The sequence below is a fragment of the Pristiophorus japonicus genome, chromosome 16, assembly GCF_044704955.1.
Source record: "Pristiophorus japonicus isolate sPriJap1 chromosome 16, sPriJap1.hap1, whole genome shotgun sequence".
NCBI lineage: Eukaryota > Metazoa > Chordata > Chondrichthyes > Pristiophoridae > Pristiophorus > Pristiophorus japonicus.
This window is the reverse complement of record NC_091992.1, coordinates 28133081-28205169: the sequence shown is the minus strand read 5'-3', so window position 1 is coordinate 28205169 and position 72089 is coordinate 28133081. Positions and strand designations below refer to the sequence as shown.

Here is a 72089-nt window from a genome sequence, read left to right as displayed (position 1 = left end):
CCCGGGGCGGCAGCTCGGCACTGAGTTCAGCGATGCATGGAGGGGGCCAGCGCTAAGCAGATCTCCATGCTACAATGCCCCACCCCTTCCATTAAAGGGGCGGGCCGCTGCGCACTCTGCAGACTCTTTGGTGGCCACCACTGGGCCACCAGGGAGGCGATCGACCGGGCCAACAGCCCGGCAACCAACGCGGAGTGCCGGACTGCACGATGGCAGATCGGTCGATGCGAGGGCCACCATTGTCGGACTGACGCAAGATTCAGCTGACAAATAAAAATGGCGGTCCGGGGCGATAAAGGCCTCCCCTTTAAGGGGTGCCCCGGCGGCTGATGTCCGCCAGCTTCGCGGCATCAGCTGCAGTTGTTCGCCGGCCCGAGGCGCCCCATAAATCTTCGGGGCAATTTCCTGGGAGGCGGTAGCACCCCCCTCCACGAGGTGAAAATGCCATTGCAACCTATTAGCGCTAACGGGGTTATAAAAAGGGGCAATTTTGGCCCCTTACTTTCTACATATACCTTCCTAGCCTTTTGTTCATACCCGTTACTCTTTTATTTATCAAGTATTTATGCAATTCCCTTTTAAAGACAATTACGAATTGTGTTTCCATTACTGATTCTAATAGGGCATACCATGTCATAGGCCCCAACATAACAAAATTCTCCAAATATCTCCTTTTGTTCTTTTGGTGATTTTAAATCTACGGACTCTACTTATTGACTTATGGACCAGTTGAAACCATTTTTCTCTCGTTACCTTATCAAAACGCTTCATAATTTTGAAGCTATCTAACAGATATATATCCTCTTTGCTTTGTGAAGGATTTTGGATTTGTAAAAGAAACTAAAACAAACAGCTAGAAACCGTGACTTTCTAGCAACAAAGGATGGAACATAGAATTGTTAAACTTGACGGTTCAGGAGTGAATGAAAGTTTTTGCTCACTGTCTGTAGCTTTAGTTCAAGATATGGTGTACTTTCGAAGGACAAGGATAGATAAGAAAACATAACAGGATGACTGTTTTGTTTTGAACCTTGAGAAAGGGAGAGAGAAGGGTAGAAAACTCACCAGTGGCCTGCTTTTGCTAAGGGGTGATATAACAGCAGCCATTTTAAAGTGAAAGAAAGAGACGGTCGAGGAGCAGAGCAGATGAGAACCAATTGGGAGTCAACGGAAAATTAACCCCTCAATCTCCCGAAGCAAAGACTTTGACCTTTCTGAATTTCGAGTTGCACTTCTGACTAAGGTTGTAAACATCTCTCACTGTAAAACTGTTCTGTTTTAAGTGTTAAGATCAATCGCGATTGAGTGACGTTAGAGCTTAAGTTGGTTAATGCAACTAAAGTAGGAGGTAAAATAAAACTCGGGGAGCTTTAAGCTGTTTTGGAAACAGTCGATAAGTTCAGGGAACTTATAAGGCTCAGGGAATCAGAACTCGTGAACTTATAGAAGTGGAGACTGCCAAACTCCCAGGAGGGGAGGAACAATTAGGGGACTCAAGGCAGCGAGTAGGTGCAAGACATAAGATCGGAGGAGTTTATGGAGTCCGCTATACAAGGGTACATTAGGGCCAAACTCCCAAAGTGGGAGGAACAATTTGGGAACTCAAAGGAGGACACAGACCCTTTTGGAGCATGCGAGGCTCAGCTCAGGGAGCTGAAACAGGGGAAGAAGCTCAAGGATAGGCAAACAAAGGCCGTCTGGCTATTAGCCATTTCGCTTCAAGTTCAGAAGGAAACCGAGGGCAGGAAAAGAGGGGAAGAGAAGATTGAGGAGTTGATGCAGAAGATAACAGAGTTAGAGAAGGGGTTGGAGTATGAGAGAAGGGAGCGAAGGAAAGAAAACAAACAGGCAGAGAGACAAACTCATTTCATAAAAGGACTTGCAGAGCATTATCAAGCACAGGCTGTTGAAAAAGATCAAGAACTGGAACAGTGTAGGGCTAGTTATGCTAAACGTAACCACCAGATGGAGGAATTACAAAGAGAGAATAGTTTGCTTCGAGCCTCAGTTAAGACACAAGCAGTGCTTGCTCGAGAGATGGGGGGAGACGCCGTCTCCCATGCCAGGTATGACACGAAAAACGAGCGACTGGAAAGGGCACTAGCAGCGAAGAAGGGGATAATATGCTCCATGCAAGGGTGTGTGGAGGTCGAATATCCGGTCGATAGGGAGGATTTGGGCCAGCAGGTAGCCGAATCCCGTTGTAAAGGTCAGGGAAAGGGTGGGGAAACATGTCCCATGAAAAAGGAAAAATGTGCCATAGATCTAAACACCTGTAGCACCCATCTGACCTCCCAATTCATGGTACCATATACCTCCCAACGACTGCAAGACATGTCAGCAAAGGTACCTAAATTTGATGGGAAGGGGGACATTATAAAACATTTCAGCGATGTCGCACAGGTGGCTGAGCTTAACAATCTGGATGAGCCGGAGAAAGTGAAGTTGCTTTTATGGACTTTGGGGCCCACCATTTATAGCGCCCTATCAAGTGACCGAAAATGGGAACTGGGGACTATCATCAACTTGCAAACGGAGATTCTGCAAGCCTCAGGGTTTAATAGAGGTGATCTACCTGAGATATTGACTCAATGTAGACAGTTGCCAGGTGAGAACCCCCTTGTCTACGTGGCCCGCTTGTGCCAATACTATGATAGGGTGTATGAACCAGGGCTAGTGAGGAATGACCAAGCTCGGGCCAACAATTCGGTGATTCGGTGGCTGAAAACTCTGATAAGTCGCTTGCATCCGCACCTCCAGGCAGCCCTGGGAGGACTTGATCCTGAGAATGCCGATCACATGGAGCAGTTGCTGCTTCACAGGATGGTTTTAAAGTGGGAGAATCGGATGGCCAGCGGGGGAGGGGGTTCAGTGAATACTGTCACCGAATCGCAGGAGATAGCATGGAGAAATGTGGGGCACTCATTTAAGAAATCCATGGCGGCCGTGGGAAAAGGGCAAAATAGAGGCGGACCTAAATTCGGCCGCGGAAAAGGACCCTTTATGGGAAAATGTTATAGTTGTGGAAAAACGGGCCATTTTGCGAGGGAGTGTGCCAATCGATCTCAGTCTGGCCAGCCTGGTGCGGCTCAAAGCCTGTATCCAGACCTGACTGGATTGACGGAGCACGTGCAGCAAGTCCAAAGAACCTTTGAGAAGGTTGTACCTTCAGCTCCTCCCTGTGCTGTATCGGACACTGGCCGCAGCCACTATGGCCACGGCCACGGCCACAATTATAAGCAGTGACCGGTCTCGGCAAGCCCGTTACAGCGTGGCCCTTACGGAAGGCTGCGGGTGCTAGATTGCGGTTGGAGGCCACCACGAGGGTTTTTTTTGTATACACAGGCACAGCGCAAACGGTCCTAGCTCAGCGAGAACCCGAGAAATCACCGTGTTTCATGTCCATTTACTGGAACAGCACCAACAGGAATAGATTCAATCCCGATACCCCTGTAAATAGGCCCCTTAAAGGTTGAGTGGTCATGCGTCATCATGACTGTCAAGGGTGGAGTGAGCATTTTGGATCTTTTAATTGCACAGGGTCTGGTGGTGGATCTTATCAATCGATTGCTCTGGTAAACAAGGCCTGAGGAGGGCCAGCCAAAACACAACAAGGCCCCGATTTTTAACCCCCCTCCACTCCCCACCCAGCAGGAGTGGTGTGATTGAGGGGTTAAAGTTAAACCATTCTTGGTTTCAACCCTCCGCCTTCCTGGCCATTTAAAATTTTACAGCCCCAAATCAAGCCATCGATGAGGTTCCTGCAAAAGACAGGTGGGGGCTTGTTTATCTTTCAAAACGCTGTGGCTTGATGACATCATACGTTGTGCAATGTATGATTGACTGACCATCGGGTGGTGTCCCACGCTGTTGGTTGCCCGGCAGCAGTCCAAGCCAGGAGGCCTTGACTGGCCAAGGTAAGGTATTAAAGCTCTGCTCCTTTTAGGACTCCTTGTGGAGAAGCTACCTCCCAGGCCCCTAAAGGAGTCCTTGGGCCTTCCTAGTCCCGCCCACAGCCCCCGCCCTCCAATCCCGCTGGAAACCCCGATCTCCTGCAAAGCCCTCCTTCTACTGACTACTCGGTACGGTCTCCATGGGATCCCCAGCTGCGGCCTCCTGCTGCTAAATTCCTGCTCCCCTCCCCAGCGACCGGGAAGTCAATCTGGCCAGGTGACAGCGAAGAGTTATTTAAATGAGGCGCTGCTGATTAAAGCTAATTAGCATGTCAAAGCCACGATTGGTTTCCTGGCCGAACAAGACGTATTAAGGATGATTTCTGCCTGGGCCAACTTCCCGATTTGGCCGGTTAGAAAGCCAGATGTGTTATAGAGACTAAGGCCTGGATTTTGCCGGCACTCAGAGGGAAGGTTCGGATGTGGGTCCGCTGTCAAAATCTAAAAGATTGACAGCAGGGTGGGATTCCGCTCTGACCCCGCCTCCGTGTCCCAAGTGCCAGGTCTGCCTGCATTTTACAGACCCGACACTAAGCTGCGGGTGAGGCAATTGAAGTAGTTAGGAGGGTGTTTAAAGCTAATTAAACAGCATTTTACTATCTACTTACCATTTTCCAGCTTTTTGACAAGTTTAATGGTGCTCGGAGATCACGTCAGGTAAGTAGATCGGGTTTTCAACAACTCTCTATTGCTCTGACTAGGTGACAGCTACAAAAGTGGTATAAAAGCTACCATTTCATATCTATTCACTTTCCAGTGTTAGAAGCTGGAGCCTTCAGGATTTGGAACACACCTTTGAGCTTTAGGAAGGTTGGAAGTGTTTGGAGTAAACTCTCTTCCTTGGAGCAACCTCTCTCACCACTGACAGATCGCTTCTGTCATCTCAACTTCAGCTGCCATCTATTCCAGCAGCATCAGTGCCCTTGAAAAAAACTCACCTTGGTCCTCAGAATCCCACCACGATCCCACCACTAACCCCAATACATACCAGCAGCACCAACAACACCAACCTTCTCCGCAATCACCTGATGCTGCACAGAACACAGGGCATCAGCACCCGACCATATTGCTGCCCGGAAGGCCAGGGATGGTCTCACCATGGCCACATTTACTTCACTTGGCACTGTACACCCTGCCTGTCACATGATGTGCCGGGTTGGCACCACCCCACACCAACACCATAAAGCATTCCTTCAATGCCCAAGCCATTCCTTTCACACTCATCACCATTGCGGGGCGGGGGGGCGGGGAGAGGGGCGGCCCTTATGTCTCACCATTTACTCTAACTCAACAAGCCACTTCCAAAGGTGCACACAAATCTGTCCAAGAAGACAAAGTGTTTCAAAATAAATATTTCAATGATTGTCAACACATTAACAGAAACTCTACATGAACATTGACTGAAAGAACCTAGTGCCTACCCTTGTGTGTTGTTAGCTGGTATGATTGGACATGGTTGGGTGTGAGTGTGAGGGATGACTAGTGAGATGGGGATGTGATAATGTAGAGGGAAAGAGGGGGATGGGTGGAGTGCAAGGTCAGTTGGTGTGAGTAAGGATGTGGAGTAGGGAAGGCAGCGTGATGGGGATGTGATGAGTGCCACAGTAGGATGAGGTTGAGTGGCTTTGCAGTAATGTTTCGTGATCTACTGAGATCATTGAAAGGTTTGCGACACTGCAGCCAGGTCTTCCTGACGACATCCCTGCTTGTGCCCTCCTGTGCAATGTGCAATCAGGCTGTGTTGGTATTCTGGGGAGGTATCTTCTGCCTATTGGAAGGGAAGAAAACCTCCCTGCATGCTCTGACTCCCTCTATAAGCATACCTTTGTGCAGTGCTGTCAGTGTTTGCAGCACCTCAATGCTACAGAACACTGACAGCACAACAAAATGAATGTGGGCATGGTTCCTTTAAGGAAACCGTCTGATGACGCGTCATCAAATTACATCATCAGACCCGCTTCCTTTTAATTGGCCGGTAATCTCACCAGCCGGGAGGGGAGGGGGGAGGGGGGTGGGGAGATCGGAGGCCGCGGGGATCAGGGGATTGGAGGTCTGGAAAGTGTATAAAATTGGAGGCTTCGGGGGACATCAGGGGCCTCAGGAGAAGAGACCGGTGGCCTCGAGGGGAGGGGGGATCGGAGGCCTCAGGGGGAAGATGGAGGATGGAGACCTCGGGGGGTAGATCGGAGGCTTCGGGGAGAGATTGGAGGCCTCGGGGAGAGATCAGAGATCTCAACATGGGAGGAGTGTGGGTGGGACGTTCGGAAGGATTGGGGCGAAGATCAGAGGCTGCAGCCAGGAGCGCAGATAAGGGAGGTAGGGATTGGAAAAACCGGGGGGTGGAAGGTGGGAGATCGTGACTCCGGGAGCTTTGTGGCTCGGTGGGGTGTGGGGTGCGGGGGTGGGAGGAGGGGGTGGTTGTCCAATTGTGGCGGAGGAGGCGGAAGCAGGTAAGCTGGATCTAGCAGGTAAATGGAAAGATACTTACCTCCTGGATCCAGCAGTGTTCACCTTCCTTTAACTGCCGGGTTTTCCAAGGCCTGGGAAACCCAGCCGGCCAGTGTTAAATTTAAAATGGAGATTAAATCTGAGGCATGCAGCCTCATTATAATATTTGAATGACTAACCCGGCTCCTGGGAGCAGATTGGTCACTGCTCCTTGTCCCGCCTCTGTTAAAACCGGAAGTGGGCGGGTTCAAGGCGGGTTGAGTTCAGGTTTGAGATTTTTGACATTTCAACATCCCCTCTGACCCCACCCGCTTTTGGGGGCTTAAAATTTCCCTCAATGTTTTAGTTTGTGACTCCCCAACATGCGTTGGTGTCACTTTCTTTTATCAGTTTCCTCATATTCATCTTATGTTAGTATTAGCTTTTGAGATATATGTAAGTGTTATATCAGATATTGGATAAAACGAGCAGGCACTGCCTTGATCTTTTCCTTTGTTGCAGGCGAGTGAGGTGTCAATTGGGGATTTGGGGAATTTCGATCCTGGCCGCCTTCCTATCATTATTGGGGGACGTTTGAAGAGGGAGTGCTGGAATCGCAGCAGTTGGTGTTGGAGGTTACGGAAGGGGAGTCGCTGAGGGTCGTGACTATTTTTATTCCTGGTACCACAAGTTGAAATTTGTACTGGAGGGAAGAAATTCAGCAACTGTTGAAGAACAAAGGCGCTCAGCTTACGTCGAGTCCCCGGTGATCGCTGATTTTACTGGTTATATTGAGAAAGAGTTCTTTGTTGGCAAACCTGAGACTCAACAATGTTTCCCAGAGAAGACAATTCCCCAGGCAAGGGCGGGGAACAGATATTGATCCCTGAACCCTGACCGTACATATTAACACCAAAGAACCAGCATGGATCTGTTGGGCCGAATGGCCTGTTTCTGTGCTGCAAATACCCCGCAAAGAAGTTCATGCATCAGCGTACAAGAAGAATATAATTAGAATAACCCCTTTGAAAAACAACACTGGGAGTTGAGGCAGTGACACTGGTGACAGTGAAAGTGAGACTGACTAAAAAAAGAAAGAAAAACTTGCATTTATATAGCGCCTTTCACGAACACTGGCCATCTCAAAGCGCTTTACAGCCAATGAAGTACTTTTGGAGTGTAGTCACTGTTGGAAAACAAGGACATTAACACTCCGACATTGCGGACACCAACAGAAATCTGACTAACTGAGGTTACGCTCCAATGCCCGATTGCATTTCCAGGGCCTGCAAATGGACTGCCTGCCGCCCTGATTTCGGGGACTTTGATTAATAATGTGTAGTTTATACATGTACCTGTAGCCTTTCATTTTTCAGCTTGGGCTAACACTTTTTTATTTGTTCATGGGATGTGGGCGTCGCTGGCAAGGCCAGCATTTATTGCCCACCCTTAATTGCCCTTGAGAAGGTGGTGGTGAGCTGCCTTCTTGAACCGCTGCAGTCTGTGTGGTGAAGGTACTCGCACAGTGCTGACTTTGTCACGGCGGTTTGGTACAACAAGTAGTTTGCTAGGTCATTTCAGAGGGCAGTTAAGAGTAAACCACATTGCTGTAGGTCTGGACTCATATAGGCCAGACCAGGAATGGACGGCAGATTTCCTTCCCTAAAGTACGTAAGGAAACCAGTTGAATTTTTCCAACAATAGTTTCTTGGCCACCATTACTGATACTAGCTTTTTAATTCCAAAATTATTTAATTTAATCGACTGAATTTAAATTCCCCCAGCTGCAGTGGTGGGATTTAAACTCTCACCTCTGGATTATTAGTCCAGGCCTCTGGATTACTGGTCCAGTAACATAACCACTCTGCTACTGTACCCCCGAGTGTACTTGCTGTAAACGCTGTACCCTGAGGCGAATGAATAGTGAATTCCGAAGGTTGGGTACAGGACTTACTCACCAATGGGAAAGTAGAAGACGATTGTTATTCGACAGGGTGAAGCAGCCCAAGCGGGAATAATGTGGCCAAATGAGAGTAGATTTAGGGAAATACATTTAAACTTGTTAATTTTCATTTTTATTATTTGAAGAGCTTTTGCATAGATGTCACGGTGATTAAGCTTCTTGCAACAACAATGCTTAACCTTATCTGTGGTGAACGCAATTCCGAATGATTGAAGTGAATTGTTCGATCTCTCACACTCACTTGAAGAGGAACTGAAGGATTATGGACTTTTATGAGAAACGTAAAGGATGGGCTAGCAACTGATGAATCACAAGAAAGGATAGCACACAGAACTGTTAAACTTGACAGTTTAACGGGTGCATGATGGTTTTTGCTCACTGTCTGTAGCTTTAGTTCAAGATATGGTGGACTTTTGAAGGACAATGAGAGATAAGGAAACATAACAAGATGGCTATTTTATTTTGAACCTAGAGAAAGGGAGCGAGAGGGGGAGAAAACACACAAGCGGCCTGCAAGGGGTGATATAAGAGTAGCCATTTTACAGTGAGAGAAGCATTCGGTCCAGCAGACAGCAGAAGAGAATCAAGCAGGATGTCAATGGAGAATTAACCCCTCTGTCATGTATCCTACATGGTTACTGCTTGCACTATTACAAGGTGTGCCATCAGAGGGCACCGCAGTGGGAGACTTGCAGGTTACCTGTACAGGTGTGCCTGGCCTAGTATAAAAGGCAGGCCTCCAGGTGTGATCCTCACTCTGGAGTTATCAGTAAAGGACTAAGGTCACTGCAGTTCAAGTGCAACACATTGCCTCGTGGAGTCATTATCAGAGCATCTAAAGGCATAACAATTGGCGACGAGATTACGGATCTTCACGTGAAAATGGCTACCCTTGGTACTGGGGTTGCAGCAGTTCGCCGATGATGATAATTGGGATGCCTTTGTGCAGAGGCTCGACCATTTCTTCACAGCAAATGACCTGGCAGGTGACACACTGACTGATAAGCGCAGAGCTATCCTGCTAACCAGTTGTGGGCCCACAGGGACTTGCTGGCACCAGCAAAGACAACGACCAAGACCTACGAGGAGCTCGTAACACTGATCCATGAGCAACTCAAGCCCAAGGAGAGCATCTTCACAGCCAGACACCAGTAGTACACCCACCAACGGCCCGAAATATGCTGCAGACCTCAGGAGGCTGGCGGCACCATGTGATTTCGGCAACCACCTCACCGAAACGCTGCAGGACATTTTTGTCATTGGAATCAGCCATGAGGACCTTCTTCATAAGCTGCTGTCTGTGGGCACCACTGTCACATTGCAGAAGACCATCTCTGTGAGCCAGGCATTCATGACCTCGACCTGCGGCTCTAGGCAGATGACTCATCCTCAGGACTCAAACCCGGCGAGTACTGTGCACAGAGTGGCACCTTTTAGAGGCTGGACTGTAGAACATGAACCTTCTCAGGGAAGAGAGAACAGGCCTCAGAGTCCCTCAACTCAGAGTCCGAGGGGGGCTTGTCGAGTAGCTCCATGCTGGCATTGTGGAGGGAATCACAGGACTCACCAGTGCCAATTTTAAAGACTATGTATGCAAAGGCTGCAGCACAAAGGGTCACCTCCAGCGAATGTGTAAGAGAAATATGACTCACTGTGTTGATGAAGAGTCTGCAGATGGCCATGAATCCAGCATGGATTATGAAGCTATAGAGAGGCAGCTTAGCCCCACGATGAGGTGTACGGCATGTTTACCTGCATCACCGAGTGTTCCCTGTTGAGGATGGAAGTCGAGATAGATGGTGTTCCAGTCTTCATGGAAGTGGACACGGGGACGGGCCAGTCAGGAATGAATCAAGAAGCCTTTGAGAGGCTATGGGACAATCAAACTCAATGACCCAAGTTAGTCCCAGTTCAGGCAAAGCTGCGCACCTACACCGATGAACTTATCCCAGTTGTTGGTAGTGCGGATGTAAAGGTACTCCATGATGGTGTGGTGCACAAGTTACCTCTGTGGATTGTTACAGGTGATGGACCAATGCTGCTCGGCAGAAGGTGGATGGAGAAGATCCATTGGAAGTGGGAAGATTTCATCCCTCCAACGATCGACATCCTCCGCGCTCGGAGGCAAAGCAAGCCTTCACTTGAGGGTGGACCCGGCACCAGAGAGCAGACCAGCACAGCACCTGGGGCACAGACCGCGCAGCACGACTGCGTGGAGATGATCCAGCTGAGACGACCCGAACGCACCTTCCAGGCTCCAGTGGCAGGACTCCGGAGGAAGAAAATCGGATCCAAAGGCGACTTCCCAGCTTCGGTGGCAGAACCCGGAGAAGAGGATCACCGCAGTCGACATCGTGAATGGAGGAAAGATGGCGCCCGCACCACGAGGTGATGCGCTGAAGAAAAATATGGCGGTGGCCAGATCACGAGGTGCAGCGCTGATGGAGCAACATGTGGCACCAAACGGAGAAGAGGATTGGGGTAAAGATAACAAGGCTCTCTTAAAGGAGGCCTGCAACCCATCACAATTAAAGGAACAGTTCCACATTTCCAAACAGTGTAAGAGCAACTGTGAGTTAGATGTAAAATGTGCAATTGATGATCAGAGTTGTGTGCATGCAATAAGCAAAGAAAAGGTGCGCAATTGTGATCGGAGCTATAGGTTATTTACAATGAGTAATGAAACGTTGTGCGATGTAGGATTTTAACTGCACTCAGTCAATGCAGCGGGCAGACACCCATCGGGAGCACACAGGTCCAGGGAGCTACCCAAGGTAATAATCTGCATCCCTGGGACCAGATTTATGCATCATGGCGTGTGGCCACAAGCAGTTAATATATACGAGCTGCAGAGCAACGGCACCGGTATCGATACCCTGCCCCTGATCGGCTCCACCTCTCAGGCACCCGATGGCACCACCGCCATGAGCCTGAAAGAGCTAAGGCGCAGCCCCCAGACCCCATCGCCACCAAGGCCATACCCGGGAACGAAGGGTCACCCGCAACAGTTCTCCCAAAGGGGACCGGGATCAGCCAGGGTCCCAAACCAGGCAAGTGAGTCAGCAGTTCCCTGTGAACTGGTTGATGACAGCTCCTCAGGGAGCAGTAGCGACCCAGGGTGCAAAGAAAGGACAGGAAGGTCACAGGTATCTGTGAACCTGCCCGACGCTAGGAGCAATGGCAAAAGCCCTGAGAGTAGGTAACTTGAGCCAACCAGGTTCCCACTGCCAGCACTGGGCACCGCGCCACCACCAGACTGCCTGGACACCATCCAGCAGTTCTGGAACTAGCTTGTCCCTATATACTGATCCCCAGTATGCATCAATAATGTATCTCACCAGTCGAATGTACTTGCCTCACAACTGAATCACAAATGTAATGCAAACTTGTTTTTTTGGACTTGAATGTATATGAATGTAATGAGCCTCCAGCATAATCTATATGTGGGGGGGAGAGAATGGAGTGGTCATGGACACACACAAATAGCAACCACCAGCACGCCACTGCTAACGAAACACCAACCACTCACCCAAGATAGAAACGACCCGCCAAGGGTCAACCAGATAGAGCTAAGCCCAGAGCACAGTCAATGCAGAGGCGATTTGCATGAAAGGCTTGGGGGAGAGTGATGTCATGTATCCTACACGGTTACTGTTTGTACTATTACAAGATATGCCACCAGAGGGCACCGCAGTGGGAGACTTGCAGGTTACCTGTACAGGTGTGCCTGGCCTAGTATAAAAGGCAGGCCACCAGGTGTGATCCTCACTCTGGAGTTATCAATAAAGGACTAAGGTCACTACAGTTCAAGTACAACACATTGCCTCGTGGAGTCATTATCAGAGCATCTACAGACATAACAACCTCAGTCTCCCAAAACAGAAGACTTTGACCAGTCAGAGTTTCGCGTTGCATTGTTGAGCTAGGTTATAAGCATCTCTATCTGTTAAAGTGTTATGTTTCAATGTTAATAAAACCAATCATTTAGAAAAGTTGTAGCCCCGGCTGATCCTATCTCTGGGGACTCTAAAGAGTAAAGAGAGAGATTTAAAAAAACACTATATGTCTGTTCTAATAAGAGTAGCAGTGTAGACTTTGGGCTTTAAGCATCTCCTGGGAGGAACACAGTAAGGAAAATCTGGTGGGTATAGTGCATCATCATCATCATCATCATAGGCACTCCCTCAGAATCGAGGAAGACTTGCTTTCACTTTTAACATGCGTTCTTTGGTGGCTGAACATTCCAATACGAGAACCACAATCCCTTTCACAGGTGGGACAGATAGACGTTGGGGGGACGGGTGGGTGGGACTGGTTTGCTGCACCCTCTTTCCGCTGCCTGCGCTTGATTTCTGCATGCTCTCGGCGATGAGACTCGAGGTGCTCAGCGCCCTCCCGGATGCACTTCCTCCACTTCGGGCGGAATTTGACCAGGTGGCCTAGGTGTCAGTGAGGATGTTGCATTTTATCAGGGAGGCTTTTAGGGTGTCCTTATAATGTTTCCTCTGCCCACCTTTGGCTTGTTTGCCGTGGACAAGTTCCGAGTAGAGCGCTTGCTTTGGGAGTCTCGTGTCTGGCATGTGAACTATGTGTGTGGTCAGTGCTTCAATGCTGGGGATGTTGGCCTGGTCGAGGACGCTAATGTTGGTACATCTGTCCTCCCAGGGGATTTGTAGGATCTTGCGGATTACTCACATTGCTCACGGAATCCGCTGTATTTTTTGATCTATTAATTTCAAGGGAAGGAAAATCTGCGGGTTCTGTTACGGAGAAAATAATTGGATAAATATTTGAAACAGAAGAACACAGAAGGCTAAGGGGACAGGGCACTGAGATGGAATTAGCTCCTATTGAAGCATACAGGCTCTTTACATTGAACACCCTCCCACCTCTGTGCAGTAACCTCTATGTTTCTATGGCTATGGCAGATAATGGAGGTTCCGCTGTAAATATCAACAGGTAATTTGAAACATACAATCATCTACTTCCTACAACTGGCCAATCTACAACCCTGCTTGCATTGAATCTTCCCACAACTTGAACTCAATACCTTAACAGCTAAACAATCACACACATTATATGAGGCTTATCGATAAATCTCTACATTGCCATTCATACATCATTCAGAGCTTCAACTGTTAGCTTCTGCTAACTGATCCATGGCTAGCAAGTGAAAAAAATGTTTAAGGAAAAAAAACCTGTTGAACCTGTCACATGAAGGCAGGCACTTCTAGATGTAACAAAATAATGTACAATTAAGGTGTAATGAATGAAATGCCCCACAAACAGAAATGTTGGTAAAAATCATGTGATGCAATTAATATATTAGAACACAAATCTTTGCTTTCCTCAGTGTCGTCGTAAATAGATTGTGTAACATAAGGTTCCACCATATTCTGTTATAAATCTGAACCGTTGCTGGATCGTGATAAATGGAGAAGAAAGCTGATGTTCAGGAGACTGACCCAGCCACAAGGTAAATGCAGAACGGAAAATCTGATTTGAATGCTGATTACCCAACGGGTCAAGTATGTAGTTCGATGTCACAAAGAACACCTGGCTTTCAGGTAGCTCTTTGAAATGCTCATTACTGAAAATCCGTAAAGACATTCAATGGTCATAAATCAGCAACTGTTACCAGCACCTGCTTCTCACATTACTCGGACATTTGATCTTGTATTCACCAATGGGGAATTTAGAAGAATATGTTGGGAATATAAGATGAAGTAGGGTGGGAGGAGGCTTGTGCGGAACATTAACACCAGCACGGACCAGTTGGGCTGCAGGTCCAGTTTCTGTGCTGCAAGTTCTATGTAAAATGGCTGAGGAAAACATAGTGCATGTGGGTTTGACTTTAAACAAAACCAAACCCTTCCCCCCCCAAAATGTCTAGTTTTAATCTGGTAGTTCTACTCTACTTGTCTCAGCAAAATAAAGACAAGGGCACCTAACTCATAACCAGCTGTTTATACTTCTACTAAAAATCACTCACGTCAAAGATTTGTAGATTTATTGTTTTGAAATTACAAAAAGAGTAAATCAGAAAAATTGAACCAATAAGCTTTTTAAGTTGCCTTTTCATATTGTGTCCAGCTATTAGATTCTACCAGGTACATTGCTAATCACAGGCATCATCACTAACAAAGATACACTTCTTGTGGTCCATCAGTGAAAAAGGAGATTGAAATTAGCCAATATGATAATAGATTTTTAGAGATTTGTCAGTTCTGCCAGCTCCGAAAGTAAAAGAAAGAAAACATTTCCATAGTTGCTTTCACGACTTCCCAAAGCGCTCGACAGCCATTGAAGTACTTGTGAAGAGTAATAGTTATGTGTTGGTTGGCTAATCTGGTGCTACTCTCGGCCCTCCTCCATCAAGCAAATCTTATGCTTTATCGTGACCAGACTACGAGAACAAGCATTAGAAGGTTTTACCCTTTCGTGCCAATTTTCTCCGCAATTTTCTTTCTCTTCTCTTGATGGTGCTTTCTCCTTGCTGATCACTTTCTGGTATTTCAACCAAATGGCTCTTATTCATGTGCAAATTTTGAGAGGAGGTGTTTCCAGGTTATTCGACTATGGGGGCATCATAGCCGAGCCGGATGTCCCTAGATCCACACAGAATTGCTTAACAATCAAGTGTGTTTTTTTAGGTCCTTTCACATTGCCGCTGGTTTAGTTTTGCCCGTGGGTTGGTGCAATCTGTGCATTGTCTTCTCGTGTTAACAGTGCTAAACAAAATGGCTCTGAGAGAGTGGATTCTGCTGCCAGGATAAGGGAGTTGGTTCTAGCAGTGTTAGGGCTGATGTGTGGATGCCACAGCCACAATCTGAACTAAACACATGCCAGTATTATAACAATGACCGTTTACACTTTTCTCCTTGTTGGAGGGATACTCTTAAATATGCGGATAGTTGCAATGAGTTAGAAACCCACAACTACATGTCACTTCTGAGCTAACAAACTTCACTCTCGACTGCAATTCTATCTCCCTTCCTAGGTGAATGCTCAGGCGGAACTGAACTGTGTGTAATTTCTAAGCTCCAACTCTTAACAAACCAATTTTTAGGATCTTCAATATATTTAATTGTGATTAAAGAGATATACTTTCAAGCACACTGCACTTGCCATCGCAACCTATAAGATAGGTAACACTAAATGGGAGTAATTTTAACTTTGGGCAACTATCAGTGTTATATATCTCTCCCGATTTTCATTTCCACAACGTTAAATGTATTGGATATTCGGATTGGCTGGAACAATGGCCATTTGCCTCTGAACTGTTCTTATCTACCACTTGTATTAGGACCCTTGAGTCTCCTATGAATTTTTAAAATGTATTTTTACCATAAATTAGACAATCTAGAATACAGTAAGCAAGTATCCTCTGTCAAAAACACAACCTGCCACTGTGGAGCATAAATGTTACAGTCTGACTTGCCTGCAGTGTAAATTAGCATTTTGAAATTGCGGGAAGCTTTAGTGGGAATAAAGAATAAAATGGGAACTCAGTGCAATTTACTTGATACCGACTGATTCATGTTTTTGTGTCTTGTATCAGATTAGCAGCTGAAAGGATGACAAAGCTGAGGATCTGGTTGACTAAGGTAAGAAGCTGTGTAACTGCAACAGTCTGATATCAGTGCCTATATTATTAGTTAGTGGGGGCCACAAATACAGAAATATCATGCCTCAGAACTTCACTGTCAAACATGCAAAATGTTTGGCACTCGCCCAGTACAAGCAGTCCCACCTGGGGAATTTTAATTTGGTTAATGAATTTAAATAAATTTGGAATTATAAAGCTAGTATCAGTAATGGTGACCATTAAATTATCGGATTGTTGAAAAAACCTATTTGGTTCACTAATGTCCTTTAAAGAAGGAAATCTGCTGTCCTTACCCGGTCTGGCCTATAATGTGATTCCAGCCCCACAGCAATGTGGTTGACTCTTAACTGCCCCTCTGAACTGGCCTAGCAAGCCACTCAGTTTTACCAAACCGCTATGATAAAGTCAGCACTGTAGGAGTACCCACCACATGGACTGCAGCGGTTCAGGAAGGTGGCTCACCACCACCTTCTCGAGGGCAATTAAGGATGGGCAATAAATGACAGCCTTGCCAGTGGCGCCCACATCCTGTGAATGAATACATTTTTAAAAAGCACAATATAGGGTCAGGCTTGGTTGTCATCTTGCAGTAAGCAGGTTATACAAAGCATTGAATGCCAGAGGGTTGGGCGGAAATCTGCTCCTGAGTGTGACTTTTTTTTTCCTGTTGTGCATTGAAAACAGTTTGTGCTTCAAATAAAGAAGAAGAATCGTGTTCCTGAAGAACTCCAGAAAGGAACGAGAAAGATCAGCGCTCATTTCTGTAACAAGGAGTACAGCAAAATCTTTATGGATTATAATACACTGGAGGTACAGACTTGTGGGTACTGTGTGATGGAGGGTGAAATGCAAGTGTTAGTTTTAACAGAAAGTAATTTCTGTAGACAGCCTTAAATAATATTGTTATACACATTAGTTGATCTCTTATGATATTGCTGATTGATACAGCTTGATACTGGATGTCCCATGAGGTACACCTGTGTGGAATGTGATAGCCAATGGTGGGGATGGATGGCTTTTGTGAACATGCTAGTGGATTATCTCTGTCCCTGGGAAGAACCAGTGGCCTGGGTCAGTATTATATCCACTAACCACAGGAGCTGAAAACAGATGCAGAAGAAAATAACAATCCCTAAGAAAATTGCCAAGATATGGTTCCCCAACAATGCCCAATGCCATAGACGAGGCAAGTATGAATGACACAAAGGATTGGCCTTTCCTAGGAGCAGATTTCCGCCCACTCCTCTGGCACTGAACATGTTGCAGTTCATTTACCCATGCACTGTAGGCTCTCTGTTGCTAAGAAGGAGCCAGGCAGTGCCACTGAAGCTGACACAAGCAGTTGAGTGGGGGTCAAATTGGAGGGACCGAAGGCCTCTATGGCTCAATCCGCTCTCCATGGCTGCACACTGGGCCATTACTGCCTCTACCCTCGGCTTAATGTCACTTTCCAGCAGCTGGTTCTGGAAGTGGTAGTCACAGGGGCTGTCAGGAGGGAACCGGGACAAAGGCTAAGCTCACATACATGCTGAGATGCAAATATTTAAACATTTTCATTTCAAGGCGATCCATAATCACATTCTAATTTATTTTAGGTTATCTATTATCATGTTTTGATCTTCCAACGGTCCTACTAATTCAACTGTGGGCTACAGCTCTACGTCAACCCTGGATACATCAACCGTTCCCCATTCTACAACCAAATACCTTTGTCTTTTATCTCCTATGTCTCCTCTTTGCCACCATACCCTCACTGACCTGCTATCTTACTGCTACTTTAGGCTTGAGTTAATCCTGGTCAGCTTAATGCCTTCTTTCTACTTAAAGCTGGGCATCCTCCAATATACTCATCTAATGGTTCACTCAGAACAACAATGTAAACCCCTTCTCATCTCTTTTTCCACTCCCCTTGTCACTCTACCCTGCTCCACCATGGGTCTCCTACTCATCCTCTCATATTTCTCTCATGTGAACAAGGGTTTCCCTATCCGTGACCTTATCTTGGATGAGTTCATTAATACCCAGGGCCTGACTTGCCATCAGAGCCTCTTTATCCCTCATCAAGGCTGTCCTGTGTAGTTACTCATTCCACCATGTTCCCTAAGCCACATTGTGTGGTGGCATGTGGCTCTCATCCCGGGGTCCTGTCCTGGCCTGTCAACTTACTCCTCCGGTATTTACTCCTTTTTGGAGCATCTCACCTCTCTCAGCTGTCCCTCAAAGCCCTCATTGTCATCCATCCTCCCAAGCTCCCTCCACCCCACATCGTCCTTGCTTGAATCTGTTCCCAAGTCTTCTCACTCAGCACCTACACTAAGCGACTCCTGATGCTCAGTGATTTCAACCTTCACTGATAGCCATTTTGTCCTCTCTCATCTGACTTCTCCGCCCTATTGTCCTCACTTGGTTTCGCCTTGTATATAAATTCTCCCACCCACATTCATGATCATCGTGCAAGGTCTTGCCATCCCATAATCATTAATAAGGTCATCTCTGATCATCTCATTACTGCCTTCACCATCCATATCCATACATAAGAACATAAGAATTAGGAGCAGGCGTAGGCCATACGGCCCCTCGAGCCTGCCCCGCCATTCAATAAGACCGTGGTTGATCTTCGACCACAACTCCACTTTCACCACCCCCACGATCTCCAGATACCTTGATTCCCGTAGAGTCCAAAAATCTATGTATCTCAACCTTGAATATACTCAACAAACCATGGCAACCATCAGCATCAGACACTAACTAGTCAACATTTTAGGGGGCCTGCTTAGCAAATCAGTGCAACCCAGCAATGATCTGCACCTCCATCCCACTACTCCCAAGTCCCTAAATCATAGGGTAAGTCCTGCTCATGCTCTTTGTAAATGCCCAGTGCTAATGGCCCTGATCACCGCCTCTGTAAATGGAAACGGAAACTCTCATTAAAACCATATATCACAAAGAGAAAAAATATCTGAATGACCCATCTAAGCCAATCAAAATCTAAGGCCATATGCTGGGCAGATAGAAAAAGCTACTAATTAACAAGCAGCAACCACCACAAAAGCAAATTATTCAATGCTATTTTTAAAGGTACCATCAATAAATCAACAAGTTCCTCAAAACTCGCCAATCAAAATGCTCCAAATTTTGCTTTAGAGCTACTGGCTGTATAAATCTAAAAATTAAAGTCCTAACATAATAATAAACAGATAAAAGTAAATAATTCTTAAAGAAAACACAACATTTAGACACAAACCTACTGATTTTATTCTCCCTGCAACAACTTCCCTCTGCCCAGAACTGCCCTTTGCTCTCAGGCCCGGGTCAGGTGCTGTCATTGGGTTCCCACTGTTTCAATGTTCACTTGGGTTTTCCTGTTGATATTTCACAAGTTCTGAGCAATTAAGAGACTGTTATTTTTATGCTTAGCCAAACTTTGCTCCTGTCAAAAGCTCACTTCTGCTACTACAGTACATAAATAGGTACATAAGTAAAACCAGGAGTCTGTGCAGTCCAATTTTACTTGTCTTCATGACAACCACTATTCTGTCTGACTGCTTGTCTAACATCAAGTTGTGGGTAAGCAAGAAATGTCTCTAATTTAGTGACAAACAGTTCGAGGAAGAATGACACAGATTATTTTCTATTTCTTTGAGCAACACCGTGGCAGATCAATTATATTTTATGAAATGCTGTCCGTTACATGGTATTAAACTCCTGTAATTATAAAACAGCCCATCCTTCGACCTACTGTGAGCAATGCCATGGGATATGTGATAGTGAATATAAAGATATGGACAATAGAGAGTGAGGATAAGGCTGTATTTTAATATCAGAGTCAATGACATTTATAAACTAGTGAAATTTATAGTGAGCTAGAAAAATTCTACAATATGCGGATAATTACCCAATTAAATAAAACAGTTTTCCATCAAAAGTGTGAAATTCATTTCAAATGTTAATGAAAATTGTAGCCATTACAATTGTAGTTGTAATTGATAAGAAGATACCCACTGTATTCATAAAGGTTGACTATTTTAACCATCACCTCAGTTACCACTAGAGGGCACCATTACTGCTGGTTAGAGTAGCCACTGTAAAAGACCTTAAATGTTTCAGCACTATTTTAAGGTTTCTTACTGTCGGAAATGGACTGGTTTGATTCACTCTCAATGATTTATTACCCATTTTAAAGGATGTCACAAGTTAATAATGAAATGTGACTGCAGCTGGAAATAAGGTCATGTTACTTTTTGTGTTCAGGATGTCTATAACTGGCTATTCCAAGAAATCTGTGAAGCTGGACACTTGCCTAGCAACCTACTGATGAAACATGGCTCCAAAGAGTTCCCTCTTAAAGGTAACACGTTATGGTTATAAAAGTTAAATCTGAGCTACTATTAAACCAGAATTGTGCAGTGCATTAGAAACAGTATTATAATTCAGTCTTTAATCAAGAGAGAATTCCTATTCCAGCTCTTCCCAAGGTGAAATAACTTGACAAGGAGATAAGCATATATATTTTTTTGCAGCGTGGCTGCATTGACCTGGTTGGCCCATTCGGTGTTCAATTTGGATTTCACATCTCTCTCTTTCAAAACACATTTTATGAAGTTGGATTTTTTATCCCCTATAAAGCACCCATACTATATTTTAATTAGTTCACATTCAGGTTTGCTTTTTTCTAGTTCCTGCTACTTTATCCATGCTTGTGCAAAAGAAAAACTAACATAAACTTTATGAAATGGCACAGTTTCAGGAGAAATACTTTCCTGGGAAGAAAAAGCAAAGCTAAATCTCTTAAAGTGGCCTAATGCATTGGAACTCAGCTGGCACACATCCCCTCAGCTTCCTCGATGTTTAATGAGACATGTCCACTAATTAGTTAATGGTTTTGACAGCGAAACAGGTCTGGGAATGCTGAAAAATTACCCATGGAATGGGTTGAATATCACCATAAGAACATAAGAACATAAGAATTAGGAGCAGGTGTAGGCCATTCAGCCCCTCGAGTCTGCCCTGTCATTCAATGAGATCATTGCTGATTTTCTACCTCAACTCCTCTTTCCTGCATTGTCTCCGTAACCCTTGATTCCCGTAAAATTCAAAAATCTATCGATCTCTGTCTTGAATATAGGCAAGTATATCCTTCCTTAGGTAAGGAGACCAAAACTGTACACAATACTCCAGGTGTGGTCTCACCAGGGCCCTATATAATTGCAATAAGATATCTTTTCTCTTATACTCAAATCCTCTTGTAATAGTGAACAGGCAGATGACTGACACCAAGGATTTCCATATCTCACTGTTTAATTTTCCATCTGGGTGCCACTCATTTGAAGGGAAACAGTTGGTAGATTTAATTGAGACTGATGCGTTACGGTGATTTCTTGAAACTCACCTTTTGAGTCACATGCTAAAATATTTTTTTTAATTATTCAGAAATAAGATTAAACATCAACATCTTTTCTAAGCTGACCATGCAATGGTTAAAAACAACGGTCCCTTTTAAATTATCATATAGTTTTTCTGTTTTTGTTGTGAATGAAGAAAACACCGAGGCTATTTAGCTCCGACCTTATTCAGCATGCATTTTAGTTACAGATAATAGACAGCAAGAATAGATTGAACACACAATTTGTGGACTCCTCATATTCTGCAGCAGTCCCCTTCACCATTGCAGCTGTGCATCTGCTGAATCCAGGCGCTCTTTGATAGCAGTACCACATGGAATTAAATGGCCAAGAGCAAAACCTCTTAACATATAAATAGCAAATTTTAAAACATATTCTAAATGTTTCTTTGTATGGCTCATTGATCAAAGAAAATGGAAGGCTGGAAAGGCCTTCAATTTTAATATTCCAGATATGGCCAGCTGCTGTGTTGATGAGAGGCTGCGTACATGACTCAGTGAGGTATATTAAAGTGTTGCTTGTGCTGTAATAATCAGCATTAACATGAAATAATAAATATATATTGTTTTTTTCCTCAACTCAATTTATCCCTACACGGGGAACAGTGGCATTGTGTTTATGTTACTGGACCAGTAATCCAGAGGCCTGGATTAATGATCCAGAGACGTGAGTTCAAATCCCACCATGGCAGATGGGGAATTTAAATTCAATTAATTAAATAAATCTGGAATAAAAAGCTAGGATCAGTAAAGGTGACCATATAACTACCGAATTGTCGTAAAAACCATCTGGTTAACTAATGTCCTTTAGGGAAAGAAATCTGCTGTCCTTCCCGGTCTGGCCTATATTTAAGGAAGGATATACTTTTATTGGAGGCTGTTCAGAGAAGGTTCACTAGGTTGATTCCAGAGATGAGGGGGTTGACTTATGAAGATAGGTTGAGTAGTTTGGGCCTATACTCATTGGAGTTCAGAAGAATGAGAGGTGATCTTATCGAAACATATAAGATAATGAGGGGGCTCAACAAGGTGGATGCAGAGAGGATATTTCCACTCATAGGGGAAACTAAAACTAGGGGACATAATCACAGACTAAGGGGCCGCCCATTTAAAACTGAAATGGGAAGGAATTTCTTCTCTCAGAGAGTTGTAAATCTGTGGAATTCTCTGCCCCAGAGAGCTGTGGAGAGTGGGTCATTGAATATATTTAAGGCGGAGGTAGACAGATTTTTGAGCGATAAGTGAGTAAAGGGTTCTGGGGAGCGGGCAGGGAAGTGGAGCTGAGTTCATGATCAGATCAGCCATGATCTTATTAAATGGCGGAGCAAGCTCGAGTGTTCAAATGGCCTACTCCTGCTCCTATTTCTTATGTTCTTATCTGTGACTCCAGACCCACAGCAATGCGATTGACTCTTAACTGCCTCTATGAAATGGCCTAGCAAGCCATTCAGTTATCAAGAAGGTGGCTCATCACCACCCTCTCAAGGTGCAATTAGGGATGGGCAATAAATGCCGGCTTTGCCAGCGACACCCACATCCCATGCATGAAAAACAAACACCCGTTAACAGATTACAAAGTGGGGGATAGTAAAATTAGTAACTTATTCTGCTTATCAGGAAAACCTGATAGTCACCAAGAAATCCAATAGGGAATTCAGAAGAAATTTCTTTACCCAACGAGTGGTGAGAATGTGGAACTTGCTACCATAGGGAGTGGTTGAAGCGAATAGTATAGATGCATTTATGGGGCGGCTAGACTAGCATATGAGGGAGAAGGGTATAGAGGGTTATGTTGATAGATTTAGATGAGGAAAGACAGGAGGAGGCTCAAGTGCAGCATAAACGCTGGCATGAACGAGTTGGTCCGAATGGCCTGTTTCTGTGTCATATATCCTATGTAATCCTATGTAATCTCTGTACCCCACACGTGAGCTGTGAGATCTTCTCCAGGAGTGGAATAACCAAGATTCCTCTGCTCCTCACTGTGCTTCACCAATGAATCTGCATAATAGCCTTTTCGTGTAACTTTTGTAGCGAACACCAAGGACATCCCAGTAACAGACATCATCAGTCCATTGGAAGTGGAAGAACTAAAAAGGGTAAAATTGTTTTTCTTTTTAAAAAAAGTGGCAGAAAAGTTAAAATGTGTGCCGCAAACCTTCTAATCTTACAAATCACACATATTCAGAGCGAAGAATGATTGTGTGGGAATGGATGATAAATCCTGACTATAATTATCTAATCAACACTTAGTTGATTGAAACATACAGTGGAATCTCCATTATCTGCCTTCCCAATTATCCATCAAAACTATCATAGGACAAAACCTTGTTTCTTTGTTATCCAATAATCTCGCTCCTGTGCCCAGGATACTGTGTATAAGAGCAAAATTTGCATCTACCAATTTTGAATCATGCACTGACCTACCTTTTTCATTCTGGTGGATAATGTTGGTCCTACTGTCAGTTTCAGTTTGGCTTTTTGAGATTCAGATTTACCTGCATCTGGAAAATGGACACTTTGCCCGTTTGAATGCATTTTGTGGTTGTGTGGGTCTGTTTCACTGCAGCACAGTCAATTATTTGCATGCCATGCTTTGCAGCTTTCTTTTATGCTTGCAAGATGACCGCCCTTTATTTTAACTTGGCCACGCCTCCAGCTGACTTCCATGATTATATCTCCGCTGACTAGAAATTCCTCCATTTGCATTTATCCCAAGGGTACCTACTTTATCAATGGGAGAATTGTAATCGGAATTTTTAACCAAATGTGCCCAAGTTCTTTGAATATTTCAGTTGAGCTGATAGTTATGTCTGTCCATGATTCTGATGATCTACAGGATCTCTACTTTGATATTACATTCGCACTTGAAAATAAGGTTCATATCAGTTTAATTTTACAGGTTTTGAATCTGTTCTCACCTCATGGGCTGTATTTTTCGTGAATTGTCCAAAACCTACAGCCCTCTCATTTTGGGCCTCCTTGGTCTTTGGGAAGCTTATGAAGTCAATTTCGCAGCACTCTACATATTGCTGCATTCATCAGGTGACTACCGCACTGTACGCACGCAGGATGGACTTCATAAACTTCCCAATGACCAAGGAGGCCCAAAATGAGAGGCCTGTAGGTTTTGGACGATTTGCTGGCTTCCCCAAGGTTCACAGTGCCCTTGACTATATGCACCTCACCCTGCGAGCACCTTTACATCCAGAGGTTTACCGAAACCACTCCATGAACGTGCAGATCGTCTGTGACCATACTCAGCGCATCATGGCAGTCAATGCCCAATATCCAGGGAGCATCCATGATGCTCTCATCTTGCGTGAGAGCAGCGTCTCATGCATGTTCCAGCGTCAATCACAAGGCCAGAGCTGGATGCTCGGGGACAAAGGTTACGGCCTCGCCACCTGGCTCATGACCTCCCTCCAGAACCCTCAGACAGAAGCCAAGCATCGCTATAATGAGAGCCATGCAGCCACACGCAATATTGTCGAACAGACAATTGGAGTGCTCAAGCAGCGCTTCCGATGTCTGGACCACTCTGGAGGCTGCCTGCAATACTCTGCTCAGCAGGTCGCTGAGTTCATTGTGGTGTGCTGCATGCTACACAACTTGGCCAACATGAGGGGACAGGAATTGCCAATGGGGATTGCAGGACCACCTCAGGAAGTGGGGGGGGGAGAGGACGAGGATGAGGAAGAGGACCCTGGTGAGGAACCTATGACACCACCACCCCCACCACAACCACAGGGGAGGCATCGTGGAAATTTCACCGCTGCAAAAGTCTTACTTCAGCAGCTCATAATTGAATGCTTTGCTTGAAGAGTGAATGGCACGTTTGACCACGTTTGCCTGGCCACTCTATCCCGCCATGTTGACTATTCCCCTTCTTATTCTGCAAATGAGACTACACAGGAATGGTTAAGGTGAACAAAAGAATTTATGAAACATTGTAAACTTTTAGAACTTTGTTAACATAATTTGCAAACATTGAAACTTTAACAAAATAGCATAAGTTATTTGCATCCAGCAGTGTGATTAAACAACAACAACATTATAACCAACACCCTGTTCCACTGTCTTTTCCCCCCCTTACCCTTATCCCCTCCCTTGCCTGCTCCTTGTACCCAAAGTGGCACCACGATGGCGTGGAGCAACATTGTCAGAGCGCTGCTGTGTTCGGGGGAGAGAGACAATGGAGATGCCTCCTGGGGAGACACTGGACGAGCTCGTGACGTGGAAGGCCCGGCTTCTGACTGGCGAGCCTCTTCATCGGCGTCGCCAGTCACAAGTGGTGTGGGGATGTGTCTGGGTGTCACACTGGGGAATTCGGAAAGGCTTCTTGCCACACTCTCCGGGACTCCAGTGTGACTGGTGGAGGCCACCAGCCTTGTGTGGGCAGTGATGGCCTCGAATGTTTCACGGTTCGCATCGACAATCTGCAACCCTACCTCCATTATGGTTGCAGTGAGGTTCTCGATGGACATGGGAATTCTCCCCAGGACATCAAGGAGCTGACGGGTGAGCCTGATGTTCTCCCTGGACAGTCCCACCATGTCCAGTTCCGCGTCTGCCTGTCTGTCAGCAGTCCGACTTTGCCGACTCACCCTCCGGAGAGATGGCATACGGAATTCGACCCCAGAACAGTGTTGTTGCAAGCCACTAGTCCCAGGAGCCTCAGAGATCTCAAAGCTCAGGAATGTTGGGGTGTTTGGCCAGTGGAAAAAGAGGTATAGAGTGCATGTGCCCCCCTGACCCCCCGCCCCCCCCACCCTGGAGTCGGCTGCTCTGCCAACGTCTCTTCATCTTCTTCCTCCTCCTCCTCCACATGATGGCCTGACGTGGAGGGTTGAACCGAGGGATGCAGCACCTGTGACTGGAAGTAGAAAGGAACAGACAAGTGGTTAGCAGCAGGGGAGGGGGCAGGGTGACATGAGGAAGGTCACATAGTACAGGCTCATTTGAAGGACCGTTGCTACTCCATTATATTTAGTCCAGAGACACTGCATCACATTGCCCCAACCCTAGGCCACAGACACTGCATCACATTGCCCCAACCCAGCCCAGGCAGTGTGCAGGACTTACCCTCAGGACGCAAGCGGGGGTCAGCGCCACCACTGGCAGTTGCCCAACCTGAAACGCCGATGAGGCCTGCCACTAGCTGCTCCAGGTCTGTAAATGGGAGGGTCTGAGGCTGACCGCGCCTCTCTGCACCTGTTCACGGCAGTTATGGGACTCCTTTGTCTGCAAAGATGAAAATGGGAATGGTTACCAGAGGGTCCATCTGCTCTTGTGGAACACACAGATAGCCACCAAAGCAGTTATACCATACTGTGTGAATATAATACAATCCTCCGTTTAATGGCCTTGGAAGTTGCTCGTGGTTCATCAGGAGGACATTGCAGTGCGGAAACATCTCATGAGATCTCAGAAAGCAATCTTAATAATGTGTAAAGAAATAGGGTGCCACACTAAGCCTACCTATGTGTCACGCATTTTAGGAGGCAACCCACAGAGTGCTGAGAGACAGCATGAGAACAAACGGCGTGTCAGATTTATAATTTAAGTAATAAAGGAGTGCATCAATAAAAATTGTACTCACTCTAACGACCATCGAAAGATCATTAAACTTTTTCCGGCACTGCTTCCCACTCCTGGCCACTGTGTCTGAGGCAGCGACCTCCTCAGCATTCTCCCTCCAGATTCTGTTAAAAATGGATGGCAGGGGTCTAGATACACCCCTCCTGTGTAGTTCCTGCCATCTCCTCTCCACAGCTCCCACAAGAGCTTCGTTAGCCTCCTGTGAAAATCGTCTGGCACGCTATCTGCGAGGAGGAGCAGCGCGGGAAAAAAACATTTGCGGATACGCAGAACGTCTGAATTTTTTAGGGCTAGAACTTTCGGCTCCAGCGCACAAATTGTGTGGTGCAACGCTGGAGTTAACGCTAATGCTCATCGTGAACTTTCATTTGCCGAAAGTTGCGCACTCTGGCGCTAACGCTAACCTGGTGCTAAAATTCTGAACTCGCCGCGGTTTGCGCCAGAAACAGGCAAAATCACAAAAAGCCGAAAATTCAGTCCTATATATGTGTAAGTTCAATGCACAAATCCATTTTATTGAACCCTGGGCTAAGCTGCCGGATGAGTTATCATAGTTAAAAGCCGTGGCCTTGTCTTTATTACTAATTTGCATTTAAAATAAAATTAAAAGTTGAATAAAGAAAACTTGCAGCTACAGACAAATAACAGGTGTCGAGTTTATTTCTGCCTTTAGATTAAAGAAAAGCACTATCAAAAGGGACACGTTCACATGTAACAATAAGAAAGGAAGTCTTTCATTTATATAGCGCTTTCACAACCTAAGGATGTCTCAACGTGCTTTATAGCTAATGAAGTACTTTTGAAGTTTAGTCACTGTTGTAGGAAACGTGGCAGCCAATCTGCGCACAGCACGGTCCCACAAACAGCAATGTAATAATGACCAGATAATCTGTTTTGGGTGTCGATTGAGGGATAAATATTAGCCAGGACACCAGGGAAAACTCCACTGCTTTTCTTCAAAATAGATCCATGGGATCTTTTACGTCTATCCGAGAGAGCAGGCAGGGCCTTGGTTTAACGTCATATCCGAAAGGCGGTACCTCCGACAATCAGCAATCCCTCAGTACTGTACATGCGGAAGCCAAGTACAACAGCGGAAGGAGCGTACGACAAATCAAGCACCCCACCCACCCGTCCCTTCAAGCACCACCTACCCCACCTGTGACAGAGACTGTAGATCCCACATTGGTCTCATCAGTCACCTTCGAACTCATACAAGTGTGGGAGCAAGTCATTCTCGACTCTGGGGGACTGCCAAAGAAGGAGAGACTGACTTGTCAATAAATATTGGCTTTCAGCTCTTAAAAAACATTCAAAAATTCTTTGTGGCGGATTTGCCATAGTGAAAATATTTTAGTGATCTGCCAATTGTAGACAGAGGTGGATATGGCCAAGAATTATAACTAACGAGAACCAGGGCCCGAAATCAGTGTGTCCTCTCTGGAGTGAGGATCTCACGTCCTTACAATGTCATAAGGTTAAACTTCCAGTTACAAAACTAAAACCATGCCAATAAATAAAGCCCATTAGAATTCTGCCTTGCAAAAGGTCACATACATTAATAAAAGGAGTCACAGATGATTGGAGTTGGAGCATATCTTTGATTTCATCAGTGAGGAAGACCAATATAACTCATTCAACCACAGTTGAGTGAACAAAAGTTATCAAGTGTTAATTGAGCTTGGTTGAGGATGATCTGTGAAAATAATATTGCCGCTGTGATGCTTCAGTAAATTCTTCCACGGCCATTGGAAAACATTATAGAGCAGTGCTTAGTCAAAAATAATAAAACACAAAAAATTAAAATTCAAAAATCTTTAGCAGTTTTGCATTGTCCTGGAGGGGTATTTTGACAGTGAATCGCAATTATGATAATACCTTTAGAATGGCCTAACCTGTTCAATAATGATGGCAGCCACCAAAGATGGTGATACAATGTAAGTCTTTGAAAGTTTCAGAAATTCTACTTTCATAAAGCTGCTTTTATATTCTAAAACTGGCTAAAGGAAGGAATATTCGCCTCTTTGGGTGACAGTAGTAATTGATGATATGATCACTTCTCGTCAAACTGAGGGCGTACTGGCAAACCTGGCCTCTGCTCTCAAATTTCAATCATCCTCCAGCCTATCTGTGTTGGCCAGACATTAATAAATGCTCAACTTGCATCTACTGTGCTCATAAGTCATGCTTCCTGTCACATCACTAATCACTGCTAATTTGTTTTATTGAGGTAAATTATCAGCAACCGATTCAGTAATTAGAATTTTATAATTGAGAAAATCCTGCCTGTTTTATTAATATGGTGCTTCATTAAAGGAAGAAAAATACAGAACACGTGGCTAATAACATCACATCTTGGGCTGCATTTTTCACTGGGGTGGTATTTCTGCCAGAGGTGGGACAGGGCGGGGTTTCTGCTGTCTGGCCCAACCCCGCTGGGACCCTGATCCACTTTTCTGGTCGGGGTCTGTTGTATAAATTGGGTGAGCTCCTGGCAGTATCTCTACTCTGCTGAGGGCACTCGTCACTGCAAAGCCAGAAAATCTACTGAGAAGGGAGGAGCTACAGTTAAAGGGGACAGCAGCCCACTGAAGATTTAAGAACATTTTTTGGGAAATGGCTCAGACCTAGCCCACTTCCAACAAGCCAGCAGGAGGAGGTCAAAAGGGACGGAGGGGTGGCTATAACTGGGCTTTCTCTGTCTCCTTCGCTGGCTTTGGTGCTCTTCCCATCACTGCATACTGAGTGCCAACACCCTGTTCTGGTCTTAATGTGGGTTGACTGTACAGTGACAGGAATCGCAGGGAAATCGGCCACCTTCCTTCGCCTTGTCTGCTTGCTATCATTTACATTCAGTAGAGGTGGTCTAAAGATGGACCCATGAGAACCCTGCTGGTGGTGGATATAAATATTTAAGGCTCAATTGAGAGGCAGGGATTCATACGATTCATACAGCAGAAGGAGGCCATTCAGCCCATTATGGCTGTTCCAGCTCTTAGACAGAGCTATCCAATTAGTTCCACTCCCCCGCCCTTTCCCCATAGCCCTGCAAATTTTTCCTTTTTAAATAAATATCTAATTCCCTTTTGAATTGTTGAATCTGTTGAATCTACTTCCACCATCTTTTCAGGCAGTGCATTCCAGATCATAATATCTCGCTGCATAAAAAAAGATTCTCCTCATTTCCTCTTTAGACAGTTTGCAGGAGGAGCTGTTAATGTTTCTGCTATTGTAAAACATACCCAGCAATAGTATGTAATCCAGTTAACTAGTTACGTTATTATAACCTGCTGTGGAGACAAAGAGAGATTACAGGCTGAATTTTATATAATGCATGGCATGCTCCTGACAGTATCTCTGCTCTACAGAGGGAGCCCAGCCTGTATATCGAATTGACTCCGACCCAAGTAAATGGCTCGGGGTGAGGGCGGCAGATATAAGACCTACCTCTAGTGGTGAAAGAGGAACATCCTACTTTGCAGAGCCTTCTTTCGCCTTTGAATGGATGCATCCTCCACACACCCATAGAGTTGGGCGAGGCTTGGATCAGCACTGGGGCAATTAAGAAATGTTTTACACTGAGTGGCAATGTTTTTGATGTGTTTAATAGGTGATCTATTGTGGGATTGGTCGCAGTGAGCCAGTGGTCAGTCTGTTGTGAGGAATGGGACCGAGGGGAAGTGGTTACATCTGCAGTGAAAGGATTTGGAAAGAAGTTTCTAGGTGATCTCCCCAAAGACAGTGAAGTAAATAGTTTTTGATTTTTTTGACCCTTACTACTCACGAGCAACACCATGGGTGATCAGCTAGTGCTATAATAACTGTGAATGAAAACAAAGTTTCTAGAGATTTTTTTTTTTAAATGTTCTGTTGTCTTACAGATGGTGAAATTTCTTCTACGGATTATGTTAGCGATGAGGTCTGCGTGAATATAAAACTGGAATTCCTGTTTTTTTTGTGAAAAGAACTTACAGGAGAAATTTGATGCCTATGGAGTGGAATGACCCCCTCCTCTTGGAACTGTCAAAGAGTCAGGACAACAAACGATCTTCACTTTCTGTCAGATAAAGGCCCAGAAATTGCGGTCAGAGGCTTCCTGTGAGCGGATGCCTCCGACCTGAAAAATTTCTACAAAGCTACTTGGTGGTGTTGGAGGTTCGGCGACTTCTGACCCTGGCCCTCTATGTGAAGGCCTGTGTAGAGGCCCACATATCCCAGGAGCGTATGGGTTTCGTACGCATCACTGGGATCACGTGGGCCGGCCCAACCTATCAGAGTAGGGGGAACCCCATTCACACTTATGGGGCCCAAAATTGCCCAGGGGTTGCTCCGTTTTTTTGGGAGCAACTTGATTTTTCTGGAGTATCTTAAAAAGCCCCATTTAGCACGTGCAACTTGCGCCAGTGTAAGTGAGTTAGTTAGGATTTTTTTAGTTTAGTTTTGTTTTGTTCAAAAGGGGGCGTTACCAGCCACTTACGCCCGTTTTGGCCATTTAAGCCACTTTGGACAGCTAATAGTTGCTCCAAATTAACTTAGGCCAGTGTATGTGGCCACTTGTGGCCGCACAGAAAACCCTTGTGGAGAGTTAAGAAATCAGCGCAGGTAGGTACATCGGAGGCCAGCAGAACTTAATGACTTGACTAAAGAATGTGAATAGGATCAAACAGCTATACAGGACATCATATGACAAACTTCGCAAAGTTAATTTACTATACAACAGAAGCATTCATGGAAGCTTAAACTACAAAAATAAAGAAACAAAATATATTTACATAATTTTTTCAAAATATCCAAATAAAAAATGGAAGTACCTCCTGCTCGTAATTCTTATGTTCTTATATAGGAAAGTATTTTCATCAACAGGGTTAAGGAAAGTCTTGAGTAAGCTCATTAAAATTACTGGCAACACAGTTATCACCTCCCCCCAAACAAAGCTCCCCCCGCGATCAAAACTCCTCCCCTCCCCCTCCCGATCAAAACTCTCCCCCCTCATCAAACTTTTGAGATAGATTTCAAAATAGACAATTTTACCTGAACCTTTGCATGGCAACGTCCTCAAGTCTTCAAGTTGTGTGTAGAATATAATGCAGGCAGCCAACAAAAGAACCAAGTGCTTTAGAAGAAGGCAGGCTTCTCTCATTACTGTGCGGCAGGCCACTCGGCCCGGGATAGGGTTGGGACGCATCTGGTCCTACGCTGCAGCATGCATCATCATCATCGGCAGGAGCTACTGCACATGCGCAAACACTCTAATGCGCATGCGGACAGCTGCTGCCACTCTTTCATGCGCAGGGCCCTAGCTCCGCTCTCAATGGAATCGCCACGCCACACCAAGCCCCAGGAGAGTCAACAGAGCGGGCAGAATCTGGGGACATCTTTTTAGCGCTGTTTTGAGCCTAGGAAGTCGGCGCATCTCACATGAGTGTGCCGACAAAACAGGTGGGCCAAATTTGGGCCCATGGTAACTCCGAATATACAGAACCACCATAAGTATGAATGGGATTACCCCCAAAAACACAGAAATACTTAAATTAACTAAAAACAAATTACACTTCTTGAAAAATAAATTTACACATTTTAAAGTGTCTAAAAATAAACTTATTTAATGTTTAATTTATTTTTGTAAAATGTCTTTTTCTGTATTTTAAAAGTCTTACACTGATAAAAGTGGGCCTTACACCTGCTTTTTTCAGTCGTAAGAATTTGAAGGACATTCGCTGGGCAGGAGTTGGGCAAATAGCCCACAGAGACCCTTTAGTTTCGCATGCGTGCGATCTGTCAACAGAATTTTTGACAGATTGCAAGTGTCGCGATTAGGCGCATGCGTTTCGCATAACCTAAACCGGGAACTTGCGGAGATTCCACGGGCACGTGCGCACCTCGAACTCACCCGTGGGGAGCGTGATTTCAGGCCCGTTATGTTTGACAAATCTTTTCATTTATTTTCAAATTCCCAGTGTGATGACACAACTCGCTATAGTATTGTCATTGTGTCCCTTGTGTGTGATATCAATGTGGTAAAAATGGCACCGCCTTCCCTTCACCCTCACACAAAAATAAGGTTTGTTAAACTCCTTTCTAGGCTTATACTCCAGTGCAGCACTGAGGGAGGACTACACTTATTTTTTGGGACACTGTCTTTCGGGTGAGACATAAAACCTGTGCCTAACATGCCTGTTCCGCTGTTTCAATCGAATGTTAAGAATCCCATTGCACTACTCAAAGAAGAACAAGAAATTCTCCTGGTGTCCTGGCTAACATTCCTCCCTCAAACACATGATCATTCATCTCAATGCTATTTGTGGAACCTTGCTGTGCTCAAAATGGCTGACTCGTTTCCCTGCGCAACCCCAAGAGGCATTTCAAAATAATTCTTTTGTACGTAGTGCGTATGGGTCATTACTGAAGACATGACGAGATGCAATAAGAATACAAACGCAGGCAGTGCTCCTTTAAATATATTTGCATAGGGATCGGATGCAACACAATGCCATATCATCCATAATCAGGGTCCAAATGAATATTAATTGTGTTTTTCACACTTTAACCTACTCTACTCCCACTGATCTTAATTTCATATCATCACAGGAATAGCCCAAATTGTTGCAAATAGCTTTGATTTGAAATCTTGCAGTTATAAAGAAATATGATTAATTTTAAAAAACATATAATTTCTGTTGTTTGTTGCTGAACACAGACTACAAGTAAGATATGGTTTAGACATCATTTAAACAAATTGGCAACAAGCTCTTGCTATTAATATCCTCAACCATTGTTCACAGCCTTTGACTTGCTCCCAAGCGCCCACATTAGAGGGAAATCTGAAATAAGATTTCATACAGTAGCTCTTATTAAACTGCGCTTCATCTCCATGTCAAAACAGGTAAAAATAAGTTAGTGAATTTCTCATGAAAACATTTATATTTTTCAGCCAATTATATTTCATTTCTTTAGTTCCAGACCAATCAGCAGGCTGGCAGTGAGATTTCTCCAGGAGTAAGTCTTTCTAAACACGCTATACGGTTTGACCTTCCCATCGACCTTCGGCTACTTGAAGGTAGGTGATACAATGATCTGATTTAACAGTGTGCATCACATATCAAATTCATTGAAAAAAAGGATTCGGCAGAAACACTGGGGGTGAAATTGGACATGAATTGAATTTCGGGTGGAGCGTATAACAGGCGATTAATGCGATATAGATTGTTTTGCATCCCTGCCCATGTGTCCAATTTCATCCTCATTAAGTTTGGCCTTGCATTACTTTGAGCTTTTCTTTTGTTAGAATAAAAGCAAAAGTATTAATTCCTCTTCCGGTTATGTAGGCTGCACATAAGCCATTTTGTACACAATAAAATCCGACAAGTCAGTATTTCATGAAACAGTGCAAGTAAATTACTTAATACACAGTGAAATTACACAACATACACAACTCTGCAGCCTGTCACTTTAAAAGCAGTCTAGTGGTCAAAACACAATGGGGTGATTTTTATCTCCAGTGTAAATCAGGCGGGCAGTGGGAAGGCTGTGTGCTTGTCTGAGCAGTTAGCATCGGACCAATGCCATTAAGAACCCGGCAAGCTGCCAGCATGAAACGTGCGACCCATCGGCAGCTCACCGACCTGGGGGCGGGGGGCGGGAAATCCGACTGGGCGGTTTTGACAAATCTACAGCAGCACCTTAAAGGGGAGGGCTTAAGTGTGGGGACTGAAAGGAAGCAACAGTCTTGCGAAAGAGGTGACATTTTTGGCAGCACCTACTGCAGCCAGGACATTAAGTGTGGAATCATTTAAGCCTCAAAACCCACACGTTATAACTCGGTGTTAAGTCGGCACTTCTGTTTCCCTCCCTATTTTAGTCCTTCTACCGACCCGTTTTTATGCATCCAGAAATGGGGCGATGGGATCACAAGAATTGCTCCCAGTGTAGCTTAAAAACCAACACTCACTGGGCAGCCTCCCTGACCTGTGAGCACCACAAATCTGGCTGACTGATGTCATTTGGCATCCATTTTAACATGACCAGGAACACTTGTTTCAGGCTCAAAGATACACAACCCACCAAAACCCAGAGGGGAAGACAGTGCATTTAGGGTGGGTCTTGGCAGACTGGGTCTGCGCCCATTTTTCCTCTGCTTGGTTCACCTGAGGCACAAAGCAAAGTTAAAGTGGTCCTCATCTGATTGGAATACTGCCAATAATTTGAATAACAAGTAGCCTTTCTCCTCCCTGCTATTGACAGAGGTCAGTGCAGGCCAGGGACTACAAACGAGACTCATTTAATTGAAGTGCAATGTAAGGCAAAAAAAAATAAACACAACCATTTTCCCATTATAAAATTATGTTTAAATCCCATCTGTTGTTGCATGTTGCTGGTTAAATAAAGCTGGAAGATCTGCCATTTTCAACATTGTTTTGCAGACATGTCACCTATTCAGTATTTAAGCGCCCACTGCAGATGTGATGAAGATTTAAGTATGCTGTATAAAACAGCCTTTCATCAGCAAGATAAGGATAGGGATGGACAACTTAATACGAAGGTCGGAGATTCAATCCTTGTTACGTGGAATTTATCTCCATTTTACTATGAATAAAGCAAATATCACTGTAATTCCAACATTTTTGTAATATTGAATAATCCCTTTAATATTGACTCTCCCAGGGATTTATCAATTTCATAAACACTTAAATGCCCCAAAATTCCTGGGGTTAGAAAGGGTGGAAAGGTTGATTTTCGCCCAGAGGGCAACAGGAAATCAGGGCAGAACCCAGTTGTGATGTATGCACCTGTGAGTATGCTCACAGGTTGGTAGAGCTGCTAAATTTGGAGTGGCTTAGCCAGTCACGAGATGTACACAAGACTCAGTAAAACCCCAGCCAGATGAGGCTGGTGTTGTGAGCCTGGTGGATGAACTGGTAATGTGTAGTGTGATTGTTAAACCTTTGCTAATAAACCAACCAGTTCTTAATAGCAATATGTTGCTATAAATTCTTAAGCAAAGAACCCATGAAGCAAATACATCACATCAGTTAGACCAGGAATCTACCCCATTTGCTGTGAGCCTTGAAATTTGAGGGTGGGGGTGGGGCACGTGATCTTCTGTCCATTCCAATCATGTGAATGACCCCATCCCTGTCATTTGTAACAGAGTCTCCAGTTTTTATTTAGGAAAGGTGAGAGTTCTGGGCTGCCGCACTTGCACTGATGGAACGTATCCCCAGGAATTTTGTGGCCATTTTGAACACTAAAAGACCATTTCAGCTTTCAAATTGCAGTCTGTGCATTTTATTTTTGCTATAAGATCTGTAGACTTAACTTAATTAGTGAAATCTAAAGAATTATAACTCTAATGTTTTCCCCTTCTTTAGATCTCCCTGTGTTCAGTACCAGTTTATAAGAACATAAGAATTAGGAGCAAGAGTAGGCCATCCGGCCCCTTGAGTCTGCTCCACCATTCAATAAGACCATGGCTGATCTTCTACCTCAACTCCACTTTCCTGCACTATCCCCATATCCCTTGATTCCCTTAATAACCAAAAATCTATCAATCTCTGTCTTAAATATACTCAACGACTGAGCCTCCACAGCCCTCTGGGGTAGGGAATTCCAAAGATTCACCACCCTCTGAGTGAAGAAATGTCTCCTTAGCTCAGTCCTAAATGGCCGACCCCTTATTCTGAGACTGTGACCCCTGGTTCTAGACTCCCCAGCCAGGGACAATATCCTCCCTGCATCTACCCTGTCAAGCCCTGTAAGAATTTTGTATGTTTCAATGAGATCATCTCTCATTCTCCTAAACTCTAGACAATATAGGCCTGGCCTACTCAATCTCTCCTCATAGGATAATTCCCCCATCCCAGGACTCAGTCTGGTGAACCTTCATTGCACTTCCTCTGTGGCAAGTATATACTTCCTTAGGTAAGGAGACCAAAACTGTACACAATACTCCAGGAATGGTCTCACCAGGGCCCTGTATCATTGCAGTTTACTCTTATACTCAAATCCTCTTGTAATGAAGGCCAACATACAATTTGCTTTCTTAATTTATTACTGTTATGACTCACTGCACTGGTAACCTGCTCCCCTTCTCACAAACACCATAATACAAACACATAAAGGCTCTTTCCATTAATTTCAGCAGCAAGCAGCAGGTTTACTGGCAAAGCAACTTTAGAACTGCCTAGATTTACTCCATGGAATCTTTAAGAACGCAATCATCAAAGGATTTAGAACTAGCAAAAGCCACATTTAAAATATAAATCTAGACCGCACAATTTCCCATTTATTACACTGAGAAAAGCAGATTTGCAAACAACGCAACACGTCAGAGGCATATGCGCAATCCTGGCATAAAAGAACAAATTTCAGGCAAGGGAATCTTTGACTGATCTTATATGGAGAGTTCAGTTAATCATTCATGTAGAAAATATGAATCTCTGTCAAAAATCAAAATGTATTATCATGGCTGATACTTCTGATCCTACTGATAAATTCGATAAAGACCTGGCTCAGGGGACAGAGAGCTTTGTATTCTGCCCTTTACACACACTAAACCAGTGTTTTGACTGCATGTCTGACTCAGGACAAATGGACACAACATTCCAGAAGGCATTTCATAAAGTGCCACATAAAAGGTTACTGCACAAGATAAAAGTTCACAGGGTTGGGGGTAATATATTAGCATGGATAGAGGATTGGCTAATTAACAGAAAACAGAGAGTCGGGATAAATGGTTCCTTTTCTGGTTGGCAACCAATAACTAGTTGGGTGCTGCAGGGATCAGTGCTGGGACCCCAACTATTTACAATCTATATTAACGAATTGGAAGATGGGACTGAGTGTAACGTAGCCAAGTTTGCTGATGATACAAAGGTGGGAGGAAAAACAATGTGTGAGGACGACACAAAAAATCTGCAAAAGGACACAGACAGGCTAAGTGAGTGGGCAAAAATTTGGCAGATGGAATATAATGTTGGAAAGTGTGAGGTCATGCACTTTGGCAGAAAAAAAAAAAGAGAAAGTTAAAGTTATTTAAATGGAGAAAGATTGCAAAGTGCTGCAATACAGCGGGATCTGGGGGTACTTGTGCATGAAACACAAAAGGATAGTATGCAGGTACAGCAAGTGATCAGGAAGACCAATGGAATCTTGGCCTTTATTGCAAAGGGGATGGAGTATAAAAGCAGGGAAGTCTTGCTACAGCTATACAGGGTATTGCTAAGGCCACACCTGAAATACTGCGTGCAGTTTTGGTTTCCATATTTACGAAAGGATATACTTGCTTTGGAGGCAGTTCAGTTCACTAGGTTGATTCTGGAGATGAGGGGGTTGACTTATGAGGAAAGGTTGAGTAGGTTTGGCCTCTAATCACTGGAATTCAGAAGAATGAGAGGTGATCTTATCGAAACATATAAGATTATGAGGGGGCTTGACAAGGTGGATGCAGTGACGATGTTTCCACTGATGGGGGAGACTAGAACTAGAGGGCATAATCTTAGAATAAGGGGTCGCCCATTTAAAACTGAAATGAGGAGACATTTCTTCTCTCAGAGGGTTGTAACTCTGGAATTTGCTGCCTCAGAGAGCTGTGGAAGCTGGGACATTGAATATATTTAAGACGGAAATAGACAGTTTCTTAAACAATAAGGGGATAAGGGGTTATGGGGAGCGGGCAGGGAAGTGGAGCTGAGTCCATGATCGGATCAGCCATGATCTTATTGAATGGCGGAGCAGGCTCGAGGGCAGTATGGCCTACTCCTGCTCCTATTTCTTATGTTCTTGTGTAACATTAATATCACCTTACATGGGCTTCAATGTTAATTTTTTGAGTATGTGCCTTTTGAACAAATTGCTTATCAAGTTTTACCTGCACATGAACATAAATTTACACACGGGAAACAGCTAAGATGTGCACTATTGTGTGGATGTTTAACTACTAGCCAAATATCTTTAGTAGTTGGAGCTGGGATGGGACCACCCGCTGACATCATAGCCTCACTGCTTGTGTGTTTTACAGTTTGATTGAAATTAGGAAAAGAATGAAAACGATTTGGAAGGTACCATGGTGTAAATCACAGAGGGCAGTCATATTCTTCCACTTCATGGCACAGTTCCTTTGAGTCTCTCTGATGCTTTCTTTACAACAAAGCTTCTATTATCTGCTATAATGGAGGTCTCACCCTCCCTCAAGCAGCTCCTTCATGGATAATGGAAATTGGCCTATAACTATGCGACCTCAAGACTGAGTGCCAATTGGCGGCGAGCTGTGTATGTGTTGGGATGTTGGTGTACTCCTGGCTGTGGCCAACAGGCATATGCTGTGGCAACCCAGAATAGTGTGGCAGAGTGCACCAATGATAGCACGGACACTGCTAATGGTCTCATCTGAAAGTCATCAAAGAAATCAAGGAAGACTTGCTTCCACTCCAAAAGTAAGTTCTCAGGTGACTAAACAGTCCAATGCGGGAATTATAGTCTCTGTCGCAGGTGGGACAGACAGTCATTGGAGGAAAGGGTGGATGGGGAGTCTGGTTTGCTGCACACTCCTTCCGCTGCCTGCGCTTGATTTCTACATGCTCTCGGCAACGAGACTCGAGGTGCTCAGCGCCCTCGCGGATGCTCTTCCTCCACTTAGGACGGTCTTTGGCCAGGGACTCCCAGGTGTCGGAGTTCCCCGCTGGAGTGGAACTAAACTATAGTTCAACCTTTATCGCCTCCAGGCCAGATCCAAGACCGTCCCATCCTCTGCCATCGAACTACAGTACGCGGACGACGCTTGTGTCTGCGCACATTCAGAGGCTCAAAGTAGTAAGCAGATCAGCACCGTGCGTGGAAATTGCCCTAATCTCAGCTTTTCAAATAGACTCTTCAAAATGTTGCAGTCACAGCACATGCTGGTGACTCGTTCACTTGGCTGTTTGTGGCCCCTGCACCAGTTTGAAAGATTGTTCGCCTTCCTGCTGTGGGCTGGAGTTACATCTTATCCCACCTGAGATTCTGCTGAGCACTGAGAAGACAGTTCATTGGAATGAGGATAACTGAACTCCCACCGTAGTTTATATCAAATTTAACTAAGACTAATGCATGAAAAACACATCCTAGCATTTTAAGCACTGCTGCATGGATGTTTCCCGGTGACCAGCATGATGATGCTTAAAGAGTGTTTTTGGAAGAATTTGTTCTAGACTGCTCCAAGCCAGTCAAAATAATGCATAATGGCATAATAATGCCCTCTAAAATAAATCAACATTATTTAAGAATGTTGGTTGGTGCAATGGTTCAATGTGTTCATGCACTGTGCAGAGTGGTACTGAGCCATGCAAACATGGGAGGGCCTGGGTTCAACCCCTGTCTGTGCTGGGATGGCCAATTTGAACTGGGGCAGGAGGGAAGTGCTACTATTGATCTCAACATTCCTGAGCTGGGGAGAGGAAATCGGTCAGGTTTATCATTCATGTTCATTGTCCAGCAGTGCGGGTTGGAAAATAGGTAGTCGAGAACAGAGTTTAGCCCTGGCTCCTGCCCCCACCCCATGCTCCCCACCAATGGTCAAAGACTTGCCAAACTCACTGTCTAGCCTTACACAAGAAGGCAAACTCCCCTCTCCTTCATCCCAGCATGAATTACTACCCTCATGTGAGAAGGCAAAAAAGGGGTGAAGAAATATATTGTAACATAAACAGGAGAAAGTAACCAAACAAATTGCTTATTTTGATCACAGCAGCAAATTAATGATGCATTGTAACACTTGATATGGGACTTATTTTCTCAGGAAATGGAACGTGCATTGCTGTTCATCTACAAGCTGCATAAAAGCCACATTGAGAGACTATACAATTTGATGAACATCAATGAGGAGTTCAAAGTGGATTTGAAATTATTCATAGCTCTAGGTTGCCTGATATCTAGAATCCTATATAACGAGCCCATGTGAGTAGTGCATCTTGTTAGTATTGGTTACTACTCACCACTGCTTGACCCACAATGTTACGTCTACACTGTTAATTGTTTCTGGGTGTTCAATAACTACTTGACTTCAGCAGGAAGGTGGAGCAGTCTCCAAGTTGCATTCAATGTGCTTGGGAATGATACATTCGACAAAAATGCTTACCTCCATTATTTCAACAAGGCATTTCCAGTCCTCCACTCAAAGTTATAAATCCAACCGAGTGCAACTTGAAAATTTATAGCTAGTTGTTGAAGAGGTCATAATCTCCTTTCATGCCCTATGGTTCCACAGGTGAATGCTCTGAATGTATAGTGTAACTGTTCCCTTGCTGATGTCTACATGAAAGGTATCACAATGATGTGATATTATTGATATCAAGGGAGTCAGGGAATGTAAAGTATGTGTTCCTTAAGATGGAAAACTTTGGCCCAGCCTTTGTTCTGTCTATATCAAAAGGTTCTCCTTTGGTACAAGTTTCTTGCATTGTGGCTCCTTTTCTTAATGTTATTTTTACCTGGCTACATGTCATAAATCATTGATGTACTTTCAACAGGAAACTTTTGTAACATTTTTGCAATAACTTTCTTGTTTATTTGTTCATCGGTGTTGGCAGTGCTGACATGGCCCCCATTTATTGCCCAATTCCAGTTGTTGAGAGAATGTGATGGTGGCCCTTGTTCTTCAGTCCTTGTGCTGCTTGATAGAAATTCCATGATTTTGACCCGGCAATGATGAAGCAACAGCACAATATTCCAAAGTCAGGATGGTGTGTGACTTGGAGGGGAACCTGGAGGTGATAGTTATCCCATGATCTCGCTGCTTTTGTCCTTCTTAGTGGTTGAGGTTGTGCGTTGGAAAAATCCTGTCCCGTCTATGAATGATAGAGAGAGTTTTTTTTTAAATCAGCAATGAGTCATAGTAAAGCCTTCAAATGATCATTTGTCCTAAATGTGCTGGCTTTGAAAATCTGGAGGTGGGCACATCCTGGCATTTAAGTGTTGGTGTGTGCTTGCCCTGCTGTTGATCCCAGTGGACTCTCCAGGATTGGGGGAGGGGGGGGGAGGTCATCTGTTTTGCATGAGAATGGCAGTTGCCCATTCTACTAAGGAGCATCTAGGATGCCCACCGTGTTTGAAGGCTTTTTCATCCACAAAAGACCATCCCAGAAACTGTAGATCAAGACCTGTATCTGGCATACCTGTTGTCAACCTTATTTGTGGCCCTTCTGGGGGACTCTTGCTGAAGGATATGGATTTTCAGGGCCGTAATGGGAAACTCCAGTGCTTCTTTGCTATGTGTAGTAATTGTTCAATTTGACATCTTTTTCCTTCAGAAATGATGCTGTTAAACCAGATACCATCATCAGTAAGGACTCCCTGGAGAAAGCAGATTTCTACGCCCTGGAATGGAAAGTTTCTGGAGTTAGGATTGGAGCTGACCTTCGGATTCTACTATCATACTTGCTTTAAGCAAAGAAATGGAGGATCCAACCAGAAAACACAAAGCCTTGCTAGTGCTAAGCTAAAGAAACAGCTGCAGATTTTATGTCCATGTCGTTGTTACCTCTAGACTTGACTAGCCCAATGCTGGCTTCCTATCTTAAACTTGAGCTCATCCAAAGCTCTACTGCCCTTATTCCATTCATTTATCACCCCTGTGCTCTCTCCCGATCCGGCAACGCCTCAATTTTAACATTTTCATCCTTGTTTTCAAATTGCTCCATAGCCCTACAAATCCCTCCACGGCCCTCCGAGATCTCTGCACTCCTCCAACTCTGGCCTCTTGTGCATCTCCGATTTTAATCGCTCCATCATTGCTGGCCATGCCTTCAGCTGCCATGGCCCTAATCTCTGGAATTCCCTCCTTACACCTCTCTACCTTTCTCGCCTCCTTTAAGATGCTCATTAAAACCTACCTCTTTGACAAAGCTTTTGTTCATCTGTCCGAATACCTCTTTATGTGGCTCAGTGCCAAATTTTGTTTGATAATGCGCCTGTGAATGCCACTGGACATTTTATTACATTAAAAGTCTTATATAAATGGAAGTTGATGTTATTGTTGTATTTTATTTGTATTTTAATAGTTACAAGTTGGTAACATGAATAGAAACTGATGTTAAATTTATAATGGATTTTATTTGCGCAATAGATGTGAAGAGCTGCTGTGAAATAGATACTGGAGCAAACACAGTTGTGCTTAGAACACTGCAAAGGACCGGCTTCTAGTTACTATGCATTGAATGCCTCATAACATCATGAAATTAAATGAACCCATATAGGTGAATTGCTAAAATCAGCAATTCTTGGCCAAAGTTTCTTATCACCATAGCCGTAAAGCTCAAGTCATCCAGAGAGATAAGAAAAGAAAGGGAAAATAAAACAAGCACATTTAAGGGGCTTGAGAATGAATTGTTTGAAGAACTACTGTAAATCTCTGTATACAATATACGCTCCCCCTCCACTGAAAAACAATTGTCCAAAACTATATGTATGCAGAGAGGGTGAGGTTATATTTTACATGGATACTTAAACAAAAACCATTTGCGAGAGAAACGTGAGTGCAACCATGGTTAAACTGTTTGAAGTAAAACATATGAATTAAACCTATACAACTCAAACAGCAGGGGAAAATGAAACAGTAATTGTGAAAAATTAATGATTTTTGAAGATACTGTAGCTCCTACATGGCTGAATATGTTGATAATAGTTCCAAAACCAAAAGTAGTGGGAGATGGGAGTATTACATATAGTGAGGCAATATAATCAATATTTGCGGTAGCTATTTTGTGTATGTTACAGCAATCACTTGATCATATTTTCACTATCCATCTTATGCCAGTTTATTTTCATTTAAGCTCTACAACCACATTGAGAGATTTATAGAGCAGATTCTTTCTGTTTCTTTACAGAGAATGAGCATTATTCAACAAGTTGAGCAAACCCCTAATCCATTAAGAGAGTTGGGTCGAATCATTTGGAACCTTCAGACAGGTAGGTTAGGCTGAAAGACTACAGGGAAAGGGAACATTGCTTTTATAAATGTTAACTACAAAACAACATCTTCACATATAGATTGCAACCATTTAATGTTTTGTTTGAGTAGTTGGTGAGTATATCTTATGCAAACATATTACTATATTCACTTGGTTCATTTTTTGTTCAATACATTTCCTCATTAGTACAAATGTACAATGTCATCCATGCAATGATTTTCTGCTGATTTCCAAAGATGGAAAAAAAAGTCCTGTGAAGGTGCAGGATAAAACCAGTAAACAAAATAATTAACAAGAAGGCCTTCTGTTCATAGTCCTGGGCTCGTTGTCAGAAATGTACCTAGATATCAGGGCCATTGAGGATACACTCAACACCATAAGGAGATAAGACTCAACTGTGAGAGTTCCCAAAGTTACAGAAGCCAAAATGTCTAGAGTAAGAGGGTCAGAAAAGACCCCAAAATGTAAGGGAGCACAGCACAAATCTATCCAGAATTATAGCTGACAGTATGTTAATCCACTGTAACAGCCTTTCCCTTTAAAAATGGTGCTATGTGTCTGTGGATATGCATAAAAAGCAAAGTATACCTGATAACTGGGATCAATTCATGGAAGAGTATAGAACCAATTTTAACTGTAGGCAGTTTTCGGGCAGGTGGTGGGCGGCGCAATAGAAAGCACCACCATTTTAAGTGCCATACTATTGGTTTATCTCCAATATTTCCCTCCTATGACTTATCCTGGGCTATGGTTCAAAGGGGAATAATCACCCACAGCATGCAATTCAATGGCAGGGGCTCCACAACTGAGTTCCATCGTGTCCTTAACCGATGTCCTCACACAAATTTCTCCTCCTTAGCTAAGGAGAGCTGAAAAAATTCATAGTATATAACAAGATTTGAATGTTTATTTGAGTTCTTGAATACCCAGATTTCATCCTCTTGAAGCAAATGCCAGAATTTTAAGAGGAATGCTAATGTCTACCAGAAAATTTGGTACTGTTATTAAGAGGCTCAAGAAGTACATCACAGTGAATATTCTTAATAGAGTAGAGTACCATATTACATTGCTCCTCTTTGCCATTGGCTTTCCCTGCTGCTTAATCCTGTTGATAAGGCTAGGATCATCATGTTAATCTTAACATATGCATACGTGTGTACTGAGAGTGTAAACTACAATATTACACCACATTCCATAAACACAAATCATGGAGGAAACTTATCTGGCAAATGTCGAAGGTATTAAAAAGACAATTCTCCATGGAGGAACTGGCGAGATGCCAAAATTTCTCACGGGATCCAAAGTAAGTTCAACTATATTTAAATATTATTTAATAGCAATCTGGAAATTTTAGAGATTTATAACATTGCCAATCCTGAGTCAAAGGCAGTGTAAGTGCAGACGAAATAAAACAGGTGAAATATTTGTTGCAGTGTATTGCAGTGATTTACCTTAATGATGTATTAGTATTTTAATTAACATATGCTAATTTAATTCAGTTTAATTCAATTCTGGTTGATCTTGGCAGCACTATTCTAACAATTTAAATTTAAATTCATGTTGAATTATTACAGTTAGCTAACTATAGATTTCATTAGTTGTACAAAGGTTGTTAATCCAATATTGATGCTCTTTAAAGAATCTTACAGCTTGAAAATGCTCTTGTAAACCAATGTACTGTATAAATATTTTATTCTTACCTTGATGTAAAAAGCAATTCTATTAATTTCAAACAAACTATTACCGTATGAATTAATACAGGAAACAACTTAAACGTCATGGGGTTTACTGTCCTCCAGTAGTGTACGGGTAATCGTGGTCACGTAACATTTCTTTGTGTGCTATTTTAACAGAGCTGCTGACCCGCTTAAAATAAATTGGATAACAGCTGTGCCAAAGCAGCACAGGAAGTGATTAAATATGAATGTACAGGTATTAACCAGTGCACTTGCAGAGATAATAACCCTCCCCCCCCATATAGTTAAAATATTATAATTAAAATATCCATCATAAATCTCCTTGAAATAGAAGTTAAAAATAACTGTCTTTTTTTGTTACATAGGCCACATTTCATTTTCGGACTATAAAATGTGACGGAGATCGAACAGTCATCGATGACAGTAAGCAAGTTGACAGGGCAATGGAAATAATTATAGGCAACATGTTTAAACTGGAAGTCTGGGAAATTCTAATATCATCCATGAGGATCGGGGAGGTTGCTGAATTCTGGTGTGATGTCATTGTAAGTGCTACCAGCTGAGTAGATTTTCAGTGAGAAAATAGTGAATTGATGACACAGTGTCTGAAGGGAAATGAAGTTCCCAGTGTTTTGCATTAATCTTTAGATGAGTAATGCTGCCTGCCATGATGCTCCACAATCCGTTTTTCTGTTTAGTCATTAATTCTGATCTGTAGGCAGGTGTAAGCAGATTAAGCCAAGCTGCCAACATATGGACACACTATATCCGTGAAAGGATGATTTACAGTTATTTAATACATTGTGGCACTCAAAATGGTGAATAGCATTTTAAAAAACGCTTAAAAACACGTACATAGATTTTTTTCCCCCCTGCAAGTGATAAATTATTTTGTAATGATTTTAGATTAGCAGAGTAAAGTAGATCAAAGCAAGTATTTTGCGCTGAAAATAAATCTGGGATCCCATTCAATTATCTTTTCCATCAGACTGTTTAACTTTAGAGCACCCAGGTAACAGCTTCCGCTAAAGAATTGTTTTAATTACATTCTGTGCAGTCTGAGCTGGTGCTGCTCGATTCAATCTTGATTCTTTATCTTGTAAACAAAAAGAAACCAATTAGAATTTTTAATAGTGCCGCCCAGTTAGTAGCTTACACAGATCATTTTTGCAGAAGCGACAGCAGTTGAAGAGCCAGCCAATTTTTAAATGTCAGGGCCCACACATGAAGGGCTGGATTTTACCAACCTCGGCAGATCCGGGGAGGGCAACGTCCTTGGCGAGTCCCGACCCTTCACCTGTATCGATCCCGGCCTTCAACATGATTTTACAATGAAGGAGTTTATTAAGCCTGTCCCTGCGAGATTCCCGGTCAATTAAAAGGAAGTGGGTCTGATGATGACATTTGATGATGCGTCATCAGCCGGTTTCCTTGAAGGGACCGTGTCCACATTCATTTTGACAGTTGCACTGCCAGTGTTCTGCAGCATTGAGGTGCTGCAAACACTGACGAGCACTGCACAGAGATGCAGGCCTGCACCCAGGCTACCCCATGACGTCCTCCATATGCTCATGGAGGGAGTCACAGCACACAGGGTGGTTCTCTTCCCTTACAATGGGCGAAAGAGACCTCCCCAGGAGATCAACACAGCCTGATTGCACATTGCACAGGAGGGCACAAGCGGGGAATATCGTCAGGAGGACCTGACTGCAGTGGTGCAAACCTTTCAATGATCTCAGTAAATCACAAAACGTTACTGCAAAGCCACACTCAACCTCATCCTGCTGTGCCACTTATCACATCCCCATCACTCTGCCTTCCCTATTCTACTCCTGCACATCCTTACTTACCTTGCATCTCCAGCCATCCCCCTCTCTATCTACATTATCACTTCCCCAGTAGCCACCCCTCACACTCACCCTCATCCTTGTCCATTCATACCAACTAACAACACATAAGGGTAGGCACTTGGGTGTTTTATGCAATGTTCATGTAAAGTTTCTGTTAATGTATTGTCAAACATTGAAATCTTTATTTTCAGCACTTTGCCTTCTTGGACAGATCTGTGAGCATCTTTGTGAGTGGCTTAGTAGTTAATGGTGAGACTCAATATTACCTCCTACCACCCCCCACTCCCTATGGTGATCAGTGTGAAATGGCTTGGGCATTGTAGGCATGCTTTATGGTGTTGGTGTGAGGTGGTGCCAATCTGGCGCATCATGTGGCAGTCAGGGTGTACAGCATCAAGTGAAGTAAATGTGGCCATGGTGCTGATGCCTTCTGTCCTGTGCAGCATCAGGTGATTGCGGAGAAGATTAGTGCTATTTTGCTGCTGCTGGTGTGCCTGGTGTTGTTGGTGTAGGGGCTGATTGTGGTTTGATTCCGAGAATCAAGGTGAGATTTTTTCAAGGACACCAATGCTGATGGAATAGATGGCAGGTGAAGTTGAGGTGACAGAAGTGATCTGTCAATGGTGAGAGAGGTTGCTCCAAGGAAGTGACACTGAATAGAGAATTCGCTTCAAACACTTCAAACCTCCATAAAGCTGAAAAATGTATTACAAATCCTGAAGGCTCCAGCTTCTAAAATTGGAAATTGTACTGCTGAGAAATAGTAGCTTTCATACCACTTTTGCAGTTGTCACCTATTCACAGCAACGGAGAGTCATTGAAAACCCGACACACTTACCTGACATGATCCCCAAGGGACGTGAACCTCGTGAAAAAGTTGGAAAAATTGTTAGGGCCTGGTAAAATGCTGCTTAAGTACCTTTAAACAGCTTCTTAAGTATCTCAATTGCCTGACCCGCCGCTTGGTGCCGAGAGTGCAAACCGCAGACAGAGCCAGCACTTGGGAAATTAACAAGGAGGCGGGTTCAGAGCGGGATACCGCCCCACTGCCAAAGCCACCCTCTGAGTGCCAGCAAGATTCTGGCTGAAGAGTGGGCACTGTGGTGAGGAACCAGCGCTCGTGCACTGCACCTCAGCACAGAGTCAACGCCTTGAAGCAAGAAGGAAAGGAGAAAATTAGCTGAGAAAAGAGGAGTTTAAAAGAAAAAACATGCTCTGTAAGGAATATCATGAATTAACACCTACATCTAATTCTTACTTGTGACCCCTCGGAGAGCTTGTGCAGCCCCTGTCCAATGTTGCTCAGATCAGGAACTGAAGGAAATGGGAGCAAAGCTGTGCCTCCCCAATGACTCATTGGCACAATATGCTGGCAAACCAATGCATTGCACAACCATTCTGCTGACAAACATGTGGCTTTACATGATTGTGCTCCAACGGTGTGACCTCCCGTACCACCCATAAAGTTAATGTATGTTATATCTCACGGTGATATTCTGAAATATGAGTAAGGATTCATGGTGTCATTACCAATATACAAGCGATGTCTGGCGGCATTGCTATACCAATGTACCATCCCATGGAGTAGTGGGATGTGGAATCGCAGCAGCAATTCCCCATTCCATGAATTCCGGAGTGCTGGCGGAACTATGCAGCTGCAAAGGCCAAAAACAACAGTACTGTAGGCTACTTGCCCGTCATCTTTGCCAGATAGATGCATAGAGGAAAATAACATTTTAAAATGGAGCTGAATTATGTGGTTAAACTTGCTGAAGAGATGATAAGAGGTGAATAGAGTATTTCAATGGCCAATTATTTAGTGACCTCTTCCGGAGCTAACTCCCAACAGCACATTGCCAATGGACTGCTATTCTTGATGAAAGCGGTCTAGGACATTAGCATCCAAAGCTTCATGTAGGTAAGGTTAATTATTCATTTTTCCCAAAATTTTGCACAGACCAGTAATACATCTGCTTGTGGCTGCTGTGTCAGCTGTGGCTGAATGGGTATCACACTCGTCTTGGAGTCAGAAGGTTGTGCGCTCAAGTCCTACTTGAGCACATAAATCTAAGTTGACACTCCAGTGCAGTGCTGAGGGAGTGCTGCACTGTCAGAGGTGCTGTCTTTCGGATGTGACGTTAAACGGAGGCTCTGTCTGCTCTCTCAGGTGGACGTAAAAGACCCCATGGCACTATTTCGAAGAAGAGCAGGGGAATTATCGCCCGGTGTCCTGGCCAATATTCATCCCTCAATTAACAGAACAAAAACAGATTATCTGGTTATTATCACATTGCTGTTTGTGGGAGCTTGCTGTGTGCAAATTGCCTGCCACGTTTCCTACATTATAACAGTGACTACACTCCAAAAGTACTTAATTGGCTGTAAAGCGCTTTGCGATGTCCAGTGGTTATGAAAGGTGCTATATAAATGCAAATCTTTCTTTTTTCTTTTTTATCATCCCAGCCAGGTGATGTTGAGCTCCAAGTCCTAGGACTGCCTACCACTCAAGTATGATTAGCACTGATATTTCAGTTCTTATTGGGGTTGTTAAAGTTCAGGCCCATTGTGTGACACCCCACATTGAGATATAGACTGCTTTCTTTGTTATAAATGCTCTGAGTATGGGTGATCAGAATGGCATTGATGGTAATCATGTGGTGGCCCTGAAACCCAGTCTGCCCTTCAACCAGGCAGTGGCTCTGTGGTCATTAATGTGGAACAGGAATGGAAATGCAATTTTCAAAGTCCTTTATTTTATAACATTTTAAGACAGGTTTCATATCTTAATGTTTCTCTTCTGTTGAGCGTCTCTTTATTGTACTTTACCTGTGAAAATGCATCACTAGGCTATTGTTAAAAAGATTAAAACTGGGGCAATTGTTTTTCTCACCAACCACTCCACCCCCCCCCCCCTTTAGCACACAGGTCTGTATCCAACTGTAGCGAAGAGCCTGCGTAGGATTATAGAAGGAAAGGACCCAACGGACTGGCACGTTCACACCTGTGGAATTGCCAATATGTTTGCGTATCACAGCCTGGGATATGATGATCTGGATGAATTGCAGAAAGAACCTCAGCCACTCATCTTTGTTATTGAACTGATAAAGGTTAAACCTGTTCAATTTATTCTTACCTTAATGGCAATTGAACTCAAGTAGTGAAGTTTGTCTTTTTTCCCCCACTAAAGGCCTTCCTTATTCCTATTGTAAGTGCTCAATGTTGTGACTTATTTAGTTATTCCTGATAAAAAAAAGGATGAGTGAATGCCAGCTCCTTCTAAGACATCAACCAGAAAGATGTCAAGTCCAATCTTTATAGCGATATCTGAGAAGGACTGGACTGTGAGAGAGAAAGAGTCATCTCATCTCCTCTCTAGTCTGGATCCCAACCCAGGTCTTAAAGGTTGAAATAAAGTTAGTGTACTATCCAATCCTTCATTATATCCATAATTTTAATGTAAGGTACGAGGTAAAATTTAATGTCCAATCATAACAGTCTTCATTTAATAGGGAATATGACACAATGTGATTCCGACAATAAAACAAGTTTCTCTGTGACCAGTAGCTTCTGCCAGATAGTAAGAGCAAGGATCTGTGACATACCCCATCAGTAGATCATTAAAAAAGTTAAGATGCAAGCATTACCACTTGATCACCAAGGTTTAGAACAACACACCATGAAATGCAATCACACTGACGGGGATCAAATTCTCCACTCCATCTACGGGTAGCAAACAAAGGTTTCAAATACCTGTACTTAAATGATAAAAATACCTAACTTTAATACTGTGACTCCCACAATATGCAGCAACCATTGTAAGATGACGATAGACACTTAATGCTGAGGTAAAAATTTAATTGATGCGAATACATTCTGAATAGTGAAAATGGCCTCCCACCCGCATTGAAAGGATATTTTGTCTCTCTGTGGATATGTGATATAATTTACCTAAAAGTGTCATGCACCTTCAAACCACAATCACATATTGAATATTTAGATCATATTTTGGTATTGAAAATAAATCACAACCTTTGACTATTCAGTTCATTCAACTAGCAGCTTAAGAAAAACTTTTGCAAGTAACTTCTGAAGTTTAAAAAATCAGAACTGTGCTCTTTTATATCAACATGCAGACATTTCCTCTCCATCCTGATTTATAATCATCAACATCTTACTTCTCCCAATGTGGTAGAATCTTTTAAACGGTCCCAAATATTTGTAGTAAATACGAGTAGATCTTCTTTGGCGTCACTCACATTGATTCAAATACTTACTGGGATGTAATTTTTTTGGAATTGCTTATTTAGTTTAAAACCTTATTTTGACAACTGTCGGGTCAATATTCTTGACCTTTGCCCTGGCGAATGCCAATTACCCAACCACAGTAAAAGGGGGCAGAGACCTGCTACACTGGATCTCTGCCCCCTTCAACTTGCCCTGGGGTTTCAAGGGCTTCCTGGGAAGGGTCAGAGCAGGGACTGCACCCTCAATAGCTGCAGGCCTGATATTGCCATGGAAATAAGGTGGGGGTGGGGAGGAGGTGGGTGCTCATTCTCACCACTTCAATTTCCTCTTCTGCCATTGGTTGGACACCCATTTCAAGGAACAATTGAAGAAGATAGGCTTGGGCTTGGGCTGATAATAGATCAGTTGGGGGTGGGGTGGGAGAGGGGCGGTGTGGTGAGGAGAGACTTGAAGGGTCCTGGCAGTAAGGCTGGAAGCTAAGTAGCCATTTTTATGAGCAGGTAAGTATTGATTTTTATGCCTGGAGGCTGCTATTGAGGAACAACGGCAAGAAGGGCCAAAGGCTGGTGACCAGGCCTTGGACTCCAGGCCTAGAGCTATCTTCCATGTTGTTGCCCTGTGTTCTGGTTCTAGGCCCTGCATGTTAATGGTCTGAGACACCAAAGTCAGATGCAGCATAATCTGCACAGATGCAGTGCAGTTTGGATGGTGGGGCGAAGCCAGGGTCAAGCTATCACCCTCTAATTTTCAGTTACTTTGAAAAAATTGGCAGGTGAAAACAATTTTTAAAGCATTTTGGATGATTCAATTGGTTCATCAACAAACTGTGGTGGTCAACGTTGACATAGGAATATTGAATAGCAAATGTAGACAATAGCAATTTATAATGGACAAAATGTGTGACCCAAAGTGTGTCAAAATGGAAATAGGAAATGCATGCAATTTAACATTTTTAATGAGAGAAATAGATATTATAATTACAACTGCTATATCCATATGCTTGTTTTCACTATTTGAATCAATAACAAAAATATTTGGGGTCTGTTCTCTTTGAAAATAACTAAGGATGTATAATTTTCTTGGTGAAAAATAAATGCATTTTTGAAAAGTTTAGATTGAGTCACCAAGCGCTTACAAACGAGAAACCTGGGCTCTGAATGATGATGAGAAAATTAAAGCTGTGCCTCTTCTCCACGGCATGGGAAACAAACTGTTCAAACTCGGCAGGTATCCAGAGGCTTTGGCAAAATATCGTGAGGGCTTTATCTGCTTGAAGAACCTACAAGTAAAGGTATCTAATATTCACAAACTGATGACATTAAAGGAGATACTCTCATGCACTGAACATCTGAATTAGTCACAAAGAATTCCAATTAAAATATTGCTCTGCCCATTTCTATTGATTCCTGGATATTATTGGTTAAATCTTGAGTGTGGATGCCATTATTGGGTTTTGACTTGCAGTTACTGAGATAGACAATGTTAGAAAGGTGAATTATCGATAGAGATGCAGAGAGAATGTTTCCAGTGATAGGGGAGACTAGAACTAGAGGGCATGATCTTAGAATAAGGGGCCGCCCATTTAAAACTGAGATGAGGAGACATTTCTTCTCTCAGAGGGTTTTAAATCTGTGGAATTCACTGCTTCAGAGAGCTGTGGAAGCTGGGACATTGAATACATTTAAGACAGAAATAGACAGTTTCTTAAATGATAAAGGGATAAGGGGTTATGGGGATTGGGCAGGAAAGTGAACCTGAGTCCATGATCAGATCAGCCATGATCTTATTAAATGGCTTACTCCTGCTCCTATTTCTTATGTAACCTAAGGGTACTTATTGATTAACTCTACAGGTTCCTGAGTCCAATGCTCAAACAACCTCAGTGCATCCCTGACCTGATTGAAATTGTGAACACTCTCCCTGTGTCACCAGCCCTGTTGGTCTGCTGGAGACTAATTTGGGCACTGATACCCACTTTCAGGACACAGACATTGTGCGTCATAAGGCACATAGGGCAGGTGGGGCTGGAATTGATGCAGCTTCAGTTCTGTGTGTCTGCTTGCTATTATGAAACTATTTTGCGTCATAACACAAGTAGTCAGATGCACACAACTGGCTCCACATGGTTAGCAGGCCAAAACAGGAGGCATCAAATTCAATAGCAGATCGCAAGTCCCATGAATTTTAAAAATAATTGTCGGGATGTGGACAGCGCTAACAAGGACAACATCTATTGCCCTCCCTAGTTGTCCTTGAGAGTGTAGTTGTTATGTATTTAATCCCTTGTAACATGCATCATACCTGACCACCAGAGGGCCTACCTGTTGAAGTTCCAAGGGATCCCAGCATCCCTTGGGAGCACAGTATGTAGGCCATCCACGAGGTACCTGCACTCTGGAACCTTAATAAAGGAGCTAAGGTCACACTTGCTCATTACACACAGTACTCAGTCTGACCATTTATTATGAGTGTAACAATAGTGATGGACCTATTTCTTGATCCACTGTAGTCCGTGTAGTGAAAATGTTTCCACAATGCTGCTAGGCAGGAACAGCTAAATATGTCCAAGTCTGAATGGTGGTGATGCTGTTCCCATGCACCTTCTAGGTGGTGGTGGTTGTGCATTTTGGAGGCATTGTTGGCCGAGTTAGGCTTGATCTCTTGTCTATTAATAGTTAATTCCATTACCAACAGTGCAAGGACTTTGGAAGCACCAAAAAAACATGAGGAGATAACCTTAACAATTCTAAAATAAAGGGATGTGCTATCCAGAAGTTCTGGATTTCAAGCCAAGTGGATATAGTAAAGTAACGGATATGGTAATGTAATGGGTATAGTAATATAGTGGGTATGGTAATGTAGCCAGTATGACAATGTAATGGTTATGGTTATGTAGCAGGTATGGTAATGTAATGGTTATGGTAACGTAGCCGGTATGGTAATGCAGTGGGTATGGTAATGTAGTGAGTATGGTGCTGGACTAACATCCCAGATATTGTTCATTTAAATCCCACCAGAGTAAGTTGTGAAATTTAATTTAATAAATCTGGTAAATTGTGGTCTAGCACTAGAAAAAATGACTATAGAAGCTGCCATCCCTACTCAGTCTGGCCTACATATGACGCAAGTCTGCACTAAATGGGTGATTCTTAATGTCCTCTGAGGCAGTCTAGCAAGCCACTCAGTTGCACAAACAATTGCAAAGATCCACCACTGCTGTAATGTATGTATGCCTGGATTTACCTGCCACCAGGAGGAGTGACCGTCAGAGGTCATTGGCCACAGACACACACATGCAGCCCTTGTATATAAAGAAAGCCTCCATGTTTAATCCTCACTTTGAGAGCTAATAAAGTAGAGTCAGGTCACACCTGATTGAGTTCATGGTACTAAGCCGATTGAGTTTTGCATACGCAACAACTGTCTTATCAGGAAAACCAGGGATGGGCAATACATGTGGCTTTTCAGTGTCCCCCACATACTAAGGCTATAAAATAAGTTTTGCAAATAGTAGACAGTTCAGAGTTGGCAAAAGGAATGACAATCTGCTCTCATTTTTATATATCAACAAATCTTTTTAATGGTTTTATGATTGAGGTTTTTGATGGAAATTGCTTTTAATATAATTAAGTATTAGCAGCGAGTATGTGTTTAACCATTAATAAGCTCCTTCAAATAGCTTTGTTTTAAATAGTTAAAGGAGTTACTTTTGGCATTTCTGATTTTAAGATCATTCACTTGATACTATTTAAGAAACACATGGAACATCCTCTTTTACACATTTCTCCCTGGTCACAATGTAAGTTTAAGTACATTTAAATAGACAGCTACAGTGCAGTAGAACTCAGCTGCCATGTTACTGGATGTATATATGACCCCATAAAAGTTATATTACAGTATTTAAAGACTTGCAATCTGCATAAAAAATGTTACATGCTTGAAGTGCCTTAACCACTGGCCCGATGCTGAATTGTAAACTGCATAAACTGCACGCATCAATGGCTGTGTTACATATTTTAAGGATCAATGGGTAACTCATCAGATGAAGAAAGGAAATTTTTACCTTTAGTTTAAGTGGTTACTGTGGCTCCAATGGTTAAGCGCTTGACTCCTGATTAACTTCAGCTCCAATCACCTTTGTGGTCTGTTTTTTATTAGCTGTAGGCCAGACCACTAGAGGGAGTACCAAATGAGAACGAGGCATTTCATGTGGGTCAGGAGAAAAGGTTAACCCCCCTCAATTTGAATCATGTTTCCTGTTAGCTAATGATGTTACAGTATTCTTGGTAGTCATGTAGAGGTCCAAAGGCCAGAGTATTCCACTATACCAGCCCCCTCCCCCAACTACCTCCTCCTTATGCGTTTTGATAATTTAGAGATCATATTATAAACTGCATCACAATGTATGTACAATTTACAGTACATAATACATGTGTATCAAACCTTTCAATGCTTACTTGAATAGAAAATGTTAAAGAATGAATAATAAGTTCTGTATTTTATACTCCCAAACAATCATTAGAGAAGCCCATGATATAAAGCGGCATTACTCTAAACGAGATATTGGAAATTAACCTCTATATTTAATGTTAGCACAAACCCTGGGAGGTTCAATGGCTCAAACTGGAGAAGATGATTGTCACATTAGTTCTGAACTACTGCCAGTGTCTTTTGAAGATGGAAGAGTACTATGAAGTGGTGCAGCAAACAACAGACATCCTCAACAACCATCCAGGTATGGGCAAATCATCCAGATAAGGTACAGAAACTTATTATTCAGCTTTGCAGCAAATAGAAACATAAAAACATAGAAAATAGGTGCAGGCCCCTCGAGCCGGCACCACCACTCAATAAGATCATGGCTGATCATTCCCTCAGTACTCCTTTCCTGCTTTCTCTCCATATCCCTTGATCCCTTTAGCCGCAAGGGCCATATCTAACTCCCTCTTGAATATATCCAATGAACTGGCATCAACAACTTTCTGCGGTAGAGAATTCCACAGGTTAACAACTTTCTGAGTGAAGAAGTTTCTCCTCATCTCAGTCCTAAATGGCCTACCCCTTATCCTAAGACTGTGTCCCCTGGTTCTGGACTTCTCCATCATCGGGAACATTCTTCCCGCATCTATCCTGTCCAGTCCCGTCAGAATCTTGTAAGTTTCTATGAGAGCCCCTCTCATCCTTCTAAACACCAGTGTATAAAGGCCCAGTTGATACAGTCTTCCTCATATCTCAGTCCCGCCATCCCTGGAATCAGTCTGGTGAAACTTCGCTGCACTCCCTCAATAGTAAGAACGTCCTTCCTCAGATTAGAAGACCAAAACTGAACACATTATTCTAGATGAGGCCTCACCAAGGCCCTGTACAACTGCAGTAAGACCTCACTGCTCCTATACTCAAATCCCCTAGCCATGAAGGCCAACATACCATTTGCCTTCTTCACCACCTGCTGAACCTGCATGCCATCTTTCAATGACTGATGAACCATGACACCCAGGTTTTGTTGCACCTCCCCCTTTCCTAATCTGCCGCCATTCAGATAATATTCTGCCTTCGTGTTTTTGCCCACAAAGTGGATAACCTCACATTTATCCACATTATGCTGCATCTGCCATGCATTTGCCCACTCACCTAACTTGTCCAAGTCACCCTGCAGCCTTTTAGCGTCCTCCTCACAGCTCACACCGCCACCCACCTTAGTGTCGTCTGCAAACTTGGAGATATTACACTCAATTCCTTCATCTAAATCATTAATGTATATTGTAAAGAGCTGGGGTCCCAGCACTGAGCCCTGCGGTACTCTACTAATCACTGCCTGCCATTCTAAAAAAAGACCCGTTTATCCCAACTCTCTGCTTCCTGCCTGCCAACCAGTTCTATATCCACATCAGTACATTACCCCCAATACCATGTGCTTTGATTTTGCACACCAATCTCTTGTGTGGGACCTTGTCAAAAGCCTTTTGAAAGTCCAAATACACCACATCCACTGGTTCTCCCTTGTCCACTCTACCAGTTACATCCTCAAAAAATTCCAGAAGATTTGTCAAGCATGATTTCCCTTTCATAAATCCAAGCTGACTTGGACCGATCCTGTCACTGCTTTCCAAATGCGCTGCTATTTCATCTTTAATAATTGATTCCAACATTTTCCCCACTACTGATGTCAGGCTAACCGGTCTATTATTACCCGTTTTCTCTCTCCCTCCTTTTTTAAACAGTCGTATTACATTAGCTACCCTCCAGTCCATAGGAACTGATCCACAGCCGATAGACTGTTGGAAAATGATCACCAATGCATCCACTATTTCTGTGGCCACTTCCTTAAGTACTTTGGGATGCAGACTATCAGGTCCCAGGGATTTATCGGCCTTCAATCCCATCAATTTCGCTAACACAATTTCCCGCTTTATAAGGATATCCTTCAGTTCCTCCTTCTCACTAGACCCTCGGTCCACTGGTATTTCCCGAAGGTTATTTGTGTCTTCCTTCGTGAAAACAGAACCAAAGTATTTGTTTAACTGATCCATCCTTTCTTTGTTCCCCATTATAAATTCACCTGAATCTGACTGCAAGGGACCTACGTTTGTTTTCACTAATCTTTTTCTCTTCAAATATTTATAGAAGCTTTTGCAGTCAGTTTTTATGTTCCCAGCAAGCTTCCTCTCATACTCTATTTTCCCCCTCCTAATTAAACCCTTTGTCCTCCTCTGCTGTATTACAAAATTCTCCCAGTCCTCAGGTTTGCTGCTTTTTCTGGCTAATTTATATTCCTTTTCCTTGAATTTAACATTATCCTTAAGTTCCCTTGTTAGCCACGGTTGAGCCACCTTCCCCGTTTTATTTTTAAGCCAGACACGGATGTACAATTGTTGAAGTTCATCCATGTGATCTTTAAATGTTTGCCATTGCCTATCCACCGTCAACCCTTTAAGTATCACTCGCTAGTCTATTCCAGCCAAGTCACGTCTCATACCATCAAAGTTACCTTTCCCCAAGTTCAGAATCCTAGTCTCTGAATTAACTGAGTCACTCTCCATCTTAATAAAGAATTCTACCATATTATGGTCATTCTTCCCCAAGGGGCTTCGCACAACAAGATTGTTAATTAGTCCTTTCTCATTACACATCACCCAGTCTAGGATGGCCATCCCTCTAGTTAGTTCTTCAACATATTGGTCCAGAAAACCATTCCTAATACACTCCAGAAAATCTTCCTCCACCCCATTGCTACCAGTTTGGTTAGCCCAGTCAATATGTAGATTAAAGTCACCCATGATAACTGCTGTACCTTTATTGCACACATCCCTAATTTCTTGTTTGATGCTGTCCCCATCCTCATTACTACTGTTTGGTGGTCTGTACACAACTCCCACTAGCGTTTTCTGCCCTTTGGTATTCCGTAGCTACACCCATACGGATTCCACATCATCCAAGCTAATGTCCTTCCTTACCATTGCATTAATTTCCTCTTTAACCAGCAACGCCACCCCACCTCCTTTTCCTTTCTGTCTATACTTCCTAAATGTTGAATGCCCCTGGATGTTGAGTTCCCAGCCTTGGTCACCCTGGAGCCATGTCTCCGTGATGCTAATTACATCGTATCCGTTAACTGCTATCTGCGCAGTTAATTCGTCCACCTTATTCCGAATACTCTTCGCATTGAGGCACAGAGCCTTCAGGCTTGTCTTTTTAACACCCTTTGCCCCTTTAGGATTTTGCTGTAATGTGGCCCTTTTTGTTTTTTGCCTTGGGTTTCTCTGCCCTCCACGTTGACTTTTCTTCTTTTGCTTCTGCTCCCATTCTACTTCCCTCTGTCCCCTTGCATAGGTTCCCATCCCTCTGCCATATTAGTTTAACCCCTCCCCAACAGCACGAGCAAACACTCCCCCGAGGACATTGGTTCCGGTCCTGCCCAGGTGCAGACTGTCTGGTTTGTACTGGTCCCACTTCCCCCAGAACCGGTTCCAATGTCCCAGGAATTTGAATCCCTCCCTTCTGCACCATTCATCAAGCCACATATTCATCTGAGTTATCCTGTGATTCCTACTCTGACTAGCACGTGGCACTGGTAGCAATCCTGAGATTACTACTTTTGAGGTCCTAATTTTTAACTTAGCTCCTAGCTCCCTAAATTCATCTTGTAGGACCTCATCCCATTTTTTACCTATATCGTTGGTACCTATATGCACCATGACAACTGGCTGTTTACCCTCCCCCTTCAAAATGTCCTGCACCTGCTCCGAGACATCCTTGACCCTTGCACCAGGGAGGCAACATACCATGCTGGAGTCTTGGTCGCGGCCGCAGAAACGTTTATCTATTCCCCTTACAATAGAATCCACTATCACTATAGCTCTCCCACTCTTTTTCCTGCCCTCCTGTGCAGCAGAGCCACCCATGGTGCCATGGACTTGGCTGCTGCTGCCCTCCCCTGATGAGTCATCCCCCTCAACAGTACCCAAACCTGTGTATCTGTTTTGCAGGGCAATGACCACAGGGGACCCCTGCACTACCTTCTTTCCACTGCTCTTTCTGTTGGTCACCCATCCCCTATCTGGCTGTGTAAACTTTACCTGCGGTAAGACCAATTCACGAAATGTGCTATTCACATCATTCTCAGCATCGTGGATGCTCCAGAGAGAATCCACCCGCAGCTCCAGTGCCGCAATGCGGTCTGTCAGGAGCAGCAGCCGGACACACTTCCCGCATATGTAGTCGTCAGGGACACTGGAAGCCGTCCCTGACTCCCACATAGTACAGAAGGAGCCGAATACGTATCTGAGCTCTCCTGCCATGACTTAACCCTTAGATTCACTTAATTTGGCAACAATAATGCTAAAGGTTACTTACTGATAAAGAAAAGAAAAAGAAAAAACTACTCACCAATCACCAGCCAATCACTTTCCCCCTTGGCTGTGACGTCACCTTTCGATTTCTTTCTACTTTTTTGCCTTCTCTCCCTGCTGCAGCTGCACTAATTGGCCGCTCCGACGTCCCCGAACCTCTTGCTGTGACGTCACACTTAGTTTTCTTTTCCTCCCAGGTTGGGGAGTCAGCACTGGTGGGGAAAACAAGTCAAAACAACACCTCCCGCTCCTACTTGCTCGAACTCTCCCACTTACCAAACTCTTAACTTTGCACTCTGACTTGCCGCTGCACTCCGACAATAAAGATAGAGAACACTTAAAACTTTGTAAAGGTTCAATTTATAAATGCGCACCAAACATTTCTTCCATTGCATTACATTATTCCCTAATTTGATGCACAAGTGTCTGTGTTCCCTGGATGGTCGAGGAGAGTCCTGTACCAAAGATAGGATTGGGATTAGAGCCTCGTTGTCAAGATCCACATTTACAATCTCTGGAGCCTGAGCTGAGTTTCAAAGATACACATAAATCTCAGAATTCTACGTTATCGTGCATATGGGCTAAATATAGAAACATGGGAACACAAGAACAGGAGTAGGCCATGCAGCCCCTCGAGCCTGATCTGCCATTCAATTAGATCATGGCTGATCTGGATCTTAACTCCATCTACCCGCCTTGGTTACACAACATTTAATATCCTTGCCTAACAAAAATCTATCAATCTCAGTTTTAAAACTTTCAATTGACCCCTAGCCTCAACAGCTTTTTGGGGAGAAAGTTCTAGATTTCTTCTACCCTTTCTGTGAAGAAATGCTTCCTGACATCATCCTTGATTTTCATATCAGACATTTATTTATGATAACAGAATTTATCTCAGAAAGTACATTAAAACATCAATCTATATAATTAAAAGAGTTGTGCAGATAAGATCATAGGAATGTTCAATTGTAGTGTCCCTTCGACCAATCAGATCCCAGGACCAGAGTCCACTGCACTTTTAAGCAACCGAATTTCAGAACTTTGACCAGTGAGATCCTGGTGACTACTACCCCTTCAACCAATCAGATCGCAGATTTTTATGGTATTTATTTATGATTTGACGAATCACAAAATCAGATTCGACCACATCAACATTTTTTGTGGCGTGCAATTGTCATCACGATTCCTTCCTGGCCCTGAATCATCTACCAACTAGAAGGTCAAGAGCAGTGAGGTCAGGGGAACACAATCACCTCCAAGTTCCCCACCAAGGCACACACCATTCTGAAAGAAAGTGAGAGGCATACAGAGAATGGGAAGCATACTGAAGAAAGAGGAGATGTAGTGAAAGAGAGACTCACAGAATGAGGACGGGAAAAAGAGTGAGAATAAGAGTTGAAAATACAGCATCATCAACCAGAGAAAGTGTGTGAGATGTATTTAAACACTAGGAATTATTTACGACTTTCACACCTCTCATGTTAGCTGTTGGAGCAGGGTTCGTAGACCTGAATCCACTTTAACAGAAACACATGCATTCGCTATCTCTCTCACAGAGATCTCCTATTTAACCACTAACACATAGTTTTAATAAGAAACATAATTAGACCTGTCCTGGAATCTTCAATTGCCCGGTTGGCCAAATTGATGATCACCCGAAGTCCGTTGAAATCTTTAGAAGTGTTAGACCAGGTTACGTTTGCCCTTGCCGACTGCAGTAAAAAACTAGGTCTTGTCAGTTCTTATATTTGTTTGTGCTCTGATTCTTCATGTGGTGTTCAAGTGTATACCTCAATCATTGGCTCATTCAAGCATGGTTTTTCTCCTTGTTGTTCATGATTGGTTCAAAGTTTAGTGGGTTACTTCATAATGCGTGTCATTTGTTACAGTTTAATGAGGGTCTTATCTCAAGACAGTGCCAGTCAGTTCCACTGTAGCCTAGCAACTCCAGACCTGTCTCTGTATGAGTAATGTCTGTCAAAAATACTCCTCCACACTATCTGCTTTCAACTTGCACTGTAAAGCAGTAGAGCCATCATTAAAAGTTCTCTTTTGTATTAACGTTCTTCTTGTTGTCAGGGATGTTTGAAATAGATTTCCCTGCAACACAGAGAAGGAGACAGAAAGAGATGAACATAACAAGAAATAAATAATTCCAGAGTATAAAATAGAAAGAATACAGACACCATTGTATTATTTTTCTTATCTCTGAACACTGCTATTGGAGATCGACTAGTATATCTCATTCCCTGTTTGATTTGCCTAACGCAGTGTTCAAATGTAGACGAACCTCTACATGTCTATACCAAATCTACAATGTAATTTTACTCCATCTTTCATCATTTCTTGAACTTGTATCTTTCTTTTGCAGGTACTATAAAAGCCTACTTTTTGAGGGCCAAAGCTCATGCAGAGGTATGGAATGAAGCAGAGGCCAAAGCGGATTTTAATAAAGTTTTGGAATATGACAGTGGTATGACCAAGACAGTGAACAAAGAACTACGGATCCTTGATTCCAGAATGAGGGATAAGGAAGAGGAGGAGAAGCTACAATACAAGAGGATGTTTCACAAATGAATGTCATGTCGAGGATCATCAAAACATTATAATGCGTCATTGTAGTCAATGAGACACTACTGGTAATATAATTAATCTGGTTTTTGGGGGAGGCTTCCCTTAAAGTGGACTGTTTCATCTTGTATAAAAAAATCTCGTTAGACGATAAGGCAATTTTAAACATGGAGATGTAACAGTAAATTTTACATAATTAAGGTAAATTAAAAATAAATTATTGGCAGAGCAAAGTGTAAATGGTATCGACTACAGCTGGCAGAGTGTCTGCGCCAGCTTAGACTATCCTCAAGGGGTCACCATACTGGTCACCATAAGAGAAGAAATCTGATAAATTGGCCCTCCTTGAAAGGCCCCTTAAAATTATATTTAAATCTTTGAGAATGTAAATAAAATATGCAGCGAATTGAAGATATTCACAAAAGAGCATCCAAGTCACAGTGGAAATATATTACCGTTCCTTCATCATTGCTGGATCAAAATCTTGCAACTCCCTACCTAACAGCAATGTGGGAGTACCTTCCCCACACAGATTGCAACGGTTCAAGAAGGCGACTCACCACCATGTTCTCAAGGGCATTTAGGGATGGGCAATATATGCTGGCATTGCCAGCGAAGTGAGGCTTTCGAGCTCTGCTATAATTAAAGGGTTAAGAATAGGTCTCTGGACTAAAAAGAGCTAAATAGGCTTTTGTAGTGGTCAGCTTTCTAAGTTGCTTAAAGGGCAGAAGAGATAACGCTAAAAGAAATATGTCAGAATAATTAATTGTTGCAAGCTGTATAACCTGAGGACAATTACAAATAGCCAAACTATTGAACCACAAGAGGCCAGCGAGGCTGTTAAACAGGGCAAGGGGTCTGAGGTAAAAACATTGGAGAAACTCCATCTGGTATGAGACATAGGCCAATGATTGTGTGATGTGAAAGGGAATTAGTCAATCAGCAATTGTGCACGCGGGCTTTGGGCCAATTATACAGCACAGGGGGACCGTGCACGAGGCTGACATGCATCATTAAGTGTATAAAAGATTGCTTGGAACTTTGTATCATCGGAGAAGTCTGGCTACAGACAGAGAGCAGGCGGCCTCCCCACCAGTGCAAAATAAAGACTACTTGAATCTTCGAACCCAGACCTGGTGCTGAGTGTTTATTTTAAATACTCCACTACACCAGCGATGCCCACATCCCGTGAATGAATATAATTTTTTAAAAATCTGGTAATTGTATTAAAAGCAACCATGAACATCAACTTAGTCTCCAACCTATTTATGGTTTTTGTATCTTGACCTCCTGTATGAGTTTGGCAGGCTCCCAGCGAGACATAGTGGGAGACAATGGGTGAAAAAATGCACCAACCTGTAGTCTGATGGATAGAATGTACTCAGAAGCAGGTTCAATTAAGGATTCAGAACATTTATTTTGTACTAACTCTCAGAATAAATATCTCCTCCTCATTGCCTATTGTCTAATTGTGTCTGATCGTCAACCAATTATCCTACAAATACAGAGTACAAGATACACTTGAATATAAATCAAAATCTAAATAATTCTAAGCCTGCTGTATAAATTACAATGGTGTAAAATACCACTTGTACCTGACTGTAGTCGCCTGACATACATAAAGGGCTAAAAAGAACAAATCTCATGGAAACTTGTGCAGTAACACTAGTGGTGTTACCATGTTACTCAATGGTTTTTGTAGGAAATTTCCATTCTTTAATGATTTTACAAAAAGATAAGCAAAGGTTTAATTATGTAAATTGTCTGCATGTTTCCCAACATTATAACGGTGACTACATTTCCTTAAAAGTACATAAATGGCTGTAAAAAGATTTGGGGCTAGATTTTACACTTTTGTGCTTATCGTCCAAAAATGGGCATTATTTCCGGCGTGGGCAGTACAAAAGGGTTTTCAGATCGCCCGCTTCTCGCCAATTCTCAGAGCACCTAGTCTCCATTTTTGAAAATGGGCGTTACCGCGAGCGATACCAAATGGGCGGTAGCGTTAAATTTTTTTGACTTTCTGCCGTAAAGTGTCTCTGTCCTTAGCAACGGCGTGGCAACGCTCGATTCCTGTGATTCAGGAGGTCAAGGGTCATCATGACATGCGCAGAAGTGGAATCAGAGAGAGAGGGAGCTGAGAGGGACTGAAGGCGTGTGTGGCTGTGGTGTGTGCTTGTCTGGCTGTTGTGAGAGGCACGAGGGAGATTCACCAGCAGCAAAAAGCCTACTAAGCTGCAAGAATATAGTTGGCACCAAGTTTTTGTCCAACAAGTTAGATATAACATGGAAGCGATGGTGGAGGCCCTGGAGCTGGTAGCCAGGAACACTGGTGGCAGAGGGCTCCCAGTGGTCCCGGAGCGAGGCACTGCACCCCAAGGTGCCGCACCCCCATTGCCAATGACACATGAGAGCCAGCAGCAACATCAAGCTTCTGGCTCGGAGCATGTTCCCACCTCGGGATCGTCCTCTCCTATATCCGTCCAAGAGTGGTTCGGCCATCATCCCCACCCCCAATGAAGCATCACCCGAGGAGCTCCTAGGCCAGGCAGTTTGGAGTCAGGAAGGGAAGAGGTAGAGGTGGGGAGGAGAAGCCGGGGAGGGGGGGGGGGGTGGGAGGGTTGGTTTTTACAGAAATATTGATGATTTCAGACAAATGTTCGGTTTAAATGTTTTTTATTTAAAACCTTGTTGCGCATTGGCTCAGATAGCTGCATAGTTACACGCTGGTGATTCCTTAACTTCAAAGGGTATAATGACGCTTAACTTCAATCAACTTAAACTTTAACTGTCACCAAGGTGATACCCACCATTGATGTATGACCTGCGCACCACCACGAATTGAGCTACCTGCTCAGGGTGGTATTGGAGCTCGCCTCCTGAGTGGTCCAGGCATCTAAAGCGCTGCTCCAATGGTTTTCTCCATGATATTGCGAGTTGCTCTGTGGCTCGCGTTGTATCACCTCTTGGCTTCGATATGGGTGTCACGCAGCCAGGAGGCAAGGCCATATCCTTTGTCACCAAGCATCCAGCATTGACCTTGTGGCTGATTTTTAAACAAGTCAGATACAGTGCTCTCACGCAGGATGTGAGCACCATGGATGCTGCACGGAAATTGAGCATTCACTGCCAGTATAATTTGCTGGTGGTCGACAACCAGTTGGACATTCAGGGAGTGGAATCCCTTGCGGTTCCTGAAAACCTCAGCATCCTGAAAAGGTTCCCGCATCGCAATGTGTGTACAGTCTATTGCTCCCTACACCTTGGGGAAGTTTGCAATTCTGGAGAATCCTAGAGCTGTCTCACTCTGTACCTCCCTGGTCATAGGGAAGCTGATCAAGTCCCTCCTTTGTGTGTACAGGACTTCAGTGACCTGTCTAATGCAGCAATGTGTGGCATGCTGAGAAAGTCTGCAAATGTTGCCAACTGTGGCCTGAAAAGAACCCGAGGTATAGAACAACAGTGCCATGGTGAGTTTGACCTCGACGGACAGTGCAGTGCTGATGGTGCTGGCAGGCTGCAGATCTCCCCTTATCAACTGGCATACCTCAGTGATAACCTCTTTGTGGAAGCACAGTCGCCGAAGGCAGGTGGTGTCGGGCAAGTCGAGGTAAGACTGCTTCTCCCTGTACTTGCGGGGGGTGTGACGTCTGGTTCTCCTCATCAGTCTGGCACGGCTTACATTGGGCACATAATGCTGTGGAGAGTACCTTCGGTGATCTTGAGTCTGCTGCATGTAATTGATCACCAAGAGAGGACGAGAAAGGACAGGCCCCATTGCAGTAGCTCTGTTTCCACCGATTGGTCACAAACAAGGAATGTCTCGACGAAGACACCGATTCAATTCCAATCGGTCACAGTATGGTCAAAATGTTTGTAGAGATGTTCACATCAACTCCAACGACTTCCAGAGTACATCCGAACTCCCCCGAGGTTGAAGCACAGCAGCCTTTTAAAGAATGTGACATGTGATGTAGAATATGGCGTCCATAACGCTGTGATTAGTTCCGTTAGATCTATTTTTTCTGGGCGGTTTTTTGGATGAGCGATATTGTGGGCGATATGTGTGTGAGCTGGTGAAATTGATGCTGGGCGATCTCATGGCCGCTAGTTTTGGTAAACATGCTCTTTACGACAAAAAAAGTGGGCAGGCGGTATTATTTTTTTCCCGGCGTTAAGCACATGGGGAAAGTAACGCTCGCCGATAAGTTTCTGAAAAATGCCCGCCAGTTTCAATTTTGTGGCTAAATGGGTGATATCTGGGCATTATACATCATTTCAGCGGTAAAATGGGCGTTAAGTGGGCGTTAAGCATGCAATAAAAGTGGAGGTTCTAGCCCTTGGGATGTCCTGAGTGTGTGAAAGTTGCAATATTAACTTCAATTATATGGTTAGCAAAGTCAATTCAGACCTGAGAATCACATTCCATGACACACGCAGAAAGAAGCTCTCACACTCGCTCGCCAAAAACTGAAAAATTTAAGTACATTAAAATAACAAACTGCTTTGATGTTCCCACTGAAAGTTGTATCAAGTTGAATGTCTGGGCCTAATTAGGCCCTGCAGCCTCAGACAAACCTGGGACTCAATTTATGAATCGCCTCTTACTGAACAAACCCAGCCAGGGGTTGCAGCTGCTGAGGTAATACACTTCCAATGAGGAAAATAAATGTTCATGAGCAATACCATGGAAGATCAACTAATATTAAATGATTGTTCTCTGTTTAACTGGCTGAAGGTTGAGAAGGATAAACGGTGCTGTAATGGAATGGTTGGCGCACAATTACTGGACAAATGATCCAGAGACACGAGTTCAAATCCCACCACGGCAGCTGGGGAATTTAAATTCAGTTAATTAAATAAATGTGGAATTTTTATAAAGCTAGTATCAGTAAGGTGACCATGAAACTATCGGATTTTCGTAAAAACTCATCTGTTTTACTAATGTCGTTTAGGGAAAGCAATCTGCTGTCCTTACCCGGTCTGGCCCATATGACTTCAGACCTACAGCAACGCGGTTGACTCTTAACTGCCCTCTAAAATGGGCAAGCAATCCACTCAGTTGTACACAACCACTACAAAAAAGAATAAGAATAAAACTGGATGGACCACCCGGCATCGACCTTAGCACCAGTTACGGACACGACAATGGCACACTCAGTCTAATCAACCCTGCAAAGTCTTTCTCACCAACATCTGGGGACTTGTGCCAAAAATTGGGAGAGCTGTCCCACAGACTAGTCAAGCAACAGCCGGACATAGTCATACTTACAGAATCATACCTTTCAGCCAATGTCCCAGATTCCTCCATCACTAGCCCTGGTATGTCCTGTCCCACCGGCAGGACAGACCCACCAGGGGTGGCAGCACAGTGGTATACTGTCAGGAGGGAGTGGCTTTGGGAGTCCTCAACATTGACTCCGGTCACCATGAAGTCTCATGGCTTCAGGTCAAGCATGGGCAAGGAAACCTCCTGCTGATTACCACCTACTGCCCTCCATCAGCTGTTGAATCAGTACTCCTCCATGTTGAACACCACTTGGAAGAAACACTGAGAGTAGCAAGAGCACTGAATGTACTCTGGGTGGGGGACTTCAATGTCCATCATCAAGAGTGGCTCGGTAGCACCATAACTGACTGAGCTGCTGAGGCCTGAGGCTCATAGCTGCCAGACTGGACTAGCAACAGGTGGTGAAAGAAACAAAACGAGGGAAAAACCTACTTGACCTCGTCCTCACCAATCTACCTGTCACAGATACATCTCTCCATGACAGCATTGGTAGCAGCAACCACCGCACAGTCCTTGTGGAGATGAAGTCCCGTCTTCGCACGGAGGACACCATCCATCGTGTTGTGTGGCATTACCACTGTGCTAAATGGGATAGATTCAGAACAGATCTAGTAACTCAAAACTGGACATCCATGAGGCGCTGTGGGCCATCAGCAGCGGCTGAATTGTATTCCATCACAATCTATAACCTCATGGCCTGGCATATCCCTCACTCTACCACTAGCATCAAGCCTGGGGACCAACCCTGGTTCAATGAAGAGTATAGAAAAGCATGCCAGGAGCAGCACCAGGTGTACCTGAAAACGAGGTGCCAACTTGGGGAAGCTGCAACACAGGAAGCAGCATGCTATAGACAAGGATAAGCGATCCCACAATCAACAGATCAGATTCAAACTCTGCAGTAGTGCCACATCCAGTCGTGAATGGTGGTGGACCATTAAACAATTAACGGGAGGAGGAGTGTAGAAAAAAAAAATTTAAGTAGAGGGAACCTAATTAATCAGAGGGAAATTAATCAAGTAAAGTTAAAACCATAAGCGAGGTTCACAGCAAAGACAGAAAAGACGTGTTACTGAACTCGATACTCTGAGAACAGAATGCTGTGGTATCTCTGCATTCATTAATCGGTTTGCTGTTATCAAGGCTAGAACAAAGAGCAAAGCAAATGAATTCTCCTTAGAAAGGGTCATAGCTGAGGTCAAAGAACTCTCAGGAAGATAGATCATTTTATCACAGTATAAACCAGACAGTTGGGAAAAATTCCAAGGCTAGGTCACATGGGGTGGTAAGAGATTACGGGAAACAAAAGACGATTGAAAAACATCTCAACTGGTTAAAAGCAGTTAGGCCAAGAGGACAAGAGTTCGCAGACCTAAGAGTGGCACGTAACTTATCAGATAAGCGGCACACAGGGGAGGTTACAAAGTTTGCTGTCAATATAATTGTATTAACCAATTAATTATAGTAGGTAGGCGAAAAGTTTGTGACGCGGCAGGGAAACAACAAATGGAAAGCCTCTGCGCGGAACTTCATGATTTTGTATGGTGGAAAGGCTTTGGGGAGTCAAGAGGTGAGACAGTCGCCGCTACCTGCTGGAGTGGAGCTAATTTACAGAACAAATGGGAAATTATTCAACCTCCGTCACCTCCAGTCCAGATCCAAGGTCGTCGCATCCTCCTTCATTGAATTACAGTGTGCAGACAATGCTTACATTTGCGCACACTCGGAGGTCGAACTCCAAACCATCGTCAACACCTTCAACAAAGCATACGAGATTATGGGCCTTACACTAAACATCCGTAAGACAAAGATCCTCTACCAATCTGCCCCTGCCACACAGCACTGCCCTCCAATTATCAAAATCCATGACGAGGCCTTGGACAACGTGGACCATTTTCCATACCTCGGGAACCTACTGTCAACAAGGTCAGACGTCAGTGATGAAGTCCAACAGCGCATTCAGTGAGCCAGTACAGCCTTCGGTCACCTGAGGAAGAGAGTGATTGAAGACCAGAACCTCAAACCTGGCACCAAGTTCATGGTCTACAGAGCAGTAGTGATACCCATCCTCCTATATGCTTCAGAGACATGGACAGTAGGCACCTCAAAGCACTGCAGAAGTACCACCAAAACTCCTGCAAATCCATTGGCAGGAAAGGTGCACCAATGTCAGTGTTCTTGCTCAGGCCAACATCCCCAGCATCGAAGCATTGACACGCTCGATCAGCTCCGATGGATGGGCCACATCGTCCGCATGCCTGATACTAGACTCCCAGGGCTGCGTCATCACTCCAACCCTCTTCTCAATCTTCCTCGCCGCCATGCTCCAGCTCACAATCAACAAGCTCCCCACTGGAGTGGAACTAAACTACAGAACCAGTGGGAAGCTGTTTAACCTACGCCGCCTCCAGGCCAGGTCCAAGATCACCCCAACCTCTGTCGTTGAGCTGCAGTATGCGGACGACGCCTGCGTCTGCGCACATTCAGAGGCTGAACTCCAGGATATAGTCAATGTATTCACTGAGGCATATGAAAGCATGGGCGTTACACTTAACATCCATAAGACAAAGGTCCTCCACCAGCCTGTCATCGCCGCACAGCACTGCCCACCAATCATCAAGATCCACGGTGCGGCCCTGGACAACGTGGACCATTTCCTATATCTCGGGAGCTTCTTATCAACAAAGGCAGACATTGATGTGCAGATTCAACATCGCCTCCAGTGTGCCAGTGCAGCCTTCGGCCGTCTGAGGAAGAGTGTTTGAAGACCAGGCCCTGAAATCTACCACCAAGCTCATGGTCTACAAGGTTGTAGTAATACCCACCCTCCTGTATGGATCTGAGGCATGGACGATGTATAGAAGGCACCTCAAGTCACTGGAGATATATCACCAACGATGTCTCCGCAAGATCCTGCAAATCCCCTGGGAGGACAGGCGGACCAACATCACTGTCCTCGACCAGGCTAACATCCCCATTATTGAAGCACTGACCACACTCGATCAGCTTCGCTGGGCAGGCCACATAGTTCGCATGCCAGATACGAGACTCCCTAAGCAAATGCTTTATGCGGAGCTCCTTCGTGGTAAATGAGCCAAAAGAGGACAGTGGAAACGTTATAAGGACACCCTCAAAGCCTCCCTGGTAAAGTGTGACATCACCACTGACACCTGGGAGACCCTGACCACAGGCCGCCCGAGGTGGAGAAAGTACATCCGGGAGGGTGCTGAGCTCTTCGAGTTTCAACGCAAAGAGCGTGAAGAGGCCAAGTGCAGGCAGCGGAAGGAGTGCCCGGCAAACCAGCCCCACCAATCCCTTCCCTCGACGAATGTCGGTCCCACCTGTAACAGGGTCTGTGGCTCTCGTATCGGACTGTTCAGCCATCAAAGAACTCACCTAGGGAGTGGAAGCAAGTCTTCCTCGATTCCGAGGGAGTGCCTATGATGATGACTAGACTCCCAAAACAAGCGCTCTACTCAGAACTCTGACATGGCAAGCGAGTCCCAGGTGGGCAGAGGAAACGCTTCAGGGACATCCTCAAAGCCTTCTTGAAAAAGTGCAACATTCCCACCGACACCTAGGAATCCCTGGCCCAAGACTGCTAAAAGTGGACGAGAAGCATCCGGGAAGGTGCTGAATACCTCGAGTTTCTTCGCCAGGAGCAAGCAGAAGCCAAGCACAAACAGCGGAAGG

At 43.9% G+C, this 72089-nt stretch overlaps 2 protein-coding genes across 2 annotated transcripts; both read left to right on the top strand.

Annotated features, from left to right (window-relative positions):
- The first annotated feature begins 12759 nt into the window (after window positions 1-12759).
- On the top strand, window positions 12760-42878 carry LOC139227003 (uncharacterized). Its single transcript, XM_070858094.1, has 9 exons — window positions 12760-13819; window positions 15905-15950; window positions 16637-16762; window positions 20204-20300; window positions 23388-23452; window positions 33909-34011; window positions 35375-35493; window positions 40726-40883; window positions 42236-42878. Exons 1-9 carry the CDS (start codon window positions 13776-13778, stop codon window positions 42369-42371), a joined length of 894 nt encoding a protein of 297 aa, XP_070714195.1. The 5' UTR covers window positions 12760-13775; the 3' UTR covers window positions 42372-42878.
- Window positions 42879-45101: 2223 nt separating this feature from the next.
- Window positions 45102-63112, top strand: aipl1 (aryl hydrocarbon receptor interacting protein-like 1). Its single transcript, XM_070858093.1, has 6 exons — window positions 45102-45197; window positions 45957-46136; window positions 50360-50548; window positions 52801-52977; window positions 56280-56421; window positions 62907-63112. Exons 1-6 carry the CDS (start codon window positions 45102-45104, stop codon window positions 63110-63112), a joined length of 990 nt encoding a protein of 329 aa, XP_070714194.1.
- The last annotated feature ends 8977 nt before the right edge of the window (window positions 63113-72089 follow it).

Coding starts and splice junctions, on each gene's coding strand:
- aipl1 (XM_070858093.1), top strand. CDS start 45,102: ATGGAGGAAACTTATCTGGCAAATGTCGAAGGTATTAAAAAGACAATT. Junction 45,198..45,956: donor AATTTCTCACGGGATCCAAA/GTAAGTTCAACT, acceptor TTTGTTACATAG/GCCACATTTCATTTTCGGAC. Junction 46,137..50,359: donor AATTCTGGTGTGATGTCATT/GTAAGTGCTACC, acceptor CCCCCCCTTTAG/CACACAGGTCTGTATCCAAC.
- LOC139227003 (XM_070858094.1), top strand. CDS start 13,776: ATGGAGAAGAAAGCTGATGTTCAGGAGACTGACCCAGCCACAAG. Junction 34,012..35,374: donor CGACCTTCGGCTACTTGAAG/GTAGGTGATACA, acceptor ATTGTTTTGCAG/ACATGTCACCTATTCAGTAT. Junction 40,884..42,235: donor ATCCTATATAACGAGCCCAT/GTGAGTAGTGCA, acceptor TTTTTCCTTCAG/AAATGATGCTGTTAAACCAG.